Here is a 66,472-nt window from a genome sequence, read left to right as displayed (position 1 = left end):
AACTACTCGGGGAGTCAGGGCCGGGTGGGGAGGCAGAGCGGGTCAACAGGGCTCTAGGCCGGGGCGACTGCTGAACGCCTACTCCCATGGCTGCCATGATGTCGGAGGCCGACCACCTATCTTCCCTGCTCCCTCTCAACCTCTGGCCGTTTCTTTCACCTATCCTCCGCACGATCCGAAAACGGCAGGCGTCGGGGGAAGCCTCCCAGCGACCACAGCCCCGAGGGCGCGGCGCTGGCGGGACCTCGCGCGAGGAATCAGCGCGGAGCAAGGTTGCCTAAGCTCCACCACCCAGCAGCCCGTCTTCAAGCTGACGCCGAGTGCAGGCGCCCCCTGGTTACGTCAGGCGGCGCGACTCCCGTGATGCTCCGCGCCCCGCCGCAGATGGAGCGCGCGCCCGGCAGTCAGGCGGCCTGGGCCTTGGTGCGTCCCGGTTTACGAGGAGGACTCCTGGAAACTGGTCGCGTCACTCGCCCCGGATCACAGCGGCGTTGACAGACTGCCAGTGGACACCAAAGCCTGATTTTCCCTCCATCTTTACAGAAGAGGGTGGTGATGTGGTGGTTATCTGCGGCCGCGAGGCCTGGCCAGGTTGTGGAGGTGGTTTCCATCGTCTCTGAACAAGGCTTTGGCGTCCCTTGGCGGTTCCATCCCTGACTTTGTGCCGGAATTCCGTAACCCTCGGGTCCTTCCCTGCTTGGTTTCTGGACAAGTGGCCACATTGCAAAAGAAAGCTAAGTTTGCGAAAGCCGATGCCCAGAAAGCCCAGCGTAGAGATCAGGAGTGTGGGCTGGACATGGTGTGTGCATAAAGCAGCTTGGGGCCCTGGCACTCGTCTCGGAGTCTCCTCCCCTTTACAGGAACTCCGGAAATTTGGATTAGGTGGTTTCTAAGAGAGACCAAATTCTCATCCCTTGTAGTTGCATAAATGAGGACACAGCAGGGACTGGCATGATCAGCACAGACCAGGCAGAGTTGATTCCCGTTTTGTGGTCAGTGACCCCACACCTCTCCCAGTGATCCAAGAGGGACGCCTAGAATCTAACAAATACAAGATACTAGTAACTCCCCCAAAATTCCTTGTGTCCTTTTGTAATCCCTTCTCTGCAACCATTTTCACTTTAATTGGTTCTGTTATGCAATTTCTATAGTTGTATGTAAATGATACCATACAGTATCCACTCTCTGGCTTCTTTGAGCAAAATTATTTTGAGATTCTTATTGTATCAATAATTCCTTTTTATTCTTGGGTAGTATTCCACTGTATGGATATATTTATTTTATATCTATTATTTGTCCAGTTATCTGTTGATGGACATTTGGGTTGTTTCCAATTTAGGGCTATTACAAATAAAGCTATGCAAAAATCTCTTTGTGGACATATGCACTCATTTTTCTTGACTCCATAGGACTGGGTGGTTTTAAATACATTTTTTTTAACGTTTTGTTTGTTAGCGTGCACAAGCTGGGGGAGAGGCAGGGAGAGGGAGGAGTCTCCCTGCTGAGCAAGGAGCCTGATGCTCTTGCCCCTGGATGTATTCTCGAGGTAGAGGTTGAGGGTAGAGCCAATACGTTTGCAGATGGATCAGGTAAGTGATGTGAGAGAAGAGTCAAAAATGACTGCAACTCTGGCCAATCCCTGAGGACTTACTAATATTTCTACTCCCTGCCATGCAGTGGTTGTTTCCTCTGCCTGAAGTCCTATTCCCCATATTGGCTACCTTGCAAATTCCTAAATAACCAAGGCCCGAAGAGCCTTCAGTGACCCTTTTGGGTGGGCACCCACAGCCCCTGCAGTTTATCTTCACCCTTACAGATCTGTTTACTCATTTACCCTATTACCTAATGAGCTTTTGGAGAGTTTTTGTACATGCAACTCATCTACCTGTCAGGTAGTTGTTCACGTGGAAAAGGGTTGAGGGAGGGCTCCTTCCAGGGTGGTGGTTCACAGCCTCAGGGATGAAGAAGGTGGTAGCCGCCATTGCCCTAAGGCATGCCATGCTCGTGCACGTCACCACTGGATCAAGCTTTTTGTTTAAATATCCCGCTGGCTGTTGAGCTGTTCCCTGGGCCTGGGTTAGGACACCCAAGGCCATTCCCTTCCTTTCTGTCGCATAGAAGTTGTAAGTCCTTCCAGTAGGACAACTTAAAGGTGGGGCACTGGGTAAAGTCTAGAATAACAGGGTCTTTTTCCTTTTAAGAGTAGTTTCCTCCTAGGACAGGGACCGCTTGTCCCTGCCTGCCTTTGTTCTAACTATTCTTTATTATCATCATAACAACGACAACTAAAAGTAAAATAGTACTTACTATGGGCCGGGGATTATTCTTAGTGGTTTACACATATTGATTTCTTTCATCCTACAACCACCCTACAAAGTAGGTACCAGTGTAGTATCAAGAGCATAGATTCTAAGGATGCCTGGGTGGCTCAGTGGGTTAAGCATCTGCCTTTAGCTCAGGTTATGATCCCAGGGATGGGATTGTGTTGGGCTCCTTGCTCTGTGGGGAGGCTGCTTCTCCCCCTGCCTGCCATTTACCCTGCTTGTGCTCTCTCTCTGACAAATAAAATCTTTAAAAAATCATTTTAATTCATTTAATCCTCATAACAACTCTGAGGTAGTGTTAGTATGTTAGTATGATCCTCTTTTGGCAGATGGAGAAACTAAGATACAGCTCCTTCCCCCCCCCCCTCTCTCATACTACTGGTAAATGGCAAAGCAGGGATTCAAACCTGGGCCTGAGCTATCTAGTTCTGGAGTCTATAATTTTTTTTTTAAGATTTTATTTATTTGAGAGAGAGTGTGAGCACGAGCTGGGGAGAGTGGCAGAGGGAGAGAGAGAAACTGACTTCCCACTGAGCAAGGGAAGCACAGGCAGGTAGAGGGAGAAGCAGGCTCCCCGCTGAGCAAGGAGCCCAATGTGGGACTCCGTCCCAGGACCCTGAGATCATGACCTGAGTGGAAGGCAGATGTCTAACCCACTGAGCCACACAGGCATCCCTAAAATGATTTATAAAGCCTACAGAATAGTGGCTGGCACATAATAAAAGCTACGTTTTTGATAAATCTAATTTTTACATATGAGAAAACAGGCATAGAGGAGTTCAGTAATTTACCTAGGATCACACAGCTAATAAATGATGGGGCTGGGAATCATAACCCCAGGAAGTCTGGCATCAGTCTGCACTCTTAAATATCGTGCTCTAGTAATGAAGAGGGGATGGGATGTCCGCATGAATTACTTTATGAAGGAGGTGGGTGGGGGAAGACCCGAATTTATTGATATGGAAGCTTCTGGTACTTAAGACATCAGTATTCTTTCTGCTGTGGTAAATGAAGTTTGCAGCAGCTGGCTAGGCTGTCCCCAGGTGGTCAGGAAGGTGGCCTCTTCCTCAGATTTCAGGAAGAGGAATCTGAGATATAAGCAGTGGCTAAGAGGTTGGGGTTCCACCAGATTTCCCCAGGCACCCATCCTATAGTTCATTTACCTTCCTCTCAGCACTCCTCCAAGGGAGCCCAGTATGGTAAGACTCTCGGGAGGTACTTGGTAAATGGCAACTTCAGAAGGAAAATCCTCGCTAAGACTCTAGGAGTTTAAGCACGCGGACAATTCTGGGTCTTGGGGACCCTGCGGTGAACTGAGGGGCCACTTGGACCTCAGCTTGCCCATAGTTCAGAGAGGAAAACGGCTAGTCAAGGAGCAGATCCTGGGCAAGGAAGCCCAGGGCTAGATTGGAATTCGGTGGGAGGGGCGGGAAGCGTTCCAGGCCAGGTAATCGCCCACGCAAAGGCGAGGAAACTAGCTAGGCTAGGAGCGGGGTGGTGCTGGAGCTGGTAGAATCCTGATTATGGAGTATTTTACCCCGAGGGAGAGGAGAGAGGTTTTATGTTCTGGAGAGGAAAGACCGGGTGTGCATTTTAGGAAGCTCACTCGGGCTGCCGGGAGTTGAGCCCAGCAGCGACAGCCATCGAATTCGAGGCTGGAGAGGAAGCAGGGAGACAGTTCGAAGGCACAAGCCCAGGTCCACAGGGTGAGGGGACAGTTTAGGGTGGGGGCTGTAGGGACAGAGGAGCGGCTTGGAGTAGCGTGGGGGGGTTTCTGCACAGGCCGTTTCCTCGGCCTGACTCTCCCATCCCTGTGTCTCACTCCCTTTCCTCAGTCTTTGCTGGGTGGGCAACTCCTGGACCGCCCCGGACCCACACCTGGCCTAGGTCCGGCCTAAGTTAAATGGCGGCCGGTTCCATTCCGTAAGACCCCAAAGCCACCGCCCTCAGCGCCGGCTCTCCTGGCCCTGGGGCTTCAGGGCTCTGGACCCGTGCGGCGCCCGCCTTCCTCAGGCCCCGCCCCCGAGGCCGCCCCGCTGGCCCCGCCCCCGCGCAACCCTCTGGCCGCCCCGCGCACGCCCGCCCGCCCGCGNNCCTGCCCCCACCCCACCCCTACCCTTGCTGTGGCCCCTCCGGGCGGGGCTGGGCTTCCCCGGGAATTGCTGTGTCCCGGGTCTCCCGAGGCAGGGGACGCGCGCGAAGCCGGGGGGCTCTTGGGGGCCCCTCGCTCAGCTCCCCAGGCCTGCTGGGCGTCGGAGCGGGGGCGGGCGGATCTCCTGTACGGGCGGGCCAAGCCCTGTATGATGTCATTTTGTCTCCCGCCTAATTGCGGGGTGGGGGTGGGACGGCAGTGTCAGCTGCTAGGGCCTTTACCGGGGAGGGAGGCGACCCCTGGAAGGGAAAGTGATTCTCTCTCCAAGTCGCAGCGAGGGGGAAGCCAAAGCCTGGAGGACTTTTAGTTCAAACCTATTTGGGTTCATATTTGGCAGTGGGCGTTTCTTCTCAAACATCCCGGGAAGTACGGAGCTCCCCAAACCCTCTCCGGCCCGAGAAGGGTGCCTGGGGGAGGGGACTCTTTTGTGTCTCCCCTCTCCCCTCAACCTGGGTGTTGCGGGCCCCAGCTTGGTTTAGTTTAAGAGACCTGTCTTCCTGTTCCACATGAGGAGTTTGGGGCAGTTAGGGTTGAAGGTGAGGGGAAGAGAGACAGATGTCTATCAAGACCGCTCTGGGGCCAAGGCAGGAACTGCAGTCTCCATTTTACTTTTTCCTCCAGAGAGTAAGAGGCAGAGTGGAGCTTGGAACCTAGTCTGTAGGTTCCAGGTCCCTGTCTTACACCTGTGTGCCTGGGGCCTGATCTCTGGGTGTTACATCAGTCTGGGAGTCAAAGGATAAAGGGGGCCTGCCCGCCCAATTCCCTCCCTGGATTCCCACAGCCCAGATAACCTTAACCCCCTTCCCTTGGTGTCCCCCTTCTCAGGAAGAGGGTATAGACTTAAGAAGCACTCACTCACTGCTGGCCTTCCCCAGAGTTCCTCTCAGCATGGAAGCCTCTGATCCCTGGGCCCTGGTCAGGGTGCCTGGCACAGGTTCTGTCTTCCTCAGGCCACCATTTCCCAGGGCTCCTCCATTTCCCAGGAAGAGTTTTCTGATCAGGCACTTATCAGACCCTGTCCTCATTTTTGGTGCAGGAAATATTATTCCAGGGAATGACAAGCCCCAGAAAACCCCCAGGTCCTCTGCCACTTCGCTCCTGGGGATCTGTGGAGGAGTCCCCTCCCATGTGAGGGATGGTTTCTGTGCGCTGGCACCCCACAGCCCTCAGCTCAATTCTTGGCCACTCGCTTTAACTCTCCTCTGCACCAGTGCCCCACTTCCCGCTCAGCTTCTGACTCACCCAGCCTGGAGCAGAGCCCAGAACATCGAAGGGCATAGAAAGGGTGTGTTGGACCTACATGTGGTTGCCACCACCAACTTGGCCTCTACTTTTTCAGGGGGGATCACAGGGTAAGGGCTTGAAGGTGCAGGTCTGGAGCCCTGCTTTATGGACTTGGTAAGTGGCATAACCCCTGTCCCCCTCAGGGTCCACATCTATTAAACGTGGATAATGGGAATGCGTGTGAAGTAGATGGTTGGCTCCATGTTGATGATGGAAGTATATTTTGTATACTGTGTATCTCCCAGCTGAGTTGCTTGTCCCCGTTAAAGTATTGGAGCACCGGAGAGTGTTCCCAAAGACACCCTTCTATCTTTGAAGGAACATTTACTGAGCTTTAATTAGCATTTAATTAGCATTTCTTATCAACCAGTAGGCAGCAGTACGGCATGTTTATTCATTAACTCAAGTATCCGGTCATTCCCAGAGCAAACATTTCTTAAGGCCTTTTGATGGCAACCCCCAAAGGCCCTGCGGATGTGGAGGTGGAGCTGACCTCTGTCCCTGTCAAGGAGACAGGTGGTTGCAGCTTAAGGGCCTTCGTTCTGAGAGATGGGAGGATTTCTGAGGTGTGGGAGCTCAGGAGTGACTCTAGGAAGTTGCTGAGCCCTGGAGAAGGGGAAGATGGACATGAAAGGAAGTCCTTGTCCTCTTGCAACAAGGCTTGTGCTTTGCCTTGCTTGTTTGGAGATGGCTTTTCCCACTTACAGACGCCTGACTTAGGAATGTACCTGACAGGTGACCAGAGGCATTCCCACTACATGGAGTTGGGAGCTTACTAACCTTTCCCTCCCTGCCCCCAGCACCTGACATTCCTGGAGTGAAGAGTGTCATTTCCATTTTTGTAATCATTAAACCTGATAGATATGAAGATTTAGGAGGAACTTGAAAAATTGCCTGTTAGAAAATAACATCCAGAAGTCAAGGATGCTTGTACTTTGATTTTTCTCTCCGTAAACCATGCCTGTGTGTAGGCAAGGATTGGAAAATGGACATAGTTAATGAGATGATATATTTAAAGTGTTATTCTCAGAGGCGCCTGGGTGGCTCAGTCGGTTAAGCCTCTGCTTTTGGCTCAGGTCATGATCCCAGGGTCCTGAGATTGAGCCCCACATCAGGCTCCCTGCTCGGCGGGGAGTCTGCTTCTCCCTTTCCCTCTGCCTGCCACTCCCCCTGCTTGTTCTCTCTCTCTCCCCCTCTCTCTCTGTGTTAAATAAATAAATAAAATCTTTGGAAAAAAAAGTGTTATTTTCAGATAACCAATATTTCCTTTTTTTTCTTTCAGATTTTATTTATTTGCTTGACAGAGAGAGCAGGAGCAGGGGAGCAGCAGGCAGAGGGAGAGGGAGAAGCAGACTCTCCGAGGAGCAGGGAGCCTGATGCGAGACTTGATCCCAGGACCCTGGGATCATGAGTCCTGGGATCATGACCCAAGCCGAAGGCAGATGGTTAACAGCTGAGCCACCTAGGCGCCCCTCAGAAAACCAATATATCTTGAAATATGTGCTTGATGGTTGCTTATATCATCAGATTTAATCCTTAAAATAACCATAAAATTAAAAAAGTTATGGTATAGAAAAGAAAATACTAAACAGGTGTCTGGTTTTGAATATCATAATATTCTTTTTTTGGTGAAATCTTTTTTTTAAAGATTTTATTTGTTTGTCAGAGAGAGAGAGGGAGAACACAAATGGGGAGTGGCAGGCAGAGGGAGAAGCAGGCCCCCCATTGAGCAAGGAGCCCAATAGAGCAAGGCTCAATCGCAGGATCCTGGGATCATGACCTGAGCTGAGGGCAGATGCTTAACCGACTGAGCCACCCAGGCATCTCTTCTTGGTGAAATCTTAACTTCTTTTTCCTTGCAGCTTTTGAAATCATTAGGGTGTTTGTGAAAATAAAAGGATAAAGAAAATAAAAATAGTCCATAACCCCAATTCATTAAAGAATTAAAAAAGGAGGAGGGTGGACATATCAAAAGTGGGGAGTAAAAGGCTGCCTCCCTCAAGCCTTTCCCTAGCGGTCTCCAGCCACTGCCCACACACTGTCCATCCGTCACGGAGCAGTGTGTGAAGACATATGTCCTTGACCCTTAGCTTGCTCTCCCAGCAGTGAGGAGCTGGACGAGCTGCACTACCAGGACACAGATTCAGATGTGCCAGAGCAGAGGGACAGCAAGTGCAAGGTCAAATGGACTCACGAGGAGGTGAGTGACACTGAGAGACATTTTGGGGGAGGGGGCTGGTGGCAGCTGGGGGTCTGGTCAGAGAACTGAGCCTGGGGTGGGTGTGTGCCTGACGCTGTGATGGGTGCGATGAAGAGGAGGAGCTGGTGAAAGAGGTGGGCGGGTGCTCTGGTTCTCCCCAGTGCCTCTTCTCAGAGCATTCTCGGGAGCTCCACGTGGAGGACTCTTGGAACACTGTCTCTTGGAAGCTGGTGTGTTCTGCATCCTGGGCACTAACTGTGCTTCTTGTCCTTTGTCCGCTAGGGGGATTAGCCTGATGTGCAACTTCTTTATTACTATTGTTATTATTATTTTATTTAGAGAGAGAACACGCGCAGCCACATGTTGGGGTGAGGAGGGGCAGAGGGAGAGGGAGTGCGAGAATCCCAGGCAGGCTCCATGCCCAATGTGAGCTCCAACTCCGGGGCTCCATCTCACAACCCTCAGATCATGACCTAAGCTGGAATCAGGAGTCTGTCACTTAACCGACTGAGCCACCCAGGTGCCCCTCTTCTTTATTATAATTTTAAAAAATTAATTGCGTTGTGGGACATCAAGCTCTGAATTTTCTTTTTATTGTTCAATCAACTTCACTGTTAGGTCCAATCAAATGCACCTTTTTAAAGTGAACAGTTGAAAGCACCACCTTGATGATCCCGGAAAGGTCCCTTTGTGGTCCATCTTCCCTGGCTCCAGGCAATTGCTGAAGTAATGCCTCTTGGTTTGTTTTGTGTTGTCTGTTCTTGAATGTCCTGTAAATGAAATCATACAGCTGTACTTTTTTCTATCTGGCTTCTTTTGCTTAACAAAATAGCTGCTTGATTCCGCAATTTGTTCAATTTTATTGCTGAATAGCATTCCATTATTCGGGTATACCACAATATGTTTCTCTTGTTGATGGGCATTTGGGCTGGTTTCAGTTTTTGGCTATTGTGGATAGAGCTGCTGGGAGGATTCTTACATAAATCTTTTTTGAGGATTATGATTTCGTTTCTCTGGGGGAGATACTTATATGGTCATGGGGTGGTGTATGCTTAGTTTTATAGAAACTACCAGACCTTTTTCTAAATTGTTTGTTCCATCCTAGACTCCTGCTGGCCTTATCTTTTATTTTACCTTTTTTTTCCCCCTGGATATGTTTAAAAATTGAGGTCTTTTTTTTTTCTTAGTGTATGAGTTGTAAAACATTTTTTAAAAGATTTTATTTATTTATTTCAGAGCGAGCACAAGCAGGGGAGAGGCAGAGGGAGAAGCAGACTCCCTGCTAAGCAGGGAGCCCAACATGTGGCTTGATCTCAGGACCCTGGGATCATGACCTGAGCCAAAGGCAGACACTTAAATGACTTGAGCCACCCAGGCGCCCCAAAACTTTTTTTTTATGATTTTATTTATTTATTTGACAGAGAGAGCACAGCAGGGGGAGCAGTAGAAGGAGAGGGAACAGCAGACTCCCTGCTGAGCAGGGAGCCCGATGCGGGGGCTCAATCCCAGGACACTGGGATCATGACCTGAGCCGAAGGCAGGCACTTAACCATCTGAGCCACCCAGGCATCCCTCCCATTGAAGGTTTTGTTGTTTTTTTTTTTAAGATTTTATTTATTTATTTGACAGAGAGAGACACAGCCAGCGAGAGAGGGAATACAAGCAGGGAGAGTGGGAGAGGAAGAAGCAGGCTCTCAGCCGAGCAGGGAGGCCTGATGCGGGGCTTGATCCCAGGACCCTGGGATCATGCCCTGGGCCAAGGGCAGACGCTTAACGACTGAGCCACCCAGGCACCTCTGCCATTGAAGGTTTTTAAAGCAGAGAAGTGACTTGAACATAGCTGGGTTTCAGGGGAGCTAATCTGTGTATAGGATGGATAAGAGATCTGGGGGCAGCCCAAGCTTAGAGACTGGTGGTACCCAGTATAGGGAGGGTGCCGTGCCAGGCAGCTGTGGAGAGGTTAAGGCAGGGATGGAACTGAGAGGTAGAGGAGGCCCCTGGGTTCCGGGAGGAGATGGAGACAATATAGCAAAGACAATACTTGCCAGTTGTCAGGGAGGATGGCGGTGCTAGATATGGACGTGGGCACATGGGAGGAAGGCTGGTGTCGGTCCAGGGCTGGCTCAGCTACAGGATTTATGGGGACTTTGCCCCAGCTGGTGCTGACTGCCCTTGAGGGCCTGAATTTCTGTAATGGCCTTTTTCTTCCGTCCAGGAGTGTGTGTGTGTTAAAAAAAAAAACACACAACACTAAACAAAACATATTGTCATGGCCATTTTTAAGTGTACGGTTCGCAGTGTTCAGTGTGTTCCCATTGTGCAGATCTTCCGGACGTCTTCATCTTGCAAAACTGAATACGCCCACCGAGTGCCAGTTCCTTCTCACCCCCCCCAGCCCTTGGCAACCATCTTTCTGCTTTCTGTGCCTATGATTTTGACTACTTTAGATATTTCGTGTGAGTGGAATCCTATAGTATTTATCCTTTTGTGACTGGCTTATCTCACCTATGTCCTTGAGGTTCATCCCTGTCGTAGCTTCTAACGGAATTTCCTTGTTTTAAAGCTGAATAAACGTTCCATTATATGGATGTATCACATTTTCTTTATATAGATGTATATAAAATATAAAAAACCAATCGAGTTCTTTACATCCAGTGAACTGCAGCCATTCACAGTACAATTCAGTGAGTTACAACAGATGTATTACCTTGAAACTACCAGCACCATCGCATCATAGAACATTTCCATTAACTTCTAACAGTCTTTGCACCCCTTTGCTGTCCTTCCCTCCCTCCTTCCCTCACCTCCGACCTCAGACAATCACTGACTACCTTTTTGTCCTTACAGCTTTGCTGACATTTTCGGGAATGTCATATACATGGACTCCTGCAGTATGCACCCTCCTATGCCTGGCTTCTTTCCCTCCTCATCATGATGTTGAGATTTCGGGTTGTTGCGGGAGTCTGTAGTTTATTTTCAGGAGACTGTTGTAACACCGACTGTTCACCTGCCCACAGGTCCCCGTCTCTCGAGCCGCGTCGCTGTCCTCTCTGGCCTGGATTCTTCTCATGGCCTCCTTTCCTCCATTCTGCCCTCTCAGAGCCCCTTTCCCTGAAGCTGCCAAGGTGAACTGCATAATAGGCATGTTGGACCGTGACCACCCACTGCTCAAATGCCTCAGTGGCTCCGTAGTATGAGGCCTCTGTGTGAGGCAGAGGCCAGAATGAGTCCTGTGTGTGGTCCACCCCCTGCCGTGCCCTCCCAAATCCTCTGGCATCCCCCTCGCTTGCTTCCTGCATTTTAGCTGCATTAGCCTTCCTTTGAGCCTGTCCTTTGGTCTCCCTGAAGAGGCAGTCACCATGTACCTCTCCGCTGGCCCTCAGCCAGCCCCAAGGTGGCTTTATTTTTGTTTGTGGGAGCCTTTAATTAGCTCCCTCTGGACCATAATTCCCACAAGAAGGGGCAGCTCTGTCGCTGCCTGTTGCTGTGTCTGCAGTACCTGGCACATAGTAGGTGCTCCCTTGATGACTGCATGCGTGAAGGACGTTGTCCTTTTGGCTGTTCCTCCATTGTGATTGGCTGCTTTCTGCATATGTGTGAGCTGAGCCCTCTCTTTCTGGCATTGGCAGGACGAGCAGCTGAGGTCTCTGGTAAGGCAGTTTGGACAGCAAGACTGGAAGTTCCTGGCCAGCCACTTTCCTGTGAGTGCAGCCCCTCAGTGGCCCCCTCCCCCAGAGATGAGGGCTCTGGGTGACCAGACAGTGTGCCTGGGACAGACTTTCTGCCAAGGAGAAGAGGGTGTTCCTTACCCCCCCCCCCAAAAGCAAACAACCTTCCTAGGCCCGTTCTTCCCAAGCCAGAATTCAAGTTCCCCTGTCATAAGCATCTCCACACAGCAGCCTTGGCAGGCCTGGTGGTCTTTAGGCTCTGTGCCATCTGGAGCATGTGACCAGTGGCACATTTGCATTTCTTCCTGCAAGAAATGCAAATAGTCTCAACAGCGAGACTGAAACAGAGGGGAAGCGATACTTTGGGCAGGCTTCCTGCCAAAGTCCCCCCAGAGCAGCTGGGGCCTCCTGGGGATGCAGGTCCCCCAGATCCCCCCCACCCCCCGCCCAGGACTGCAGGTGCCTGGTAGGGAGGGGGTGTGGCAGGAACTGCTATCTGCCTTATTTCTTGAGTCACTGGACGGCTCAGGGACCAAGTCAGCAGACCCTTCCTACCCCATTCCTCACCTTCACTGCTTCTGTGAGATCTGAAACCTTAAGGGAAATAATGCTTTCCCAGAAGCAAGGAAGGATCTCTGACATACACCACAAACTTTTATAGGAATTTATGGCTCCTGATGGTGGCCTCCTTGTATTGTGGGGCAGGAGGAAGCTTCCCACAGGGAAAACACATGTGTTCGGCCTGTGGGAGTGTAGCGTGTGGTGGGGAAGGGAACAAGACAAAACCTGTCTGAGGTAGGCCTGGCCCCTTGAACCCAGTGCTCAGTCAGGATCCAAGGCTGCTGTCCTAGGAATCCTCACGGGTTCCTGTTCTCTTCCCAGAACCGCACTGACCAGCAGTGCCAGTACCGGTGGCTGAGGGTCTTGAATCCAGACCTCGTCAAGGGGCCATGGACCAAAGAGGAGGATCAAAAGGTAACTGTCGAGCCAGTGCCTTGCACACAGTGGGCTTCACCCACCCCAGCGGATCAAGGGACAGTGAGGCTGTCCTGGGGGTGAGGCCGTCCTGGGGCTGGGCAGGGGTGTCCAGCTGGCCCTCTCAGGAACGCGGTGAGATGAGACATATGTGGAGGGTGCTGTGTTTGGGCGGTGAGGGAGGGGCGGGTGCCCCTAGCTTCACAGAGACCTTTTCCAAGGTCATCGAGCTGGTCAAGAAGTACGGCACGAAGCAGTGGACGCTGATTGCCAAGCACCTGAAGGGCCGGCTGGGGAAGCAGTGCCGTGAGCGCTGGCACAACCACCTCAACCCCGAGGTGAAGAAGTCCTGCTGGACCGAGGAGGAGGACCGCATCATCTGTGAGGCCCACAAGGTGCTCGGCAACCGCTGGGCCGAGATCGCCAAGATGCTGCCAGGGAGGTGAGCTGCCAGCTGGGGGCCAGAGGCCGGGGGCCGGGATGTTCCCAGGAAGTGAGGGCATCCGCTGGGCTTTTGGGGGCTATTCCAAGAGTCAGTCCTATTTCTTTGCCGTTGTTCACTTTTCCCAGAGATGAATGAATCCTTCAGATTCTTGCCTAGGGGTGCCTGGCCTGGCTATATAGGCAGTTCTGGATCAGGGCAGGGAGAAGGAGCCTGGGGGCCTCTCACTGTGTACAGATTTTCCTTTAGTCCCCATTGGAGCTCTGTGCACCACACCTGCCCTCTGCCAGGGTTGCCTGGTCCCTTTTTCTAGAGAGTAAACTTCTCTTCTCCAGCCTGTGCAGTCAGGGCCAGGATCTAGACATCCAATCCACTGCTCTGTTTTCTACTCCTTGCTGCGCCTGGTCCCTCTAAGAGCCTCTTGGGGCTCTGGGGGAGCATTGGGAAGACTTGTCTCCATTCTTGCCAGAATCTTCCTCCAGGGTCAACTCACCTCTCCTAAGTTGCTTATTGCACCCCTAAGTGCTTTCCATCTTCTGGAAACTTACAAAAATCTCTTATTTGTGGCTGTTTTCTACCCTGTTCTCTTTGTCCTTGTGCATTTCCCTTTTATTCAGTTTTATTTTTAATCCTTTGTCATGACACTGTTGTCCTGCGGGGGAGAGGAGATAAAATGCCGGGTGATGTATTTCCTCTGAGGTCTGGAATGGTCCAGTTTCAAAACTCAAACCTGAGTGTGTTATCCTTTTGGTGCTTCTCCTAGCGCTTGGGTGGAAGACCTGAGTCTCTCTCTCCCGTGTGACCTGCCTGGCCTGGCTGATGCCACCAGCCTGGCCTTGATGCACTGTCAGCCTTGCTTACCCTGGGGCTTTAGCTCTGCCCTCCTCTCAGCCCTGTAGACATGGTGACGACGACTTTCTACTTCTCTACTGCTCTGCTGCCGCGCAGTCCTACAGCTGCGTTGCTGTGGGCTTCCGTAGTCCTCGCCTCCTCTGTACTCCCCTACTACTCTACTGTCATTCGTGCTGCTTACGACCGTGCTGCCCTGTCCTGCATCACCTGGCTGCTGCCTGCCGCTTGCTGCTGTGTGCTGTATGCTACTCTGTTGCTTCTAAACTACCCCCGGCTTCTCTACGCTTTGCATTTCTGTGCTACTGTACGGTGCTGTTCCCATACCGCTGTACGCTTTCCTCCTGCTCCGCTAGTCTGTCTGTCTCGGTCAGTTTTCTGTTCCTGTACTTCTCTACACTCCCATACTCTAGTACCCTGTGCCCCTGTAGCATTGTGCTGCTGTCTGCTCACACGACGACCTATGTCACCTCGGTTAATCTTCAATCAGTGATGGAGTATGAAGTCGTCTCCTGACTCTCCAGATAGAGTCACTGAGGCTCAGAGTGACCCATAGCAGACCCCCTATGCCATCCAGCTCTGCCCTTTGTGGCCATTTGCGTCTGAGAGGAGAACCAGGCTTTGTGTTCAAGATCACTCAGAGTGGAGCTCAGCAGCCAGGGGTTTGCTTCTAGTTTCTACAGATGCAAAGTGAGCGGAAAAGGGAATGCGAGCTTCAAAAACATTTCAGCTGTATGATTTTACCATGGGCGGAATAAAACCTTTGCTTATTTTGCTGAGGTTAGTGGAAATATGTATAAATCATTGAGAGCCAGAGACACATCTGACTTCATCTTAGAGCTAAGAGACCATAGAGTCAGGGCGCCTGGGTGGCTCAGTCGGCCGAGTGTGTGACTCTTGATCTCAGTTCAGGTCTTGATCTCAGGGTCATGAGTTCAGGCCCTGCATTGGGCTCCACACTGGGCATGGAACCAACTTAAAAAAAGAGAGAGCGAGAGACCGGAGAGTCATCAGGTTGAACCCTTGTTTATGGAAGTGGGAACTCTGCTTAGGGAGGTTAGTGACATGCCTTGCGGCACAGGTGCTGAGTTGAAAGGCCTCCTCTTGGTCCCCGCAGGACGGACAATGCTGTGAAGAATCACTGGAACTCCACCATCAAAAGGAAGGTGGACACGGGTGGCTTCCTGAGTGAGTCCAAAGACTGCAAGCCCCCTGTGTACTTGCTGCTGGAGCTTGAGGACAAGGACGGCTGCCAGAGTGCCCGCCCCGTGGAGGAGCAGGTGAGACGGCTGCCTGAGGCCGCCCAGCCCCAGGGCCCGGCTCTGGGTTTGTTGGGTTGCGTATTTATCCCAGATATCTCATTTAACACCCGTTCCTTCCTTTTCATCTTCGCCTCAGCTGTCCATGACTTCCTGCTACAGGGTCTCCTGTGGGCTGCATCTCCCTCACCAGAGCCTTTCCTTGTCCCATAATTCTGCACAGACCTGACACTTGTCTGCCCTCAGGTGAAGGACGACATACAAGCTGACATACAAGATGGAGGGTTGGATTGAAGAGGTCCTAAGCCTCCTCTATCCTCGGCAACAGCTTCCTTCCTACCTGTTGCCTTTTTCAGGCTTTTCATACTAAAAACATGCTTGCAATTAAAAAAAAAAGGTCATTTATTTATTTACTGAGGTATAATTCACATATGATAAAACCCATGGCGTTTAGTGTACAGTTCTGAGTCATGACAAATACATACTGTTCTGTAACCAAACCACATCGAGATACAGACATTTCCATCACCCCCCACGTTCCCTTGTCTTCCTTTATGTCTGCCCTTTTCCCTCATCCCAGGCACTCCTGCTTTCTGTCTATAATTTCATACAATTTTCTAAAAAATCATGTAAATGAAATTATATGGTATTACATTTGCAATTATAAAGGTGTTAGCATCTCCCATCCCACACCCCAGAGCAAACTTTTTATTGATATTTTAAAACTATTTCTCTAATGATTTATTCTTTAAAAATAAAGATTTGGGTGCCTGGCTGGCTCAGTCGGAGAGCATGCGACTCTTGATCTCAGGGTTGTGAGTTCGAGCCCCACACTGGGTGTAGGGATTATTAAAACAAACTTAAAAAAAAAAATTAAGAGGTGCTTGGGTGGCTCAGTCGGTTAAGTATCTGCCTTCGGCTCAGGTCATGATCTCCGGGTCCTGGGATTGAGCCCTGCATGGGGCTCCCTGCTCAGTGGGGAGTCTGCTTCTTCCTCTGCCTCTGCCCCCTCCCCGCTTGTGCTCTCACTTGCTCTCGCTCTCTCTCTCAAAACAAATACATTTTTAAAAATCTTTTAAAAAAATTGAAGGAAATGTGTCAAAGAATGAAGATTTGATGATGTGGTGTCAGAGGAGGTAACACACTTCCTCTGTGCCCTGTTCTAGTCTCTTCTGTGACTGTGAACTGGTGAATAATTTTTCACACCCCCCCTTCCCTTTCCTTCCTGGCTGCGTGGAACCTGTGAACCACTCCGGGCTGCGAGGCTCCACGGCAGCACTGCATCCTGTGTTTGCTTCTGTTTCTTGATTTCTCAACTTGAGAGCATATCTCTTGATTCCCTGGTAGGGAAGGATCTAGAATGAAAAGTAAATCAACTTCTTCCGGTCTGGACTCCCCACACATCGCCTAAGCAGAGGTGTCTACTTTTCACACTTTCTTGTGTATCTAAGTAACACGTTTTCCAGCCTTTTACTTCGGGTTGAAGAAGAAGCCTGCGTTGCACACAGAGAAACAGTGGGCATCAGCAGGCACAAAGTCCCCTGTTAGGTTGAGGGGGACGTGGACAGACCTTTCTCAGTCTCTGAAAATCCTCCGCTGAAAGTCAGGTTATTGACTTAGCTTTTGCCCCTGGCACATCTCGTCTGGAGCGCGGGCTGCACTGGGCCAGAATGAGCCCTGGGAGCCAGTTAGTGTGTTATTTTCAGCCGTGTTTCATCTCCAGCATCGTTTTCATGGTTCTTTTGTGCTGTTTGTTTATGTAATTATGGTTATGTCTAATTTTTAAAATTAGAAACAAAACTTTAATGACCGTCCTTGTGGCTCAAATTGCTGCTCACGTGCTCAGTCATTTCTTTAGAAATTCCTAGAGATTGGTTGAGACATATTTCTTGAAAACCTTCTAAAACATTTTGCTAGATTGCCTGCCAGAAAAGGTTTGCCTATTAATGTGCGTATGGGACCACCTCCTGGCCTCGCCACTCACTGGTCAGTGCTTGCAATTGTGATTCTTGTCCCTCTGCTTCAAAAGCAATGCATAGTCATTGTAAAGAGTTACAGGCGTTACAGAACTGAATATTGCAGAAGGTGGAGCCTGCTAATTTCAACTGCCCAACAGAACCAATACGTTGTTTAATGTGTTTGCCAACATTTCTTACTAAGGGCAATAAGTTTAAAATGAGATTACGTTGTAACTTACTGCCTTGCGGTTTCTTCTTAAATCTTTCCATGGTATTTTGTGCATACAGATCTTTATACCATTCTTGAATCTGTCACCTCTTGTCATAACCTGCTGATGAACATCTGTCACCATTTCTGTTAAGACGCTTCGGTGAACATCATCGCTCAAATTCTTTGTGCGTGTGCTTATTTTTTTTTTAATTTTAAAAATATTTTATTTATTTATTTGACAGAGAGAGAGGTAGCGAGAGGGGGAACATAAGCAGGGGGAGTGGGAGAGGGAGAAGCAGGCTTCCCTCTGAGCAGGGAACCCGATGCGGGGCCTGATCCCAGGACCCTGGGATCATGACCTGAGCCGAAGGCCGACGCTTAACGACTGAGCCACCCGGGTGCCCCGTGCATGTACTTTTTGATGTGGGTTAATTTTACAGGTGTGGCATGACTGGGTCAAGTGGTCCAGACATGTGAAATTTTCATAAGCATCACCAAATTGCCACTCCAGGGGTGGTACCATTTTGTCCTGTCAGTAACGGATGGCCTTGCCTGCTGTCTCACACTGTTGTCACCACTGGCTGTGACTATATAAAAAAATATCTTTGCCGGGGTGCCTCAGTCGTGAAGCGTCCGACTCTTGATTTCTGCTCAGGTCATGATCTCAGAGGCGTGACATCAAGCCCTGAGTTGGTTCGGGGCTGCACACGGCAGGTGGAGCCTGCTTAGGATTCTCTCTCTCCGTATCTTAACAAAAACAAAAAAACCAAAAAACTTTGCCAATTTTATGAACAACAGTGGATTATCATTTGGGTTTGATTTCCTTTTACTACTGGTGAGGTTGACCGTTTTTCTTTAGTTTATTGATTTGCTTTTACCCCTTTTTTTGTTTTTTTGTCATTCATAAACTTTTATTTATATATTAAGGATATTACCCCTTTATCATATAGTAACTCCTTTTTCCCAGCTTGGGAAACTTGGAGCTTCCTCATCCCTTCACTTTATAAAGGTGTAGTTTATAGACAGTAAAATTCATCCTTTTAGTAGATAGTTCTGTGCATTTTGACAAGTGTAACCAACACCATGGTCAAGGTGGAGGACGTTTCCAACACCCCCTAAAATTCCTAAGCCTCCAGCCGCTGGCGACCGCTTCTTTGCTTTCTGTCTTTCCATAGTTTTATCTTAGTAAGGACGTCGTGTAAATGGAATCATAAAATCTCTGCTCTTCTGTGGCTGTTTTCTTTCGTGTCGTTATTAATGCATTAAGATTCATCCATGTGACTGCGTCTGTCAGTGATTTGTTCCTTTTTACTGCTGAGTGATAGTCTGTTGTATGGGAGTACCACTCTTTATCTATTTACCAGCTGAGGGACATTGTTTCTAGCTATGTTTCCAAGTAAAGCTGCTATAAGCATCTGTGTACAGGATTTTCTGTGAACATAAGTTTTCATTTCTCTGGGGTAAACATCTAGGATCAGGATTGTTGGGTTGTATGGTAAGTGTATTCTGAATTCTAAATGAAATCACCAAGCCATTTTTCAACACGGCTGTTTCCAAAGCAGGATCCCCACATTCGGGCCTTTAAATAGCGTTTATGGCATTCTTCCCCTTTCTCCGATTGTCGCAGTTACAAGTTTTCAATCAAATCTGTTCTTCTCTCCTTCTCTTCCTTTGCTTGGATCACAAACCATTTCCATCCTGTTCACTTGACAATGATAGCAGTAATAGCGGCGGTGTACGTTGGTGCTGTTTGCATCGTTGCTGATCTCCGTAGCACCCCTGCCTGGTGAGCCTTAGGTCCTCATTTTACAGGCAAGAGAGCTGACCCACACACAGGTCACACAGCTTGCTCAAGGTCGCTTAGCAAAAATGGCCAAACTCTGGCTGAATCCAGAGCCCGTGTCCTCTCCCTGACGCCATTGTGTCCCTCCTCATTGACATGGGGATCACACTCCTTGCCCTCCAGAAGGCCTTGTTGCTCACGTGTGCCATTTTCAAGGCTACGCTGGGATCTGTAAGGTTAACATATCAGCCTTAGTTTCAGGGTTCTGCCAGGGGAGCTATTGCCCNATTTTTTTTTTTTTTTTTTTTTTTTTTTTTTTTGGTCACAAAATTAGTGTACATTCATTTTCCAAACAATATTAAGCATACAGAAAAGTCACAAGAATAGTACAAAGAACTCCCACAATACTCTTTACTAGATTCATTAGTGTTTTTTTTTTTAAGGATTTTTTTATTTTTTATTTTTAAGGAATCTCTATACCCAACATGGGGTTCGAACTCACAACCCTGAGAATCAAGCGTTGCATGCTCCACTGACTGAGCCAGCTAGAGACCTCTAGATTCATTAGTTTTTAACATTTGCTGGATTTGCTTTATTTTTCTGTATACAGGTACTACTTTTTTACCTGAGCCATTTGAGAGTTCGTTACATGCATTTGCCTCTCTATCCCTTAATACTGAGTCTGTGTTTCCTAAGTATAAGGGCCTTGGCTTACGTACTTGTAGTATTCTTTTGTCTAGTTCAGGGATTTTAACACTGACTCAGGACTTCTAACAAATCTACAGTCTATACTTCCATTTTCCTGCCCACGATCCAGTCTAGGATTAGACTTCGTTGTTGTCACTTTTCGTCTACACTTATCTGAATAGTTCGTTAGCCTTTCTTAGCCTTTCATGATGCTGATACCTTTGAAGTATAGGATAATGCCAGTTATTTTGTAGATTCATTCTTTCTTTCTCTCTCTCTTTTCTTTCTTTCTTTCTTTCTTTCTTTCTTTCTTTCTTTCTTTCTTTCTTCTTTTTCTTTCTTTCTTTCTTTCTTTCTTTCTTTCTTTCTTTCTTTCTTCTTTTTCTTCCTTCCTTCCCTCTTCTTTCTTTCTTTTCTTTCTTTCTCTCTCTCTCTCTCTCCCTCCCTCCCTCCCTCCCTCTCTCTCTCTCCTTCCTTCCTTCCTTCCTTCCTTCCTTCCTTCCTTCCTTCCTTCCTTGTTCCATGCCTAGTGTGGAGCCCAGTGAAGGGTCTAAACTCACAACTCTGAAATCAAGACCTGAGCTGAGATCAAGAGTCGGATGCTTTACTGACTCAGCAACCCCAGCGCCCCATCTGTCTCTCAGTTGAGATTTATCCGAGTTTCCCTATTAGATCAGGTTGTACATTTTTATTTTATTTAAATTTTTTATGTTAAGTAACCTCTGTGCCCGACGTGGGGCTCAAACTCAACAACTCTGAGATCAGAGTCGCACACTCTATAGACTGAGCCAGCCAGGTGCCCCAGGTTGTACGTTTTTCGCTAGAATACTACACAGTGAATATCTCATAACCAGAACCCCATGCCCCATGTCCAACAGGGAAGTTTTGTGACCAGCTGGCCCCCCGCGCTTCCTGCCATGAAGGAAGAGGAAAGCAGTGAGGAGGAGGCCATGGCAGCCACCACATCTAAGGAGCAAGGAGCTGTCCCTGCAGACCTGGATGGAGTGCGAACACCAGAGCCCTTGGAGGACTTCCCGAAGCGTGAAGACCAGGAGGGCTCCTCGCCGGAAACCAGCCTGCCCTACAAGTGGGTGGTGGAGGCTGCAAACCTCCTCATCCCTGCCGTGGGGTCCAGCCTCTCGGAAGCCCTGGACTTGATCGAGTCGGTAATGTTGGTCACAGCACTTGACAGTGGGCCTAGAGCACCTGCCAACCAGGAGTGCTTCTCTTGTGGGCGGGCATCCTTCTGTTCACTCCGTCACCCCGGCACGTCCCCTGAGCGGATGCTGAGTGCCCAGCTGGGAGCCAGGGCCTGGGGACCCAGATGGCTGCCATGCAGTCCCTGCCCTCCTGCTCTACAGTGCAGGTGGGGTGGGAGGGCTCCCCAGAGGAGGTGGCACTGCCCTGAGACCTCAGGGATGACGAGGGGAGGGCGTTTGAGGCCTGTAACAGTGCACGGGCGAGGATGGTGCTGGCGACACCGGATGTAGGGCTGGGGCTGGGGTGCCGAGTGGGTTCTTGTAACTCCGGTAATGCTGCCCCTAAGGCTGCACCGGCTCTGGATTGTACCTTGTGGGGGAGAGCTTGGTGGGGACTGCACCTCCTAATGTGACATCCCTGCTCCTCTCTGTGTCAGCCAGGCCTGCTGTGTGGAGTGGGTTTCAGGACGTGTTGGGTGAGAGGCCTGGCAACTGGGCACGGCGGAGTTCATTGGGAGGAGGCCCACACTCACCTTCCCACTTGGGCTTCCCCATCCTTGCTAAGAATAATGACGCTGTTTATTGAACATTTACTAAATGCCAGGCTCTGGGTTCAATATAGAATCCACACAGTATCCTGTGAGGTATGTCCTTTCTCTGTGTTTGTAGATGAGATCGAGGCTCAGGGGGGTTAAGTCATGTCCCCACGGTCATACAGTGAGTAGGCTTGGGGGTCTCGGCCGTCCTGACCACCTCTGGCCTCCAGAGGCTGGGGCTTGTCCCGGCTGCAGGGTCTAGCTAAGCAGTCGTCACCGTCACAGCGGCAGGTGCTGCCTCCCCTCTGCTCCAAGAAACTTTGGGGGCACAAGAAGCAGGTCTCCTTGGTTTGTCAGTACGTTCAGTAAAGAGCTCTGAGGCTGCCATGGGCAGTCCCCGATTCAGGCCCTAAGGGGGGAGTTAGATGAGCAGAGGACGCTCTCTGTGCCTGGCATGGTTGGCCTTTCACAGTGTTCCCTGCCTTCATCCTCAGACCATTCTGCATCTTCTTCCCTTGATAGATACAGAGAGGGGGAGAGGGGAGCTCAGTTTTGTTGAGCGCCCAGTGTTTGCCAGACCAATGCTTAATTAGTTAACGACAGTAGCTGGCGTTTGAGTGCCCACCATGGGCCAGGCTCCTTACTTGCTCCCTAACATGCGTGCTTTGTTACAGCGTTTGTGGACACCCTGCCGTCTGGTCCTCCAGGCAGTGCTTGTAGGATATGATTCTGGTCCATTAGACACCATCAGTCTGGGTCCTTCTCGAGGTTGGGGTTTGCTGCTGGAGCGTGGGCCTGAAGTCAGCCCTGCCCTGAGCTGGCCTCCATCCTTAGGAATGAACTGCCCACGCTTCTGCGAGTCCCACGGACCAGGAGTCAACACGAGGATCTGGGTCTACTCAGGGCCAGACCTCCAGGGACCAAAGCTTCTGTCTCCAGCAGCCCTGTGGCTGGGTTGTAATTTATCGGGCAAAGGAAGGAAGACCTGGGTATGACTCAGAATTGCTTCCAGAAACTTAGGTGACCTCAGGCAGATTGCACCTTCTCTGGCCTGGAAATTAAGAAAGTAATGCTTGTCTGGCAGGTTCTTGTGGGACTGGAGGCAGTTTAGGTGAAGTGGCCAAGGAGGCATCCGTGACTGGCAGGCACATGGAGCACAGCAGAAGACATTCTCCAGGAGTTTGGCCGTGTAGATCAGGACCCTTAAACCCGGCCACACAGCCCCGGGCCTAAGACTTCACTTCTAGGAGTCTCTTTCAAGGAAGTCACCAAAAATGCAGGAAACGATTTGAATCCAGGATGTTCATGAAGATGTTATTTTTAATTTTTAAAAACTAGAGGAAAAAACAATATCCAACAGAAGAATGGGGTAGTTAAGTAACCTATACATTCATATGATCAAATATTTTGCAGTCATAAAACCTGTTTTAAAAGTTGGAAAATTTTTCACATAAGAACTGATATTTAATAGTAAACACCTAACTTATAGGTAATAGAATTAGGCACTATTATTATTGCTATAATTTTAAATGGAAAAAAAGCAGGATATAGAAATGATTTTTTTGTAAGGGTAAAAACACAGAATCCTAGCTATCGTTGAGGGACGTGTGTAAGTGGTAAAATGAGAGAAATGCATGAGGGCGGTAAATACTGACTTCAGGCAGAGGATGTGAATGAGGGGAGATGCCTGGGGCTTCAGTGATTCAGTTTTATTTCCTAGGCTCCTCGATGGGTGTCTGAGTTTTCTTTCTTTGTGCTTTTTGTCGATCTTATGTATCGCTTTTTAAAAGTAACAGCGAGCATCCATGTGCGCAGTAGGACTTCAGGTATGTTTGCAGATAGAGATACACAGATGTAGATGAATCCTCAAGGAAACGCGAGAAAACCTTCACGGTGATGACTCCGGGGCTCTGGGTCCCTCCCTGGCGCTTGTGTATTGTCCTTTAATGATGAGTCTTCCTGTGCCGGCTGGGAATGCAGAGTGATTGCAGGGATTCCTAACCCCCCTCTCTGGGCAGGACCCTGATGCTTGGTGTGACCTGAGTAAATTTGACCTGCCCGAGGAGCCGTCCGCGGAGGGCAGCATCAGCAACAGCCCGGTGCAGCCGTCCCCATCACAGCAGCAGCCGGCGCCGCCGCCCCGCCAGCCTGCTGCCCCGGTGCCCAGTGTGACCGAGTACCGCCTGGACGGCCACACCATCTCAGACCTGAGCCGGAGCAGTCGGGGCGAGCTGATCCCCATTTCCCCCAGCACTGAAGTGGGGGGCTTGGGCATCGGCACGCCGCCTTCGGTGCTCAAGCGACAGAAGAAGAGGCGTGTCGCCCTGTCCCCTGTCACGGAGAACAGTGCCAGCCTGTCCTTCCTGGACTCCTGTAACAGCCTCACCCCCAAGAGCACACCCGTCAAGACCCTGCCCTTCTCGCCCTCTCAGGTGTGTGGACCCCACCTTGACTGCTCACTGGGTTGGGTGCACAGACTCCCAGTGCCTGGTTCAGGGCCTGGCACACAAGCACATGTCATCCCGCAAGTCCTCGCCGAGCATCTGCCATGTATGAGGCCCTGTGCTAGGTGCTAGGGGCACAGAGGGGAGCAAAACCAGGCCTGGCTCTGCCCTCAGGAAGCTTATGCTCAGTGGGAAGACCAGTTAATAGAAAAAGCTGCAAATGAATCTGACACCTGGTATGCAGAAGACTTACAGAGCCGTGAGGGCATCTCGTAGGAATTTGGGAGGACACCACATAGCAGGCCTCAAGCAAGGGCAGCTGACGAGAGAAGGAGGATGGTGAGCTCTGAGCCACCCAACAAATAGCCCAGGGTGATGGGGACACTGCTCCGGGCTGTGGGCCTGAGGGCTGCTCGTGGCCCTGAGCTACCGGGGGCACCTTCAGGGCAGAGAGGGGGAGGGTAGTGCCACAGATTTGGCTCAGATCTGGATTTGTGTCCCATCTCTAGAACTCAGCACAAGAACCTTTACCTCTTTAGTCTCAGCTTTCTTACCTGTAAAATGGGATGTCATAATGCCATCTACGTCACAGAAGATCTGTCAAAACTACATGGAATTCTTGGTGTGAATGCTTAGCCCTGGTGTGAGGAGCTGCTCTGCGTGTTCACGTTACCAGCACCATTGTCACTGTCCCCTGTCCACAGGTCGGGTGAGAGCTAGTGTTACTTCTGAAAAGGAGTTGCTCTCAAGACTGCCAGCTTCCTTTGCCCTGACAGCACGGTCGGCAGTGCTGTGAGTGTGGGCATGGGGGATGGCCCTCCCCAGCCTCGAAAAAGCCAGGGCTAGGGGCAGTGACAATCCCAGGGGTCTACGTGAACCTAAGTGGTGGGTCCTGTCGATCTATCCTGGTCTTCATTTTCTGGTGCCTGGTGGGGAAGTGCTCCCAGGTCGGGAGGGAGACCTCTGTCAGAGAACAGCCATGGTGGGGGACGGGGGCGGGGGGGTCCAGGGTCTCACCCCACCCCTGCAGGTTGTCATTTTGTCTTGTTTCCGTCTTCTTCCCTGGCAGTTTCTGAACTTCTGGAACAAACAGGACACACTGGAGCTGGAGAGCCCCTCACTGACGTCCACCCCGGTGTGCAGCCAGAAGGTGGTGGTCACCACACCCCTGCACCGGGATAAGACGCCCCTGCACCAGAAACACGCAGCGTGAGTGCTATGCCAACCCCTCCCTGCTGGCCCAGGAGCTTGGGCCTTGCCCCTCCCCAAGCCAGGGTCAGGATCCCCTTTGGAAAAACACCTGAGACTGTTTCCAGAAGGCAGCCTCCTTCTGACCACCATGCCTCTTTGTTTTTGTCAGGATTGTCTGGTGCTTCATCTTTGTTCCTCATTTTCAGTTTTTAATTTGATGGTTTTCTAATCTTAGGACTAGAGTCCAAATAGCTATGAAAATATGTCCCCTCTTGTGTAAGTTTCAAGTGCAAATCCACTGTGTTTGAGCAGCCTTAACATGAAGGACAGAAATGCCCTGGTTCTCCCTGTCTCTGTGGTGCTCAGTCAGAAGAAGCCCACGCTGACAGCTTATGAAGCTCCGTGTCTCACCTGTATAGGTTGCTTACCTGTGTGCTTGGGAAAGGCTTTCACAGAAGTGCACTTCATACATCATCGTGACTCTGAATTCCAGGTAGAGACAGTGGCTTAACTGTGCTCCTGCATATTACGTTTGCTGCAGGAGAAGCATTGCCATGTTATTTCCTGAGTAAGCTGTGTAATTCAGGAATCAGCTCAGAAATGTTAGCCCTTGTAATGATACCTAATTTCAGGAAAGCTTTATGAATCACCTGGTCAGAGATCAGTCTCTCAACAGTTGACCTAGAGTTTAACAGATATGTTGCATGAGGAACGATTCTCTGTTCAAGCCAGAATTTTTCAAATCTAAGCCTTTAAGCAGATATGCTGGTGCCACAGAAGGCATTGATGGTGCTTTCTCCTTTTCCTTCTCATCCTTGTTACTAATCGGCGGCTGCTTTCCCAACCTTTCTGGGTTTTTTCCATGTGAAGAAGTGTTTCCTCTGCTCCTCATTCCTCTATCAAGCTGTATTTCCACCTGGTAATATGTTCCTTCTCGCTGAAGGTCATCCTTTAACATTGTAGTTTGGGCCTGCTGGTGAATCTGGAAAGTTTGTATCTGAAAAGTTCCCTTAGTGTTTGAAAGGTAGTTTTGCTGGGTATAGAACTCAGGGTTGACAGATTTTTCCTTTAAGCATTAAGGATGTTGTTCTCCTGTCATCTGGCCTGTACTGTTTTATTACTGGTTTTGACCAAGCTGATTATGATGTGCCGTGATGGAAACACTTTAGCCCTTGTATCTTCAGATATTCTTTCTGGACCTTCCCCCCCACCCAGCCCTCTTTAGGGACTCCACAATTACACACATATTAGGCCATGTGGAGCTGTCCCACAGCTTACTGATGTTATTACTATTGTTTTCACTTTTCTTTCTCTCTGTTTAGTTTTGGACGGTTTCTACTGCTCTGTGTTCAAGTGACTAATCTTTTCCTCTGCAGCATCTGGTCCCCGGTAATCCCATCCAGCGTGTGTTTCATCTTAGGCATTGTGGTTTCTGTCTCCAGATGTTCAGCTGGATCTTGTAAAATACCCTCCATCTCAACTTTGCTGTCGAATGTACGAAGTATATGATAGCAACTGTCTTTATATACTTGTCTGTTGATTTTAGCTTGTGTATCAGTTCCAGGTCAGTTTCCAGGGATGGCCCTTCAGGGAGGGAGAGCCCTGCAGAATTCTGGGAAAAAGCAATTCCAGGCAGGTCGAATTGCAAACGCAAAGGACAGAAGGATGCTTTTCTTGTGTTGTAAAGAACAAAAAGAAGGCCACTAAGTTTGGAGTGAATCAGGTGTAGAGCATTGTTGGCGAGAAGTCAGGGGTTGCCAGGGCTGTGCATCAGTGGGGATGGGCCGCATGGAGCTGATAACGCCCCTAAGATTTTACTGGTTCATAAAGCAAAGACCTTCCCTGGTTTTAAAGTTTGGCTATTTTCTGGGTTAGATGGAGTGCTTTTTTGAGTTGTTCCCAGAGAGAAGGCTGCGAACGAGGAGGGTGTAGGGCCTGTGCCATCTGACGCCTGGGCTGTCTGTCTGCTATTTTTCAACAACAGGAGCTGGATCTAGAAGCCTTGAGGGAGAATAGCTGTGACCCCAAACCCTGGGCTCTGCTTTGTTTCTTAGGTGTTTATGTTGTGGAGAAATCTGATACCTAACCCACCGTTACTCCTTTGTAGCAAATCTTTTCTTTCTCTTTGGATCCTAGTAGGGCTTTGGTTTGGTTTTGGTTTTCATGGTGGTATTATTATTATTATTTTTTGGTTAATTCCTGAAATTTGCCAAGCTAGATGTAGGTGTGCTGTCTCTTTTATTAACTCCCACCACCCTGATTTTCAAACTCAAGACTCAAACTTTAAGCTAAGAAAATGCACTTTTTTTTCTTTTTTTAAAATTGTTTCTCTGGGGATTTGCCCCTTTACCTTCTACCTTTAGGTCCTTCCTACACAGTCTTGTCGGTTGCTGTGTCTCTGTCTATCTTCACCTTCCTGGTCATTGTCTTAAGCCATTTGAACTTGAACTCCGCAAGGATGCCGCGGGACTGTCTTCTGATTCACCAGTTTGCTCCTGCACTTTCTCCCCTGCTGAGGCCTCCAGCTTACAGAGTTGCAATTTTTCATCTCAAGCAATCTTTTGTCTTTCTTTTTCAAGTTGGCCTCCCTTGGTGGGTCTTGCACGCATGTATTCTCAGTTCTTGTAGAAACTGTGAATTCGGTTCTAGGGTTTTCTTGTGTTTATTGCAAAAGCTCCATGTCCCACAGAGATGTTTGATCCCGAGACTTCAATTCATCTCTTGGAGCTACAGTTTGAACCACGAGATGTTTACATTTGACCAGTACTTATCTTGTCATTCTTCATCTTTACTGGAGGGCGGGGCCTCTGTGTGTCCTGGGTGGGATATAACAAGAATTTGGGGAGAGATTGAGTGGATCCCTGTCTAATCTCAATCCCGAGGAAGGAAATAAAGAATGGTCTGCCCTTGTTCCAGCCTTTTATGTCCCGTGGAATGGCTGGCAGGCTGGGGGAGGTGGCCGGAGTGGGGGCCCCAGCAGCTGTGTCCACCTTGGCCTCTGCTCCCGAGTTCCTGACTATCTGGGTGTTTCTCATCTTCCGACAGCCTCAGTAAGGCCTGGAAGTCAGCTGTGGTGGTATCTCTGGCTGACGGAGGTCATGCGGGCCTTGTGCAGTTGGAGAGATGGTTTGCCCATAGCCAGCTGGCGGGGTGTGTGTGTGTCGGGGGCGGGGGTCTCTTCTGGGCCTTCCCCACCAGGCTTCTCCATCACAGGCAGAAATCGCTCACTGCTGGGGCCAGGGCTGATAGCTTTTTAATATCTGTTTGTGGACCAGACCCTTCCCATGTTTCTGTCTGCTAAAGCTTTCTCTCCACATATGTGTTCCCACTGTGATCATTTTGAGGGGACTCAGGAAGAGGGTACTCTAAGCACGTGTGTTGACTTCACCATCTTGCATCACGTGTCTTCCCTTTATAATGCCGCTGCCACGTGCTCTCCATGTGGCACGTGCTCTCTGGAGAGAGCTTGGGGAAGGGACTTGGTCTTCCTGGATTCTTGCCTTGCTCCCCTGCCCTTCACTTGCTGGGCCTGCAGTGTGGCTCTGGGCCTGCCCTGTTTATGAAAAGTCTGAGCAACATTCTCAAACGTTCTTCCACCTGGCTGGGGCTCCAAGGCCCTCTTAGACTATGTCCTGTTCTTTCCTGCTTTGGAGGCTGGCCAGTCCTCTAAGGCCCTGATGAAGACCCTCGGGTATAAATGTGGGTAGGGATGTGTCATGGGAAGAGACCATATGCCTGGGGCTTCCTTCTTGCTGCCGAGGCCAAAGGTCAGGTGGAAGGACCGTGGGAGTCATGGGCAGCCTGTGGCAGAGCGACAGGTGTCTGTCCCCTACTCCATCGCTCAGCCTCCTTCTCTGCCTGACAGGTTTGTAACCCCAGATCAGAAGTACTCCATGGACAACACTCCCCATACGCCAACCCCGTTCAAGAATGCCCTGGAGAAGTACGGACCACTAAAGCCCCTGGTATGTGGTGCAGCCAGGCAGGTGTGCATGGTGGGGTCTCTCAGATCCACATAGCTATGTATGGCTCACAGAGCCCTTTCCCTCTGAGACCTCACAGACTCTCCCAGCAGGCCTGAGAAGTTGCAAATATCCTGATTTTACAAATGGGTGCTCCGAGGCTGAGTTACTTACCAATTCATCAGACCTTTCCTGAATACCTGCAACATGCTGGGTGGGCACTGGCTGGCGCTGGAGACGCGGTGGCATCCTGGTGAAGCTCAGGGTGGTGGGGTGCAGGTTGCATGAAACACTGGCGCCTGAAGAACTCAGCACTCCCAGTGCATCTTCCATGCCGGGGAGAAGATGGGCAGATGCCGCAAATGAGAAGGACTGGCTCGGGTGCTGTGGCCAATGGCTTCTCACACTGACGGCTTTGGTCCGCTGCCAGTGCTTTCTGAAACACGGGAAAGCCAGCTTGTGGGTGAGCCTGAGGGGCCAGTGAGGAGGCACCTTCCTGGCAATGGGCAGACCGCCCTTCTCCCCACTCCTCCCAGTGGGATGGTCGTGCTCTCCCCAGTGAAAACAGAAAGCTGGCACCGTGGGCTTTCTGAAACAGAGGCAGGTGTTTTAGAAATGAGTTGAAGGTGAGAGAAAGGCTGTCAAGAAGCATTTGGCCTGTAAACGGTCTGTGGCCTGCCTGCCCCCGCCCCCCATCGCCGCCACTGTGTGGGGGTTCTCTTGCTGTGGTCTCTCCGGCCCTGGGCTGGAGCGGATGAGCTGACAGAGTCCATGAGCCCGGTGAGACACTAGTTAGCACCTCTATCTAGTGCAAGTGGGGATATGGTTCCCAGACACTGAGATACTGGCATGCATTCCAGACAGGTTTGAGAGGGCGCATCTGACCTTGCCAACTAAAATTAAAGCATGTGGGGGCTTTTAGAGTGACTTCGCAGGGTTGCCTTCCCTTGCACCTGCTGCCCCCTTCCCTTGTCACTGCCGCCTGAAGCCAGAGAGGTCACCTGGAACCCCACAGGCCCAAGAATGGGAAATGGAACCAAGAGTCCCCATTAGTGTGGAACAAAGAGGGTGAGGAGTTAGGGCTTAGGAGTTAGGGGTTGAGAAGGTGTCCAGGTTCTAACTCCATAGCTCTATAACCTTGGGTCAGGCGCTTGCTGTCTCTGAGCCTCCCATGTCTACCCTGCGGAAGATGACACTGTTGCACGGGGTTGCGTGAGGGTCGCTATGGTGATGTGGGTATACTCCTGGCTCATGATGGGCCTCAGTGAGTTGAGGTCAGTGTCTGCTTGTTTATCCTGCAAGACAGGATAGTTAATGGTCATGAATGGGTGCGAGGTCAGCGTCAGCATCCTGGCCCTGGGCCTCCTTCCTGCATTGCCTAGGACAGCCAGGGTGTGGCTGGGTCCCAGAGCCTGGCTGTGGAGCCTCACATGGGCTGCCCCACCCCACTCCCAGCCCCAGACCCCACACTTGGAGGAGGACTTGAAAGAGGTGCTGCGCTCAGAGGCCGGCATCGAGCTCATCATTGAGGACGAGGCGAGGCCTGAGAAGCAGAAGAGGAAGGCTGGGGTGAGTGGCCGGTGGGGCTGGAGATCCCCTTCCTGGTGGAGCCGTGGGGATGGGGTGAGTCTGGGAATAGTTGGTAAAAGTTGATCACTGGGGAAGGTGGAGCTGCAACCCATGCCCTTTGTTCCTCAGAGTGGTTATCAACAAAACCCACCAAAGTGAGGCCCTGGTGCTCAGGACCCTCCCCTTATCTCTCTGAGCTAGGCCCTTCCTTTAGCAGCATTGTGTTGGGACCCTTCTCAAGTAGGCTCTGGGCTGGGTGCAGTGGATAGGATGGCGATACAGACCCAGACGTGGTCACTCCCTCCTGGAGGCGAGGGTGCGGAGGCAGATACTAGACAAACACACCGGTGACTCTCTCAATGCACACAGCATTCAGGGAGTAAGTAGAAAGGGACACAGAGGATTCCAAGGGAAGTCCTCAGACGACTTCAGCCACGCTTCTGGGCCATGTGAGCCGGGTGGGGGACAGTTGGTTCAGGTGAGGGGGAGAGCTGGTGGGGACACTGGTCAGGGACACCCGGGTGCAGAGTGCAGGGCAGGGGTTGTCCCAAGCCAGCCCAGAAGCCACACCCCTGCTGCACCATGTGTGTGGTTTCCTGAAAGCAGATGGATTCCGTGTCCCCCTTTCTTGCAGATGCTTTCTTCTGAGGAGAGGTGGGAAGGTGGGAATGTGCCAGATGGGTGTGTGGGGAAGGTGGGCATTCAGTCTGGGAGGGGCCCATGGGGCGAGGGCCCCTGGGTGTGTAGGTTCAGAGAACTTGACCCAGGGCCCTCCCTGGCTTCTCCATGTCAGATGTTGGTTCTGAGCCATGGCAGTACCAATTTAGGACATACTGCTGTGTTGGGGGGGGTGAGTTAGTCCCAGAGCTCCTCCCTGGTATTGGTGCAGGGCTGGGTATTCTATAAGAGGCCTATGTCCCTCAGGTTTATGTGTCTGTGTTCCTCGTCTGCAGGTGGGTATTTGAGGTGTAACTTGGATGATTCTCTCCCAGGCCTGTTTAGGGGTGAGTTTAGCGTGGTAGAGGCCTGGGAGCTGTGCATGGTCCATCTGGGGGTGAGGCGTGGGTCTCTGGGTGGAGGTGTTTGTGTCTTGGCCTCCCTGTGGTTGGATCTGGCAGGATGGTCTGTCCTGGGTGCTAAATCTGTGATGGGGCCAGGGTCTCCTGGTCTACCTGTGTTCCCCCCACCCCCATCCCAATCCTTGCCAGTCAGGGACCTGGCTCGAAGGCTCTGCTGCATCAGGGTATGGCTCTGTGACCAGGGTGGTTGGGGCAGGCAACCCCAAAAACTCGGGATTCCCAAATGTCTGCCTTATCTCCCTCCTCCCCATCCCTAGCTGCGGCGGAGCCCTATCAAGAAGGTCCGCAAGTCCCTGGCTCTTGACATTGTGGATGAGGATGTGAAGCTGGTGATGTCCACACTGCCCAAGGTGCTGTCCTTGGTAAGGGGTCTGAGAGAGAAGCCACCCTGTCACCTGCTCGCCTTGCCCAGAACTGCAGAAGGCTCGTCTGGCCCAGGGAGGATGGAGTCTCCCTGGAGGCCCTCTGCCTTTAGAACCCTTTAGCTGTGAGGGGACCCTGGTGGGGGAGTGGTCTGGTGGTTCTTGGACTGGGCTCTGGGTGTCAGGCTTAGCTGTAAAGGGCTGATGGAGAAAGTGGGGCTGGGCACCCACCCCCCGTTTCAATCAAGGCAGCTCTGCATGTATCTTTCATAGAAGCGTTTACTGCATTGCTAGAGTTGCATTGCTAGAACATGTTTGAAAACCATGAATCTGGGTCCCTGGCACCTTCTCTCATATTCTACTCATGGGGGTGTTGAGAAGGTCGCTGATGTGCCTTGATGAGGCACAGCCAGGTGGTTGGGACACATCAGGCCTGGGAAGGGTACTGTCTAGTTCCAGGCTGAGCTCAGGAAGGGGGCTGCTGCCTACGCAGAGCCTGCCCTCAGAAAGCACACCACACTCGATCCCTGGCAGCCGACAGTGGGGTGCGTTGCCCAGTGGAAGGCAGCGAGAGGAGTGGGGGGTGCGCGGGGGATGAGACAAAGGGTTGTCTGATCAGATCCTGCAGATCTGGCGACTTAGGACTGCTTCAGACATAGCCCTTGCAGAGAAGCATCACTGGGCAGGGAGCCCCACAGGGCTGGGAACTTAGTACCATGCAGCCAGACCTGCAACAGGCATCGCCTTGGGCACATGAAATACTTGCCAAACAGTAAAGCTGTGTGGTTAAGTAGTTTAGAACATGGGGTTGGGGGGGGTGCTGGTGGAGTCCTGACACTGGCCCTTGTTCTCTGGGATCTCTCAGTTGTCCCAAGTTTCAGGTTCTTGCCTACCAGAACACCTAGCCCAGCAGACTGTTAGGAGGGTAAAGGCGGAGCAGAGCAGGGGGGTGGGCTGGCCAGGGGTACTTGGTGCAGCTCGTGGGTACTGGTTGATGCCGGCATCTGTGACTGCTCGTGGAGATTTCTGGTCCCAGGAAAAACTAGAGTACCCCCACCCCTGCCTGAGACTGTGGCGGAGAAGCCAGCTCCATGGAAGAAGGACCGGCATTATTGGCATCTATTAAGTGCCAGGCTCTGAAACAGGCACTTGACAGAGAAGTCCTCATCTGGAAGAGGACACTGAGGCTTAGAGAAGTTAATGTCCTGCCCAAGATCCAATAGCCCGGAGGTGGAGCTGCTGAGCTGTGACTGGTTTCCTCCCTTCCCCCCTCCCTTGTGGCAGAAGGGTGAGTCTGGCTCGGTTTTCCTTTCAGCCAACAAATGTCTTGTCAAGCTCCTCCAGCCTCATGGTGCCAGGCATCAAAGAGGACACCAGCCTCCTCAACGAGGGCTTCCTGCAGGCCAAGCCCGAGAAGCCGGTGGCAGCCCCGAAGCCCCGAAGCCACTTTCCAACACCTGCTCCTGTGAGTGCTGGCCACCAATGTGATGTTACCCATGCGGACTTGGCACAGGCTATCACCTCTGCCTGAATGCCCCTCTCAGGCTCTGTTTGCTTGATTAAGCTGACACTTCAGATCTCAGTCTGGACGCCACTCCCTCGGGGAGAGAGCCGTGTGTTGGAGAGCCCCCTCTCCACACGAGCCCCTCTTTTACGGCGTCATCTCGCTTGTAATTAATCATTGTCTCTGTGTTTAGTTGCTTAGCACATGTCTGTCCTCAAGGGCAGGGGCTGCCCTGGCTGCTCGCACCTCACTGTCTGTATGAATTTCTTGCTGTTCCTTCCCACCAGCCTACTTGGCTGTCACTTTTCCTTGTGCGGAGGCTGGTGCCACATGGGCACGGCCATGTTGTCTGGTCCAGCCTCCTTGCTCTACATCTGAGGAAGCTCAGAAACAGGAGCAACTTCTCCAGGGCCACTGGGATGGTGGAGGGAGCACAAGAAGACTTGTGACTTCAAAAGGGAGGAGGGTCATAGACACGTCCCCTGTTTCTCCTGGCCATGCTCACAGCGTTCACTGGGAGCATGCATGCTGCCCCTGCCTGGATGGTAACTTTCTTGCCTCCTCCCAGATGACCAACGCCTGGAAGACAGTGGCCTGCGGGGGGACCAGGGACCAGCTCTTCATGCAAGAGAAAGCCCGGCAGCTCCTGGGCCGCTTGAAGCCCAGCCACACTTCTCGGACCCTCATCTTGTCCTGAGGGGCTTGGTGGTCACGAGCTCATTATGTTTACAGGGGGCTGGAAGGACCGAGGTTGGCCTTTGAGTCTGAGAATCACACTCGGATGACCATGTGCAGGGAGCCTTCTGCCACCAGCCCCTCCCCAGACTGCTCAGGTGGAGGCAGAGCAGGGCCACCCACTCTCTAGTCTCCAAGTTCAGCAGTGGCTGCGGGTGCTTCCTGGTGCTAACAGAACAAAGTCCCACCCCTGGGCCTGCCTGGTCCTCTCGCCAGTGCCACAGGGAGTCCCATTAGTTCTCCCAAGCCCTGGTCAGGTCTGGCCTCATCTCAGACCCCTGCTTAGAACAGGGGACGTGGCCAGTGTGCTCCTTCCCTCAACCTATTAGTACATTTTCTTGAAAAAAATAAAATTTCCTTTTTCCTTATGTTTTTGTAGACTCCACCTTTCTCCTGTCCCCTGCCTGTGGTTTCCTGGTCACTGGGTTGGTTCCCTGGTGACTGTCCTTGGGGCCTTGAGGGATCTGGAGATCTGGGCCTTCCTCCTCAGAGGTCATCCTTGTCTGCACAGCCCAGGTCTGGGGCTCTGGATGCCTTCCCCCAAAGGGGCCCAGTGTACTGGAGGCAGTTTCCTCTGCACCCAGTGGCTGTCTCAAAGCTCTGAGGAGTCCTTGGCTGTTAGCAGGGAGGGAAAGGTGCATCGAGACCCTGCTTGGCCTTGCCATGGATTGCTGACCTGGCCTGCCATGAACCTAGCCCCCAGGTGAGACTGGTAAACAAGGAGTGACCAGCAGCACGGCAGAACTTCCTGACCACAGTGACCTTAACTTGCCAAGGCCATGACAGCAGTCGGAGCCTGTGCTATGGTCCACCCTGACCACGGTGCAATGGGTCCACTTGGCTAGAAGCTGGGGATCGAAGCAGGATGGGTGCCAAATTTGAGAAGGTCTAGACTAGGGAGTGAGGTGTTCAGCAGTGGGGTTCATGGGATTTGGCATGTGGCCCTGCCTGGGAGCTGAGGTCTCAGTTCACCACAGGATGGGTACCTGCCTGGGACCCATCTCTAGACTCTTGCTTCAGTGCCTCTGGTTCCCAAGGGAGACTTGGGGACAGATCCTGTTGCTGGGGGCCCCCTCTCTAAAGAGTTAGTACACCGGGGTCCTGACTGACACACCCCTGCCCTGCTGAAAGTGCACATGGGGTCCTGTCAGCATGGCAGAGCCCTCCCCAGGTGGCCCTCGACCCAGTCACACACAGTTGTACCCAGTTTGAGCCTTGGCTGAGTCCTGGTTCCTGCTCCAGAGCCAAGGCCTGGGAATGAGACTAGGGCTCCGCTCTGCCTCCTGCAGTTCTTGCAGCCGAGCCGGATGCTCCAGTCAGTTGCATAGCTGGGCCACACCTGCTATATGGCCCTGTGCCTTTGCTGATTTCCTGGCTGGACTCCTGTCCTCTGTCCCCCACCCCCAACTCTCCCTTCATGACCTGCAGGGCCCAGGCTCCATCACGGACTGTTCCCTGCAGGGCTGTCAGCATTGATGGGTGACTCCAGTGAGAGTGGAGACCGGGGGATCTTCATCTCCGAGGTTCACAGGCTACCCAGTCTGTAGAACACCTACATTAACGTCGGACTCAGCAAGCCTCTGGGACAGCCTGCCCTCCAGTCCTCCCGCCCTGGATTTGATTGTAGGCTCCCAGGGGTGATTTCTAGGCAGGTGGTCCATGGTTGCACCTCGGTGAGCTGGCCTACAACCCACCAGGGGCTTTCCACCAGCACCTGCTCCAGACTGTGTCTCCCACTCTTGCCCGTGGCTTGTCCTGAGGCTCTTTCCTGTCCTCTGAGGGAAGCATCCCTGCCAACTGCAAACCCGTTAACTTGCCACTTCCTGTGAACTCTGCACTACAGCTGTTCTCTGCTTCATGCATTAAATGAACGGGCATCAAGGCGTGGTTCTGGTGATGAGGATACAAAAATTAACCCCAAGACTCTCCCAAACAACTTTATTCTCACAGGGCTTAGATTCTAGAGAGGACAGACAAGCTATAAGCCAACGTGTATACACAACATGCCAGAGGTTAAGAGGGGCTTAGAAGAAAGCAGAGGAATCACGAATGGCATGGTTGGCCAGGCCACCTGCTAAGTGGAAGGGGAGGCTTGAAGTGAGAAGGCTGGCCGCAGCCCCTGGCCCCCATGGGGACCGGGAGGGAGAGCCCACACGGGTGGAGGGACTGGTTCCCAGAGTCGGTGCTGAGAGCCCCTCTGTGGTTTGACTGGGAGTGTGGGGGCACATACTGCTCCAGAAGGCTCTGCATCCCGTGGACGGCCTGGGGAAACTGGGTCACATCTGGGTTGATTCAGGGTCCAGTATTTCCTAGGCCGGTGTGACTAGCAAGACAGAGGTAGGTGCCGAGCACCTGAGTTCAGGGAGGGAGTACAGGAGACGATAGGAGGGAAGGGTGGGGTTCAGTTAGGATGACAGAGGGCGGGTGTTCTGACAGAATCCAGACGGTGGCTCGGCATGTGCAGGCTAACGGCCTGGAAGTGAAGGAGAGAGGATCAAACGCACAAAGAGGAGAACTCCAGTAATGGCCCCTAAGGAACAGCTGTTCCCAGAAGCCACGCCCATGCAGGGCACGTGATTTGTTTTGTCCAATGGGGATCACTAGCTGCCGCGTGAGGGATTGTGGGACAGCCTACCGAGAGAGGCGAGAATGGCCCGCGGTTTTAGCGGAGTTCAGTCGTGTGAGCCAGGCCATCCTAAGCCATCTGGCTTCACCTGATCTGGCCCAGTCCAGAACTGCCCAGCTGAGCACGGACTCATGGGCCATCGGAGCTCGGTATTATTTTAAGTCCCACGAAGTGTGGGGGTGGTTTGTTGGTACAGACGCTGTCCCGGGGAACTGAGGCGTGTGGGTACTTGTATGGTCAGGACGCATTGGCCTGGTGTGCTGGCCTCACCGAGCGGGAGGCCGCAGCCGAGGTGCAAGCTGGACCCGCACGAGGGTGGAGGAGGAGTTGGGCAGTGAGCAGCCCGCGGCCCAGTCACGAAGAATTCCGAATGGGACAACGGTATTCTCAACTCGAGGTTGTAGCTGGGAGTCGGAAGCAGGCCAGGGCCCCCCGGGGACGAGTGCGGCGGGTGGACATCGTGTGTAGCTGCGGGGACTTACGTTTAGGTACAGGGCGTCTACGTGATGCTTGAGATCCATAGTACACTTACTTGCGTTTTATATCTGCCCTTTAATAAAGGGAATTGTCTTCTAAGATGCTTTTAATACTTTATTGTCTCTTTAAATTTTAAAAGGCTCACATGAAATTCAAGTGATACAGAAGGGTATGAATTAAAATGCGGACGGTCCGTCTCATCCATCCACCCCCATTTTCCTCAGAGGTAACCACCACTAACGGGCTAATAAAGTGCTTCCCGGATTCTGCACATGAATCACATTAGGATCCTATTAAAATGCAGACTTTGGTTGGGGAGGCTCTCAGGTGGGGCTTGAGTTGCTGCATTTCTTTCTTTCTTTTTTTTTTTTAAAGATTTTATTTATTTATTTGACAGAGATAGAGACAGCCAGCGAGACAGGGAACACAAGCAGGGGGAGTGGGAGAGGAAGAAGCAGGCTCATAGCGGAGGAGCCTGTTGTGGGGCTCGATCCCATAACGCTGGAATCACGCCCTGAGCTGAAGGCAGACGCTTAACTGCTGTGCCACCCAGGCGCCCCGTGTTGCTGCATTTCTAAGAAGTTTCCAGGTGATGCTGAGTTGGGGACTGCACTCTGAGTAGCAGGGATTAATGGTACTAATTCAGTTAATCAAAATCAATGAGATGTCTGGGGCCATTGCTGTGTTTTCTTCCTCGGGCTCCACAGCATCTCACAGTTTCACTCACTCTAAGAATTCAGTCCTGGCAGATTCAGGGCAGCCTGTGCCATGTGGTTTCTGTGGCGATAGCCACCTGGGTCCTCTCCACCTGCCTGCGTCTCTCAAGCAGTGGGACATCCACTTGGGAGGGGCCCACCTAGTTGCAGTTACACTTGTATTGTGCTGGCTTAAAAAGTATGACTCCCTTTTGCATGTAACTTCCAAGAGAGCAGGGATGATACCTGCCATGTTCACAGCTTTATCCCCAGCACTCGTCAGTGCCTGGCACATAGTAGGTGCTCAACAAATATTTCTTGAATGAGTATGAAAACCAAGAGGGATCAGTGATGCTCTGGCCATTTTTGGGCACTCATGAGCTAAGGATCTCTTGTGGGACTACTCAAAGTGGAGTTATCCTTTTTTTTTTTTTTTTTTTTTAAAGATTAATTTTGAGAGAGAGAGTGCACACAAGCAGGGGAAGGGGGAGAAAGAGAAGCAGACTCCCTGCTGAGCAGGGAACCCAATGTGGGACGCCCATCCCAGGACCCTGGGATCATGACCTGAACTGAAGGCAGGTACTTAACCTACTGAGCCACCCAAGCACCCCCATCAGGGTGGAGTTGTCCTCTTGCCAAGACCGAGGGAAGACCTGCATTTCTGCTGTGTGACTGTAGGGACTGACCAAAAAGCATCCGTGGTCCAAGAGTTGTATGTGCATCTTCACAGACCACCCCTCCTTCCACCCCAGCTACCCAGACACAGACCCTTCAAGAGCCCAGAGACCTTTCCCGAAGTCATGCCCACCCCTTCCCAGATGCAGGCCTCTCTGTCCCAGGCTGGACTATATCCTCCATCAATACTCACCTGTGCTGGGGTGCCCAGAGATTAAAGTGACTTCAAAGGCCTGATTCAGTCTCCGCTCATGACTGATAATCCCAGATACCTTCTACATGAGTCTCAGTTTTGTCCCATTTTTTTAAAATTGTGGTTAAATACATAACAAAGTTTACCATCTTAACCTTTTCTAAGTGTACAATTCAGCCATGTTAACTCTATGCACATTGTCATGCAACAGATCTCTAGAATTTTTTCAGCTTCCAAAATTGAAACTGTACTCATTAAACAGCTCCTCATTTCCGCCTCCCCCAGTCTCTGGAAACTGCCATTCTACCTTCTATTTCTATGAATTTGACTACTGTAAATATATAAAGTGGAATCATACAGTATTGTCGTTTTGTGACAGCTGATTTAACTTAGCATAGGTTTATCCCTGTTATAGCTTGGGTCAGAATTTCCTTCCTTTTTACGACTGAAGAATATTCCACTGCACATAGAGACCACGTTTTAGTTACCCATTCATCTTTCTGTGGACAGTAGGGTTGCTTCCAGCTCTTGTCTATTGTGAATAATGCTGCTATCAACATGGGTGTGCATGTATCTCGAGAGCTTTCAGTCCTTTTGGCTGTATACCCAGAAGTGGGATTGATGGATCATATGGTAATCCTATTTTTAATTTTAGTTGTTTTTATTTTGCTTCAATTAGGTTTTTGGTATTTCCAGGAAAAGCTGTGTGCTAGGCTACTAAAGCTTTTGCAGTGATGGTGTGACTCTGTCACCACCTGGTGGCCATTGGTGTGTTCGCAGCAGCAGGTAAAGTGGGCCATAGCAGTTTCTTGAAGGTCTTGGAAAAAGTCCTTGAGGCAGTTTTCTGCTTTTTCAGGCCTTTTCTTCAGCAGCCTCATCAAGCAGTTGTTTGGCTTTTGCTTGAACACCTCCTCTAATTGGGAGAGGTGACTATTCCTCAGCAGCCCACTCCATTGTTGGACAGCAATTGTGAAGAAAAAGATTCTTTATTTGGAGAAAAAAATTCTCCCTCCTTTGTAATATCAAAGTAGGAATGACTGGGGTACATGGGAAGCTGGTCTGTGGTGAAGTCAGGGTCCCAGGACAGGTTGTCGATAGGCCAGGATTACCTGGGGAATCTAACTGCCAGAAGTAGTCACGATCTCAGCAGACCCTAGCATGAATCAATTCTGCCCTTTTTCCACAAATCACCGAGTCTCTGATTTAGTAATGATAGTGATTCAACCCTCTCTCAGATGGATTTATGTTTCCACCTTAAGCCATGTGTGTTTTAAAGTAATTAAAGCTGAATTTTGATATGAATTAAGAGTCAGGCTTTTCACTGATGTAGACTGGTGGTCTCAGCTGGCCAGGATGAAGGTGTTTCACCTGTATGTTAACTAGGGCTGCCCTGTAGTTATCTAGGTTAAAGTATGCAACAAATATACCTGGCAAGGACAGGTGTAAAGCCTGAGTCACAAATGCCCTTCAGAAAGGCACAACTGAGAACATGTCTCTCCCCTCTCTGGGAAAGAGTCCCTGCACCCTGCCCAGAGAGGAGCCCAGCCTGGTATCCGATAGGTGCTCAGTAAATGTCTCATTCTGCCACGAAGTGATGTGGCAGGAAGAAATGCCTTGGGCAGCTAGGATCAAAGAGGTGGGGGAAGCTTTATCATTTTTTAGTGTTGATTTCTATCTAAATTGTGTTCCCCGTGGTCAGGGAACATAGTCTGTGTGGTTTCATATCTTTAAAATTTGTCAAAACTTGCTTTATGGTCAAGCATGTGATCAATTTTGATTAATTTTGTAATTCCTCATGCATCTGGAAAGAATGTATAGTCTGCAGGCATTGGGGGCAGTGTCTCATTTTTGTCATATGCTAATCCTACTGTCTGACTATCCAATATCCTGTTTTTTTGTCAGCTTTTTGTAAACCTAGGTTAGTCAACCTCCAAATGACGCATGGTAAGAATGTTGTCTCAGCCGCTGAACGTTGGGGTGGTTTGATACTCAGCATTATTGTGGTAATAACTAGCTGATACATAAGGTAGACTTGTGTTCACTAGAAAGCCCTGGAAAATGAATAGTGCACCCTGGGCTCAGCTGGATGGAGGAGGAACTTAGGAGACCTGGAGTTCCTAGAACTGGGCTGGAAATGAGTGCAGTGAAGGGTTCTAGAATCCAGAGCCATGTGACTATGCCTGTGTCTTAACTGTTCCCCAGGACATCGGGCTAGCTTTCCCGGGCTCTTCTGACTTTGGATCAGACAGACCTGGATGTGAATCCCAGCCTCGCTGTTACTGGCTATGTCTCTTCCCTCCTCTGAGCCTTGAAGTCCTCACGATAAAATGGGGAGAATCCTTAACCTGTCAGAGTTGTTGAAGGGACTAGAGAGAACACTGGCACACACTCGAGGCTCAGGAAGTAGGGCTCTTAAGATGTTACTACAAAATGCTTTGTCATCCCTTTCTCATGCTCAAGAAACCCTGCAAAGAAGGAGTTCGTGTGGAGTTCCATGCTTCAGTGGAGTACTCTAAGGGGAAGTTTCCAGGCAGGGCTTGAGCCACTTTGGCTTGCAGGTTTGCCCTTTGGTGTGCCCAGTGCTGTGTCATCATCTTCTTTGTAGCTATCAGCTGGGGAAGTGGTGTGCTGCAGAAGAAGCCTGGGCATTAGGTATGGGTTCAGTATTTTTTTTTTTTAAAGATTTATTTTAGAGTGAGAGCAAGATAGAGTGCACGTGTGTGAGTGAGTGGGGGGAAGGGCAGAGGGAGAAGGAGAGAAGGAGACCCCCCCACTGAGCTGGGAGCCTGACACATGGGGCTTGATCTCACAACCCCGAGACCATGACCTGAGCTGAAATGAAGGGTCGGACGGACGCTTAAATGACTGAAGCACCCAGGTGCCCCAGTATAGGTTCAATTTTTAAAGACTTTTCATAATAGTTCAACATACAGAGAGCAAAATGCACAAATCCCAAGTGTATAGCTGGATGAATTTTCACAAAGAACACAGTCATGTAGCCAGCACCCACGTCAAGAAATAGAACGTGACCAGCACCCCAGAAGCCCCCTCCTCACCTCAAACACCATCAGTCTGTTTTGCCTTTTTAAAATTTTACTTTTATTTATTTTTAAACGATTTTATTTTTAAGTAATCTCTACACCCAATGCGGGTCTCAAACTTAAAACCTCTAGACCAAGAGTCCCGTGCTCTACCGACCAAGTCAGCCAGGAGCCTGTTTTGCCTTTTTTTTTTTTTTTTTAATGTGTAAACTGCATTTCATAATACATAAGATTTAGCCATGTTGATTTCGGTAGTTACAGTTTGTTTATCCTCGTCACTGTATAGCATTCCATGGTATGATTTTTGCAGAACTTAGCCATTCTCCTAAAGGACATGGGGAAAGTTTCTGGATTGGCTATTATAATTGAGCTGTTGTGAACCTCTTGTCCTAACCTTTGGTGAGCTCACATACACATTTCTGGTTTATACATACATGGGAGTGGAATTGCTGGGGATGGGTTCGAATTTGTTAGGCCACTTGCTACTTACGAGCTTTGTGAACCAAGGCTCATTTTTCATATCTGTATATTGGAAGTAATAGTTGCCATTCTGTGTTGTCACAGGTTATTTTATTTTATTTTATTTTTTAAATTTCTTTGAGAGAGAGCATGAGCAGGGGCTGGGGGGGTAGAGGGAGAGGAAGAAACAGGCTCCCTGGAGATGATGACCTGACCTGAAGGCAGGCACTTAAATGACTGAGCCACCCGGGCACCCCTGTTGTCACAGGTCTTAATAAAACAATATCTGCAAGGCGCCTCATCCCAGTGTAGCTCCCCTTTTTTTCCCCTCTTTCCTCTGCCATGCCAGAGTCCCCTCTGCCCTAGGACACAGCTCTTATACTAGACTCCCCCTATGCCAGGAGTTTTTGACATGAACTTGGAAAGCTTGCCTGCTGCTCAAGAGTTGGTGGGTGCTTTTGCCTGGCCATGGGCTCTCCTTTGTGATTCAGCCACTGGCGCCCAGCCCAGCATTAGCTTGCTGTGGTCACCATCGCTGCTGACAAATGTTTTTATGATGGTCTTGGTAAGCATGTGGCTTGAAGCCAGTGTTCTCTGGAGACTGGTCCAGGAGAGGCAAGGAATGAGGACTGAGGAGAGGGAACAGCTGGTTGAGATCCAGCCCAGGAATTTATAACAGATATTCCTTTCTTGCCTGGTCTTTCTTTCCTAATGTCCAGGCAAGAGTTTTTCTTTTTCTTTTTTTTTTTTTAAATATTTTATTTATTTATTTGACAGAGATAGAGACAGCCAGCGAGAGAGGATACACAAGCAGGGGGAGTGGGAGAGGAAGAAGCAGGCTCACAGCGGAGGAGCCTGATGTGGGGCTCGATCCCACAACGCCGGGATCACGCCCCGAGCTGAAGGCAGACGCTTAACCGCTGTGCCACCCAGGCGCCCCCAGGCAAGAGTTTTTCTTAAGCCCTTTTATTTCTTATTTTTTCTGAAACACCTCAGGTCAGGCCATGTGGATCAGTGGGCCAACTGGAAAACTTGCCTACAGGGGGCTCTGTCAAGATAGAGCTTACTTCTGTCTCTGCACAATGGCATCCTGGAGAATTGTGTTGGGAAAGATTCTGAAGGTATTGTCCAGGCTCAGGAAAGTGCTGTGATTGATGAGTTATGTCTGTTATACGCGGGGAAGGTGTGGCGGTGGCACACATTTCATGTATTTACCTCTATCTTTGGCTTAAAGGTATTGGTTAGTATTGCTCAGAATAGACATGTTTTTGGTTTAGAGAGGTAAATGGAATGTTTTTTAATAGGTGGGTTAAGTCTGTTTCTATTTATATGACTATTGACATATTTGGATTGATTTTTACCATTTTATTTTGTGTTTTCCCCTTTTCTTTATTGAATTTATAAAGTTTTCTGTAATCTGGTCTGTTTTCTCCTCTTGCCTGGTTTGAATTACATTAAAAATATTTCTCTGATTTTAGAGGCTATTTAAAACTTTTTAATATGCATGTTTGTTACTGTTTCTGTCCTTTTGAACGATAGCCTTTCCTGGCCTATTTTCATTGAGTTTTGTTTTATCATTTTAAATGCAAAATTGATGATTTTCTCAGTTGATTAACTTTGTGTACATATTTTATAAATTCACTTACTCATCATTGTTTCTCTTACCTCATTACATTTTTTTTTGCTAAGTAATACCACCTCCATTTCTGCTACTAGTAGGTAGCATTAGTTGAGAGCTTCCCGAGTGCTAGACACTATCCTGATAATCTTACATGTGTTAGATCCCTTAATCCTCCACATCATCCTGGGAGTTTGTCATCCCAGGAATCACACAAAGGTTAGATTACGCCCGAGATCTAGCATTAGGAAGAGGTGGAACTGGGCTTCAATCCTGGCTATTGTGCTGCTCTTTGCTCTGTGTGTGTTTAAATTTTTTGTTTTGAAATCATTTTAGATTTACAGAAAACTTGCAAAGATAGTGCAAAGAGTTCCCATATACTCCCCACGGGGCTTTCCCTAATGTTAACATTTTACAAAAGCATCGTGCATTTAACAGAACTAAGGAAGTTTATATTGGTACAATACTAGTAACTCAACTACAGACTTTATTTGGATTCACGAGTTTTTCCACTCATGTCTTTTTCTGTTCCAGTATCCAGTCTGGGATCCCACATTGCATTTAGTATATATACATGTATTTTAAAAAACCTTTTAGTATGGAAGATTTTGAATTTATATAAAAATGGAGAGAATAGTAAAATTTATCTATCACTCAGCTTCAATGACGATTAACTCATGACCAATTTGTTTAATTCACGCCCCAAATCAAATTACGTTTTTCTTTTTCCTGGTCCTGGTGGCCTATAGTTTACAGATGTTTACAGGTGCCCTACAGATCACCTTATTTCACCTGCTTCCTATATGACAGTTTTCTAATTCATGTACTTTATTAATCATGGAGCTTCTAAAGCCAACACCTAGAACAACTACTACTACTACTACCACCACCATCACTACCTCCCCCCCCCCACGTCCTCCTCCTTCTTCAGAAGAAGAAATCTTTATTTCACATTTCACACTTTGTAGAAAGAATTGAAGGGCCCAGGAGTGGCAAAGCTATGATTATTTAAAACTGACTTAGTTAAGATTTCCTCCTGAAAAGCTTTCAAAAGACTTAAGTATTTTGCAGTTTAAGAAAATGTATTTTAATTCTGTGGCCTTGATAATATATTCATATATACTCCCATGTAAAAGGTACTGAAGGGTTGCAAGCAACAGTCTGTGACAGATGATCGAACTTGTCTGACACAATATGAGCAAGGTCTAAACTATTTCAGTGTTTTCTCCTCCGTGAGAACAGCTGTTATATAGACTTAAACAGTGTTCCAGCTGTTGGTTAAAGTGCAGTTGAAGTATGCCCTTGTTCAAGTTCATGAGGGAGGGAGGAGACTCACGAGTGCGAACCATCACGAACTACCAGGCCTTCTGAGGCATCACCACTTCATCTTAATCTTCCCCGACAGTTAATACCTCTACTATTTAGGGACATTCCATTCTTTTTTTTTATTTTATTTTATTTTATTTTATTATATTATGTTAATCACCATACAGTACATCCCCAGATTCCGATGTAAAGTTTGATGCTTCATTAGTTGCGTATAACACCCAGTGCACCATGCAATACGTGCCCTCCTTACTACCCATCACCAGTCTATCCCATTCCCCCACCCCCTCCCCTCTGAAGTCTTCAGTTTGTTTCTCATAGTCCATAGTCTCTCATGTTTCATTCCCCCTTCTGATTACCCCCCTTTTCTTTATCCCTTTCTTCCCCTACCGATCATCCTAGTTTCTTATGTTCCATAGATGAGAGAAATCATATGATAATTGTCTTTCTCTGCGTGACTTATTTCACTTAGCATTATCTCCTAGGGACATTCCATTCTTAACCTGAGTTTCTTACATATGAAATAACAACAGATGAATTTGGTCTGTGAATCGTCTTAGAATTCCAGGTAGCATTGTGTTGGTGTGTGGTTATCTGAAGGGAGGGTTCCACAGCCAAAGAGGGCAGGGTTTTCAATGTTCATGAGACACAGTGAGGTGTAACATAAACCATAGGGTTAAAATTTTACTTTTTTTTTTTTTTGTCTCCCTGTAGAAAAAATAAATAAAAGATACTAAAGGGTCTACAGTAAAGTGTCTCTCTCCTGACTTTCGGTTACCTAGTTCTCTTCCCTGGGGAGAGCTGGTAAGTTTCTAGGGGAGAGACCAGCCAGCTTTTTCTGTAAGGGATTGGAGAGGAGACATTGTAGGCTCTGGGGGCAGATGCCTGTTCTAGTGTGTCCGTGAGGGAAATTCTATGCAAATGCAAGAGCATACATATACATGTTCTCTCCCACAACTCTGCAAAAATGGTCGTATAATATACAGAGTATTCTGGACTTGGCTTTTCTCAGTTAAACCAGGGGTTGGCAAACTGTACCCCATAGGCCACATCCAGCCTGTTACCAGTTTCTATAAATAGTTTTATTGGAACCTACGTTCATTTGTCTACGTACTGTCTGCGGCTGCTTCCCTGCCACCCAGGCAGAGCTGAATAGCTGTGACAGAGAACATGTGGCTTGTGAAGCCTAAAATGTTTACTCTCTGGCCTTTTAGAGAAGAAGTTTGCTGGTGTCTGAGTTAAACACTGTGTTTTAGCCTTTCCAAACTAGTCCAGAAAGAGCTGCCTCACCCTTTCTCATGGCAGCATAGACGTCTTTTTATGGCTGTGATATTCATTTAATCGAACCCTCCCCTAAGGGATATTTAGACCATTTCTGTCTCTTTGACCCTTACTGCTACAAATAACGTGGCAGTGGATAACCTTGTACTTACCTCATTTTCTGCAAGTGTGAATATAGTCACAGGATGAATTCCTAGAAGTGGAATTGCTCCATCCAAGCAGAGCACACTGGTGACTTTTACAGCTAATGTCAAATTGCCCTCCACGGAGGTTTACCTACCAACTTACATTCTCACCAGTGTTATGAAAGTGCCTGTTTGCCCCATCTTTACCAGCAGAATGTCCTGCCAGCCTTTAGATCTTTACCAACTACTACATGGAAAAAAAAAAAAAAAGGCAGCCCAGGGTGGTTCACTTTGCATGCTTTTATTTGGGTGAGTTGCATCTTCTTTCAGGTATTTAAGAGGCGAGTGGCTCCTTTCTGCTGCTGGTGGTTTACTCTCCTGGTCTGAGGGTATTCTGGGGGGTGGTCAGGGATGGGGGGTGGGCCTCTCTCTCTGACTCTCTTGTATCGCTTTCACAAACAAGCTTTTGGGGAACAAAAGTCTTAAGGACAAACATGGGATGGCAGTTAGTGCCATCAACATTCCAGACGTCAGAACTGGGGAGCCAGGGGGGCCCTGGAGGGGCCTTTCCATTCTGCTCTGAACTTGGAAGGCTAACTTTCAGAGGGCGCAAGCTGTCCTCCTCCACTGTGCTTCTGTTGACGCAGGCAGCCTCGTGCTCCTCCAGCTTTTTGATGGGGACCACGTGGCAGGCGTTATATTTGCAACTGGCCATCTTTTTGGCTTTCTTGGGGTTCTTTTTCCTGCAGGATGCCAGGTGGTACTGGAATCTGCTGAGTGGGACTCGGTGGTGAGGGTTGTAAGGGCAAATTTCTAAGGCTTCTGGCTCCATGAGAAATTGTTCTTGAAGCAGAGTAGCTCACTTCCCAGAGTCAAAACGAAATGCTGCTGGTGGAAAAACCCTTTGGTAAGGAGGATGGAGCTGTCCTCTGCCCAGAGTTGGCCCTTAGAGCTCTGTCGGCCAAGTTCTTAACAACTTATGCTTCCTGTGCTCTGCGACCACGAGTGGTGGGTTAGGAAAAGGAGAGGAGCCGTCAGGGGCAGCTGCACAGAGAGCTGAGTTCCAAATGGCAGGTGAGACAGAAGAACCATATAAAGCACCTGCAAGAGCCAGAAACCACAGCTGCCCCACAGGAACATAAAGAAGGTACATGCCAGCCCCTCTTGACTCTGAGAGGTACACTGTGTGATGTCAGGGAGCAGTCATGAAAGGTCACAATGGGCAGCTTGAGTCATCAGCAAAAGGCTACTTGTTGTCCATCACTTTCAAGGGGTGGGGTGGCTTTGGGAAAAGCTGCCATTCAAAATTACTGGTGGCATGTCTGTTGTCATTTAACTGTTTCTAAACTTATGTGTTTAATATAATTATCTATATTTGGGGTTAGATCTATGTTATTTCGTGTTTCCTTATCTATTCTTTGGTTTATTTTTTCTCTTCCCTAATTTTAAATAGACAGTTTTAAAAAATCCCATTTCCTCCATGATTTTGTAGGTTACACATTCTCTAATCATTTAGTGGTTATTCTACAAATTAAAACATTCATAAATAGCTTACCAAGGTTTAAAGTTCATAATAGTTTCATCCTTTTTCCAAATAATGCAGGACTTTTTCTACATTTCTTCCCTCCTAACTTATTATTTTAAGCCTAATTTTATTTATTTTTATTTTTTAAAAAAGATTTTATTTATTTGAGAGCAAGTGAGAGAGAGAGCGTGAGCTGGGGGTGGGAGGGGCAAGGGAGAGGGAGAAGCAGGCCCCCCTGCTGAGCAGGGAGCCCAGTGTGGGGCTTGATGTGGGGCTCAGCCTCAGGACTCTGGGATCATGACCTGAGCCGAAGGCAGAAACTTAACCCACTGAGCCACCCAGGCACTCCTTAAGCCTAATTTTAAAAAGTTCCTAAGACAGCATTGCTGTTGTCATTTGACATAGTCCAGGTTTGTCGACACCTGTCCTCATGTTGACTCCTCTCTGCTGCTGGTGTTTCAAACCTGCTGCATGGGATCGCTATGTTTCCACTAGTAATTTACCTTTTAGAATGTTCTCGTGATGAACGCTTTTGGTTTTGTTTATCTGAAAATGTCTTTATCTCATCCTCATTCTTGAAGGATGATTTAATGGAGTGTACTTGTGCTATTTCCTTTCTTCCCACTGAAGCAGAGTTCAGTTTGTTCCAGCTCCCACTCTGGTTGAGAATTCAGAATTCCACCATCACCTAACTTCTTTTGAAGGTAATCTGTTTTCTTTTCATCTTTTAAAGAACTTTTCTTTATCTTTGGTTTTTCTGTAGTTTCACTATGATGTTGACATGTGGGTCTCTTTTTATTTATTCTTTCTTTGTTTTTACTTTTAGACCTGTGGAATAGTGTCTTTCATTAGTTTTGGAAAGTGTTCAGCCATTGTCTCTTCAAATATTGCTTCTATCTTATTCTCATACTTCCACTGAAATGATACATGTCTCTTCCACCAACATCCATTTTCCAAAGCGAGTCTCCGGGCCACACCTAAGATGCAGGGTCAAAGAGGCACAGTCCTATCGTGTAACCACAAGGGGGAGAATAGGAACTTTGTCAAGAGTCCTAAAAGGGGTACCTGGCTGGCTCAGTTGGTGGAATGGGGGAGTCTTGATCTCGGGGTTTTAGGTTCAAGTCACATGTTGGGTGTACAGATTATTTAAAATCTTAAAAAAAAGGGGGATCCTAAGAATGTCCTATCTCTCCTTGTCACCAGTATTTGTTTCCCTTTTCTCCACACATGCAGAATATACTCCTCTCCACACACACACAAAGGGAGAAAACCCAAAGTCCTAGCTTAGAGTGGGGTGACTTGGTCAGTGCTCACTGGGGACTTCTTACATTCTGGCAGGAACTTACTCTTGGATAGTGGGCATTCTAGTGCCTCCAACCAGCCTGTTGCTGTGAGGAATGAGGGGCTCATAGAGTCATGCTCACTGTACCCCCACTACTACTCATCCCCCCGGGGATATCTCCTGGTATACTTTGCTGAGAAAGTGTCCTTGGTAAATTGTAACTTCCATACCATTTATGGGACAGTGTCTGTTTTCTCCAAGCCTGCAATCCAGTATTGGAGGAGGTATGACCTTGACCCTGCTGGGAATTAACAGGCGGTTCAGCATCTGCTCTTCCATACCTCCAAAGCCTGGCACGGTGTGTGTGGGCGATGCTGACAGTGCTTTTTCAGTTCCTAGTCCCATAGCCTTTTTCATGCTCATGACCAGGGCTGACCGAGGTACCGAGTAATTCAGGCGTGTGGAAGTGTGCAAATGGAGATAATGAAGGCACTTCACCCGTCATTGAAATCCACATAATAAGGAATAGGGCTTTAGCTCTTACAGCTTCTTTGTGGCCACCTGCCCATTAGTGTGGCAGGCCAACATTTAGTCCATTATGGAGAGAGGGAAGGCCGGGCTTGATAATGCTTCTAATGGATGTCTTGAATGGTCCTCAAGCCTGCAGCCTTCTCCCAGCTTCTGCTCTGAGCTTGAGACCTGACAGGTTGCTCACCATGGCAACTTGAGAGGAGCGAGGGATGCAGACACACCTATCTGAGTGGCACTTCCCAGGCCTGTCAGCACCTACCTGACCAATAATGCATGTGAGGTCAGATTCTGCTCCTTCCCCTCCCGCGCTTAGCATCTTGAGAGATGCTGCTGACAGATGGCAATGCAAGCGTGGAGAAGGTCACAGAGCTGCAGGAACAATGTTTTCTAAAAACGAACAATTGTGTATCTTGGCCAGCCAAGTCTGCAGTTGTCATCATGGGGTGGGATAGAGCCATTAAAAGATTAGAGTCACAAACTGGGAGAGATATCTGACATCAAGACTGGCTTCTCTCTCAGGGCTGGGGTTCCTTCTGGAACATCCCTGGAGGTTGGTCATATGATGACAGGGAGCTCCCTACTCCCTAGAGAGTTCTGCTGTAGATTTCTTACACTGAACCAAGCTGACCTGCCTCCTCGTACCGCTTAGCAGTCGTTGTGACCTCTGTGTCCTCTGCTCTGGCACCATCCTCCAGGATGTAGGGATATCCCAAACATGCCAAACTCCTGTCATGTGTATGTGGCTCTGGGGTGGGTGATCCACTCTGTTTTTGGCTTCCAGTGTCTCCCTGCATGTCCAGCAGACAGGTGCCCCCCCACCCCCAACACTTGAGCTCTGGCCTGGGCTTCCCCCATTCTGCCCTCTGTGGGCTGCTCCTTGCTCAGGGCTGCCCCTGTCTCAGCCCATTGGGCTCCTGCTAGCTCCTTTGATTTGAGGACTTGATTTTGAAAACCCTCCGTGTCGTGTGGTACAGTGCTGCTCAAATTGTAACATGCATGTGAATCACCCGGGATCTTATTAAGATGCCAGGCTGGGTGAAGTTTTGGTTATGTCTGTCAGGTTTATGTGACATCGCTGTGCTAGATTTGTAAGAGGAGTTGGAACACATCTTATCTTTTTCTGCTTTCTGGGTAAACAGCCTAGGAACATTCTTGGAAAGTTTGAAAGGACCTGTTTACTAAACTCTCTGACTCACACCTTTTTGGGTCATGGTTCTATGTCCATGTTCAACTTGGTTCAATGGTTTTCTGTTTCTCTTGGCAATTGTCATTTTTCTAGAAAAAGCATGCTGTTATGGACTGACTTGTGCCCTCTACCCCCTCCATATGTGGAAGCCCTAACTTCAGGGTGATGGTATTTGGAGGGGCCTCCAGTTAAATGAAATCATAAGGGTGGGGCCCTCATCCATTAGGAATAGTGTCCTTGTAAGAAGAGGATGAGAACCCAGAGATGTCTCTCCACAGGAGCACAGAGGAGAGGCCATGTGAGGACACAGCAAGAAGGTGGTCATCTACAAGCCAGGAAGAGAGGTCCACCAGAAACCAACCCTGCCAGCACTTTGATCTTGAACTTCCAGCCTCCAGAATTGTGAGAAAATGAACTTTTGTAGTCTAAGCCACCCAGTCTTTGGTACTTTGTTAGATAGCCCGAGAAGACAAATACACATGCGTTCCCCATTGAACACTGTAGATAAACTAGCATGCTGTGTGTATTTAGTATTCTCTTACAATTTGAAAACTCTTCTCTGATTAAATTTCCTTTACTTTCCTAATTTTTACTTATTTTTTTGTATTCTCTCTCTCATGCAATTCCTGCTCCCTCCCTTTATTGGGCTTTTACAAGTCTAGATATCTCACAGATCTTTACGAGGAGCTGAGTTTTAGATTGAGCAGTTCTGATTTTCATGTTGTCTAGTTCATTAACTTTTACCTTAACTTTTAATTCTCTCCCTGACTTTATCTTGTTGCTTATTTTCTAGCTTCTTGAGTTGGATGCTTCACTTACTTTCAGTCTTCCTTGTATTATAACAAAACACTTAAGAGCTACAGGCAGTGTCTGGTTACAGTCCAGAGTCTTGCTTTGCGGAGATCCAGTTGTCGTTACTTTTGACTGTAATTGCAGTTTTGTTCCCTACCTTGACTTGAGTTATTTAGGAATAAATTTTCAAGTGATTTAATTTCTTTCATTTATTCTTTTATGTTTAATTTCTGTTTTTGCTGCATTGTGGTCAGATAATGTGAACAGAGAGGATTGCTCATTAGTATCTCTGAGGTTTTCCTTGTGGCCTAGAATTCATCAGTTTCAGTCACTACCTTGCAGATGTTTGAATTAAATGTCTTTTTTGTTTGTGTGTATTTATTAAATGAAGCTGGAACATGAGTCCTTCACATCACTCAGGGAACTGGCATATTGTATCCCTCTGTGTCCATCAACACGATCTGGGAAGTCCTCGGGGAAACAGCCTGTGTACCTTCACTTAGCTCAGTGTTTCCAAGGCTCAGTTTCTCTTAATGCCTCTTATCATCTGGAGCACCCAGTTTTCCATGGAACACATTTCAGAGAATTCTGTTTTAAGGTTTACTCTTATTTCTCGAGGGACGACTGTTTATGAAAGGTCATAGTGCTCATTCATTCCTCAGGCCCCTCACTTTAGACTTCTGAGCCCATCATGAGTCCTGAGTTGCTTCTCTGTTCATTTTTACAGAAGGAGGAGCTGCAAAGGGGGATGTCTGTGTGTGTCTGTAGGACGCTGTACCAGTCTCAGCACAGGTAGGATTTGCTGTCCTTTTGCTTTGTTATCGTGGAGGCCCCATTGTCTGAAGCACCCAGTGGAGGAGTGAAGCTACATGACAGTGACTTCACTGCTGTGTTTAAGGTTTCTCTGTTTGCCCTGGTGGCCCAAAGTTAGCTGGCCCCCCTTCTGCATCTGCCCGCAGTAACAACCCATATCTCATGCTAACACCAGTGCTGGGGGTGTGAAGTGGGGTTATAGCCTGCAGTGCCGTGAGCTAGCCCTCCTATACCTCTTCAGAGGTAACAGCAGTACCAAGTGTTGGTCCCCTACAGCTGCCCTGTAGCATTAGCTTCCTTGCTCCTTATGCTTTGAGCTTGTCCATTTCATGGAGTCTTGCTGGGGATATGGCTCTTGTCTTCACTTGGGTTCTCCCAGAAGCAGAGCCCAAGGCAAGGATTCAGATGCAAGTAGTTTCTTCAGGAAGTGCAGGTAAGCCTGTAGAGAGCAGCAAAGTGAGATACATGTCTGTGTGCATGTACAAATATTTAAAAAGAATGATACAAACACCGTAATGGTATATCTTCTATATCTTCTAAAGCTTTCAATGCACATATTTTTCCATAATAAGGAAAACCAAAAATTATATTTAGAAAAAGATATATGGAAACGAGTAAAGACTTACAAGTGTTAAAGTATGTGTGGTTAATCCAGCTATCTCAGTGGGCATCTGGGGGCCTTTGGGGAAATAATGGGGAAAAAGTCACACAACTCAGAATGGCCCCACCCAAGGGATCAGAGAGCTGGAGCATGTTTACACCAATTTCCGAGTGACTTGTCTTTGAGGGCTGTTTCAGGGGGTTTTTAAGTTCCTTGGCACTTCTAACCTGCCTAGCATGGGCAGTTCTGGAACCATGAACAGGTGTGGAGACTGGAGGTTAGCCAGAACACACTGGAAGTTCCCAAGGATATGGGTGGGGCACTGACTGCATCTGCCCCAGGGTCCCATTAGCTTACTCACAGATCTGTTTCTTCTTATTTGGTACTTACGGCATAGCCAGTCCAACAAATGTTTAACAACCAGTTCTTAACAGTCACAACAAAAAGTCCCTGATTTGTAGATCTGCCAATTTCCATGGTATAAACACTCCCATTGTGGCCATTTTCGAGCTTCCAATGGTTTCACAAGGAGCTGGCAAAATCCAGCTCTCTCCCAGCACACCCCATGTCAATCCTTCGCCGGTTGGGCTGTCCTAGCTTTATGTCTCACTAGAAGATTTCTAGCATGTGGTCTGGGTTTCTCCGAGGTTTACACACTAATACAGATTTTTCTGTGTTTTTCTTTTGACCATTTCAGCTGGCATCTGGCAAAAAGCAGTTAAGTGTATACCACTGTCAGTCATCTGGAAATCCTTTCACTTTTAACCTTTATGTGACATTTCACTGCATGTGGGCTTTTTGTAAACAGCATTTATATGAGTACAGGGAGGGAAAGCTGCTGCCCTTTGCTTGCTCTGATATCTCCCTAGGAGGAGCTGCTGACCGCGTTGGCCAGATTGCAGATTGAGAAATCCACTTTCACTTGTCTTCCACATCTCCTGTCACGTAGCAGGGTGGGGGTTGTGTGCCATCTTCCCCTCCCTTGGCTCTCATTTTCTGATTTATCTGCTACTGTGTGCTGGGTTGACATTTGGGAAACACCATGTTTCATTTACGAAGAGAAAAAATAGTCCTGAAGAGGTCTTTGAGAGTCAAGGACTGGCCACAGGTGCTGTGTCCCTGGGAAGCCCAGCACCGCCACCACCGCCAGAGGGCAGCATGGCTCCAGCTTCTGCAGCAGCTTCTCCAGCAGGCTGGCGGGCTTGGGGGCGGAGGGCCTGATGGCTCCCCTTCCTTCCAAATATGGGGTCTTCTGGATTCACCTTAGTCTAGGGATCCTCAAATGGAGGTCTGGGGACATGCTTCCTTCAAAATTACCTAGGGACTTGCTACCAGATTTGGGGGCCCTTCCGGACCCATTGAATCAGTACCTCTGAAGCTCCAGGTATGTGGGATGGGGGTGTCAGGGTTCAGACAGCAAGGTTAGGAGACCTGGAGAGTTTTGAGAACTTTTGTTCTAGGGAAGTGGGCCCTGGTCTTCCAGGGTCAGAGTTTGGGGGTAGTGTGTGTGTGTGTGTGTGTGTGTGTGTGTGTGTGTGTGGTGTGTCACAGTGGGGAGCATTAGATTATCACACAGAGTAAGTAGGATGGAGGGTCGAAGGGCTTGGGCTTGCATTTTAGCCTCATCATTTACCTGGATGGGTGACAAGGTTTTGGGTTTTGTTTTGTTTTGTTTTGTTTTTCTTGAGTTTTGTTTAGCATTTCTCAACCATCTGTTCATCCATCCAGTATAGTAACTTAACTCCTCTTTTGTGTATTTTCTAGGTGTGGGGATACAGAGGTAGACAAGACAGACACTATCCTCACCTTTCTGGAGTTCGTGCTTTTATGGAGGAGTCAGATACTAGCAAATAATCCCACAGATATGAAATTACAAATTGTAATAGCTGCTTTGAAAGAAGAGGAGTTTAGGGTGTTATGTGAGTGAAGAACTATAGAAATATGTGGGAGGGCTTGTGAGGGATTCTTCCCTTAGGAAATTATGTTTGAATTGAGATCTGAAGGGTGAGTAGGAGTTAACAAAACGAAGGGTCAGGGGGAAGAATGTTTCAGGTGAGAGACTCTGCGTGTGCAAAGGGCCTGAGGTGAGAACTAGCTCACTGACTTTGAGGAACTTCAAGAACTTGGCATGTCTGGAGTAGGGAGAAGAGGGGAGAGTGCCTGGATATGAGGTTTGGACAGTAGACAGGGACTAGTACCCTCAGGTTCTCAGATTTCTCATCTTCAAAATGGGGCAGTAAAGTTTATCTTGCAAAGATGATTAAGTGTAATGATGAGTACAGAACATCTAGTCTAGTGCCCAGTACACAAATGGTGTCAAATGTGAATTAGTGTGGGGAGAGGGCACCTGGGTGGGGGGCACGGTCTGGTTAAAGAGTAAGCCGTGGGGAAGTACCAGGCAGGTGCAGGGACCAGAGCTGTCTCAGTTAACTGCAGGGACCAACTGAGAAGCATATTTTAACCATGGTGAAAATTACCGTTGGCATCACTCTCGTTAAAAACAAAGTGAAATTGGAGAACATACTGTTGTCTTTAACTAAGCCAAGATGACTAATTATTGGACTCATTTTCTAAAGGTTACCATATACAGACATGATTAGCTGGAGGGAGGAGAGTTTGGAAACTGGATTCATTCTGAAACCCCGTAGATGGGACTCGTGTGAGGTTTCTGTGCGTAATGACTGTGAACATTCAGTTTAACTCAGCTGTCACCACAGGTGTGATACAAAACAAAATGTTTTGCAGGAGCTCTAAAAAGCATCTTGGGGCAGCTCAGGGCAGTGCCTGGGCGGGGGGAATCTCTGCCAAATCGTTAAGGGTAGGAAAGTGGGAACTTGTGTTGGGTCTGGAGGGACCCTGAGCCCTAGCTATGTTTTGACAGTTGGTGACCATGTGGTCTTGGCTAACTTCCTCCTTTCTTTGGGGCTTAGTGTCCCCATCTGGAAAAAGAAGGGCCAGACCAGATGATCGCTAAGGGCCTTTCCAGTTTGCTGCTGTATGATATTTACTGATGGTGTGATCATGGAACTTTGCTCTGAGTCCTTGCTCTGCTCCTTGTTATATCCTTAAGGCCAGGACCAGTGCCCGGACCCTGATAGGACATCAGTAATATTGGTTGAATCAAATGAAGGATTTTTAAAAAAATATTTTAAGTAATCTCAACACCCAATGTGGGGCTCGACCTCACAACCCCGACCCGAGATGTCACGTGCTCTACCGACTGAGCCAGCCAGGCACCTCAAATGAAGGATTGAAGGAAGGAGAGAAATGAGCTTTCATCTGATACGCATTTTTGCCCATACCAGGAGCCCTTGCTGAAAGTTTCCTGAGTCACGTTTTCTGGTTTCTGTGTTAAGTATGTTCTGAAGTCATTCACATGGTAGATTTGACCCACTGTATAATTTGGTGTTCCTTTTCAGTGCAGAGCCTACATCACTTTCTTGGGTACCTTCACTTCCTTTCACTCTCATTACCAACATAAGCAGTTGGATTTATTTTCAGTGCCATTTTTTCACAAAAAAGCAAAGTTTCATCACTTCTTGGGAGTGGTTGGGGACACATAAGGACCAAGAAAGAACAGCCCTATTGAGATGCACTGGGTGGTGGAATTGGCTCGCTCATTGGCTAAGGGATTCACCTTCAATACTTTCTGTACACAGTTCTGCAGTACGCATCATTTGAATTCATTCCTCAGTGAGGTAGCAAGTGATTTCATGTCCTGGTGTTTGAGGATGGCTTACAAATGGTCATTGTTGACTTCATGAATGCCAAGGAGTCTATTGGGTTTATCAGTCTGCTTGATAGTCCTTGGTGTCTTCCAGGTTTCTGTGGCTCATCTCATTCTAAGTTCTCTTTGTTTACTCAGAGATCTAGAATCCCAACCACCAGCTTTCTCTCAAAGACTCAGTCTCTCACTCGGAGGAGAGACATGTTGCTAGATGTTAGGCAGTGAGATGGCTGTGTCTGGTCCCCTAATGTTCTTGGGAGCTAAGCTTTTAGTCATGTCACCTCTTGCCGTTGGTATCTCTCTTGTGTATAGACAGTGAGAAACTAACACCTGAGGTCAGGATTGAAAACCTTTTTATGTTTCACAGTCATGAAGGATTTCTCCTCCAGCTTCCTTGATCTGTGGTCTCCTCTATTCTGGCTACCAGCATTGAGGACCTACTGTGTGAACCATGGCCGTCCATGAGACACAGGGATGAGCTAGACAGAGCTCTTCCCCCTCAAGAATGCAATGCACAGTTCAGAAGGGAGGTGGGACAGGTGTGGCAACATTTCCAGAGTAAAGAGAGTGACGTGTGTGCCAGGAGAGAGGAGTGAGGGAGCTGTGATTGTAGCTAGGGCGGGGTCAGGGAATGATGTACAGTTTTCATAAAAATGCTTACATGTTAAAATGCAAAAAATATAGAAAGATACAATAAATAAAAGACCCCCCCAATACCGTAAAAACCACCATTCGAACTGTTTCTGTGCAGAGTTTCTTTTTTTTCTTTTTCTTTTTTTAATCTGTATTCTTTTTTTTTAATGTTTTTTTTATTACATTATGTTAGTCACCATACAGTACATCCCCGGATTCCGATGCAAAGTTCGATGATTCATTAGTTGCGTATAACACCCAGTGCACCATGCAATACGTGCCCTCCTTACTACCCATCACCAGTCCATCCCATTCCCCCACCCCCTCCCCTCTGAAGCCCTCAGTTTGTTTCTCAGAGTCCGTAGTCTCCCATGCTTCACTCCCCCTTCTGATTACCCCCCTTTCTTTATCCCTTTCTTCCCCTACCGATCTTCCTAGTTCTTATGTTCCATAGATGAGAGAAATCATATGATAATTGTCTTTCTCTGCTTGACTTATTTCACTTAGCATTATCTCCTCCAGTTTTGTGCAGAGTTTCTAGATGGAGAGGTAGATAGAAATACTTTTATAAATGGGATACTTTTGAAAATAAAAGTCATTAAATGTAATTTTATTTGACATTAACAGAAAAAAAGGAAATCAGTGAAACCAAAGGAATTTCTGAACCTCAAACAAATATTTCATCATGAGTGGAATTGTTTCCTAAAAGATTCCACCAGGTTTAACAAGAGATTAGGAAAAATATGGTGGTTGGAGTCCTATGGTTTTAAAAATACATGTATATTATCATAAGCACAATGAGCAATGGTATTCTTCTCAGATAAAATACTTTCAATTAATCCAATGATAGAATTTTTGAGAAAGCAACATAAAATTATCCATTAAATCAAAAGACATGGTCATAGCCTGTGAAAAGTCTGACTAACTTTTCCATTTGTTCCCTAATCCGTTTTTCACGGAGCAGTGTAGAGCCAGTCCTGTGAGTTTTGACAAATGCACAGTCACGTCATCAAGATGCGAAAGCCCCGCCCTCACAAATCTCTGTGTCCCTTTGCGGTTAGCCCCTCCTTCCACAGCTGGACCGTTGCAACCACTGATCTATTTTCTAAAACCTATAGTTTCACCTTTTCCAGAAAATCACAGAATTCTTTACAGAAGATAGCCTTTTGATTTTTTTTTTTCACCTAGCACAGTGCATTTGAGATGAACCATGTTGTGTGTTGTAGTAATTCTCTCCTTTTTATTGCTCAGTCCACTGTATAGGTGTACCACAGTTTGCTTAAGGATGTTTGGGTTGTTTCCGGTTTGGGGCAACTTGAGTAAAGCTAATAATGCAACTAAATAATTGCATACAGGGTGTTCTGTGGACAAAAACTTGCCTTTGTCTTGGGCAAATACCACTGGGAGTGAGATTGTCAGGTTGTACGGTAAGTGTTTAACTGTGTAGGAAACTGCCAAACTGTTTTCCTGGGTAGCTGTAACATTTTGCATCCCTACCAGTAATGTACAAGAAGTCCAGTGGCTCCGTGTCCTTTCCAGCACTTGGCATTGCCAATTTACAAAATCTAATCATTCTAATAGATATGTAGCAGCATTTCATTTTGGTTTTAATTTTCATTTTCCTAAGAAGAACCATGTGTTCTTAGAATCCTCTGATCTGTGGTCAGACGTATTATCCATTGTGCCACTGGCCCCATACTGAGAATCATGCATTCTCAAATGACATGCTTACCTGTCAGTATGGATAGATGGGTGGACTCCTTGTAGTAAAGAATAGGTCACTAACCTTCTGCTTCCTCCCACCTCATTCCTAGTCTCCATATTTTTCCATTGCTAAGTTTTAAAGCATTTGGATTTCTATGAAATCACAATCTGAATATTGGTGTAAACTCTAATTTTAGATGGATTGTTTGCTTGTGCTCAGTCCTTTGCCACGATGTCTCCCTCTCCCTCCCTGAGTTTTCTATTTTTTATTTATTTTTTCATTTGCTGGATTTTATTATTAAGTAGTTTTTTCAAGAAAGATTCATAGGCAAGGTATACTCTGCGTTAGCTGACGTTTGTGAGCGTCTGCCTGTTGTCTTTGTATTTGAACAACATCTATGCAGGATGGAATGATCTTGGCTCACACGATTGATTGATCGATGGATTGATTTAAAATAAAAGATTTTATTTATTTGAGTGAGAGTGAGGGAGAGAGTGAGGGCAGGGGGAGGAGCAGAGGGAGAGGGACAAGCAGACTCTGGGCTGAGGGCAGAGCCCGTGGTGGAGCTTGATCCCATGACCCCAAGATCATGACCCATGCTTAACCGACTGAGTCACCCAGGCAGCCCTTGACTACACGTGTTTTAATCAAAAACACCATTTTCCCGGGGCGCCTGGGTGGTGCAGTCGTTAAGCGTCTGCCTTCGGCTCAGGGCGTGATCCCGGCGTTATGGGATTGAGCCCCACATCAGGCTCTTCCGCTATGAGCCTGCTTCTTCCTCTCCCACTCCCTGTGCTGTGTTCCCTCTCTCACTGGCTGTCTCTGTCAACTAAATAAATAAAATCTTAAAAAAACAAAAAAACACCATTTTCCCAAGATCTTCTGTTTTTGACTAGCACTGAGTAGAAGCTGAATCCAGGCTGATGCTTCTTCTCCTTTGTAGATGATTAGCTTTTTCTGCCAGAATGCCTAAAATTTATTACTCAAAGTTTATTTTCCTTTTTCTAAAAATAATTTCTATTTTAAAAAAGATAGATGACATAGATGAAAAAGTCAAATTGTACTTCCTAGGAAAATCAGCTCTCTCCTCTTGCCTTTCTTCATTCTCGCCAACTTCTTCCAACTCTTGAAGTGATTTCTTTTAGTTTTATGTTTGTATTTCTAAATAACAGAGTTACATTCCATAGGCCCTGAGTGAGTTTGGGGAAGGGTGCTTGCTGGCTGATGGGCTTTACTTTGGAGTAAAGGGGCAGGGGTCAAGGTGTGCCACTAGGAGACCTCAAATGTTGTTATCTCCAAGTCTTTTCTGTTGGGCTAGTTCTCCTGGGCTGGAGGAGTTGTTTGCTCTCCTGCCTCAGGGCACCAGCCTGTTCAGGTCTGAGTCGGGGAAGGGTTTCTGCCTCCCACTGTTCAGCGTGTGCACTTGGACTTCATCCTGGTGTCTCCATTCGAGCGCCTCATAACCTCCATGAGCCGTACTGATGTTTGTTTTTGAGCCTCTGGCTTCAACCTTCCCAAGGGAGTAAACGCCCTGCTTTTTTCTGCTGGGACTTTGCAGGGTCAGGAAAGGAGGCTGGTGTTTGAGATGCTTGTCATACAGACTCTTGGTCACTCCTGTTTCAGCATCTCCTGTACCCCACCCTTCAGTGGTATTCCACTTGATTCAGAGTTCTGTGACTCGAGTCTGGTCTTTGCAGGTTCCCCACTCTGCAGACCCCACATATAGATCTTGGTTTTTCCTTTTCCTGGGTCAGTTACCACTCATCTGTTCATGTTTTATCTTCCAAGTGTTAATGACATCTCTCCTCTGCTGTCATGTCTTCTGTTATATTTGGTCTTGAGAATTTATGCCTTTAAAATATTTGTATTCTTATAGTTTTGTAGCAGAGAGCGCTTACGTGAAATTTTCTTCTGGATTTGAAATTATGTTTTCTTCTACACTGGATTCTTTATCTTTGGGTGATGCTTTTTCTTGGGATGTTGGTCGGTGTATGTTTGCGTAGTTGCCATCTGTTTCTTGTGCTCAGGCATTTCTTTTTTTTTAATTTTTAATTTTTAAAAGATTTTATTTATTTATTTGACAGAGAGACAGCCAGCAAGAGCGGGAACACAAGCAGGGGGAATGGGAGAGGAAGAAGCAGGCTCCCAGAGCAGCAGGGAGCCCGATGCGGGGCTCAATCCCAGGACCCTGGGATCACGCCCTGAGCCGAAGGCAGACGCTTAATGACTGAGCCACCCAGGTGCCCCTGCTCAGGCATTTCTATCTAGGTATTCTTTTTGCTGTTACATAGTGTGACTTTTGGACTCATTTTTCAGCATTATCTGAAGTTTGCGTACAGCCTTTGGAAAAAAAATACCTGGGGCTGTTCTCTCTCTCACTTATGAGATTTTGTTACTACATGATGCTAAGGTACACCTCCTTGGGGAGAAGGGTTGCTTTTCTTTGGGAATTGGGACAGTTAATACTCAACTGCCCCCAGCTTTGCTGGGGGAGGGGCAGCAATAAAAGTCACAACCAACATCCTGAAATGAATAAATGAAGGTGGTAGGGAGAGCCCTGTGGGGCAGCTAGTGGCTGAGTCAGGCTGGTGTGATGAGGGGATAGGATGGGGTCCCCAAAGCCCATCCCTGGTCTCCTTAGTGGCCATTATGAGAGTGAGTAGGCAGGACAGGAGTGGGGTGGCCCAGTCTGGAAATGCTGGCAGTGGACAAGTGGCCCTGTGGCTGCTTCTGGAACGTGTGCCAGGATCAGAATCCTGCAGTGGAGAATCTGGCAGGCTCTGACCAGTGGCTAAAGAGTCCAACTCCAATCTGAGCTCAAGTCACTGGGGACCATTTATTGATGTTTCTAGGGAGAAATGAGAAGGAATACATCAATTGAATAAGATGATGTTCGTTTATTACATCCCTGATGTCTTTCAAGACTTTGAAAAACACCCTCTTTTGTCTAATTAGTCATTGTGACCATGTCGCCATGGAAACCATTATGTTTGTACTCACAATAGACATGTGTGCATCCATTAAAGGGACACAGTTGCCAAATGTGAGCTATGGGCTCAGGGTGGAGTGGCTTTTTATGGCACAACCATCAGGGCTTCTGCAGAAAGTGCCAGAAAACAAGCAAATGGCTGTTCCTTCCGTGAAGGAAGACACTCTCTGGTGTCAGACCCTGGATTTAGGGGAGTGTGAAACCAGGAAAACTGAGAGTGGAAGGCTACACACAGAGGAGCAGGAGGGCTGCCAGGGGATGAGGCTGGGTGGGTCCCATCCTGCTTGTGTTAGTATCCGCAGCATCCAGATATTATTGTCTGTAAACTCACGCACTAGTACGTCTTTGTTCATAGCCATTGTCTGGTGTTTTGCACACAATTCTAGTAACCCTAATATTTTTGGCTTCCTGGTCATGGTGAATTTGAAATAAGAGAAGAGCCATTGGTGTGACTGTTGTTGGCAAGCACATTGGCACCAGCAAGTGGGAACGGCTGAGAGCTTCACGGGTCAGGGCCTGGAGAAACATAAAAGCAGTCACAAGAGGCTGGGACCCAGCATGCTGGGCCATTCAGTGTGTGAGCAAAAAGCTCTCCACTCACCCCTGGCCTAGCCCACTATTGACTATGCTATTCTTAGCAATAGCCTTGAGTCATCCAGGAAAGAGGTTCTTGACAACAGCAGGAGTTTGGGGCCATAAAGTTCTGGGTTCAATTCTCCACTCACTGTTTGTGGGGCTCCAGGCAAATTGTTTATAATAAAGCCTTCGTGTTAGAGTGATGGGAGGATCGCCTGAACCTATAGGGCACATGGTAAATGCTCATTACGAATTAGCTGCTATTAGCAGTCAAGTAAATGATGGTCACCTACAGGCCACCACATGGATGAATCTCAGAAACACTGTGATGAGGGAGAGAAGCCAGGCACAAAAAGGGATCCACTGAATGGTTCATCTACAAGAAATCACAAAAACAGGCCAAACTAATCTGTGATATTAGAGGTCACAATAGTGACTATGAGGTGTAGTGCCTTTTCTGTTGTAAAATAGAACAGACGCAGAAGTCCACATAAAATAAAGGTGTAGCTTCTTAGTGGATTGTGGTAAGGCCACTTGAGAACCTACTGTTAGAGTCTCCTTCCTCCTGCCAAATGTTTTGCTTCTCGATTTAGGTGTTGGTTCCTCGGATGTTCAGTTTGTGAAGTCAGGGAGATGGGTGCCCTTTTCTGTATGCATATTATGCTTCCATAGAAAGTGTAAAGTGTTAGCTCTAATTATGATTATGGTTATTATTTTTTATTTGAGAGAAACAGAATGAGTGGAAGAGGCAGAGGGAGAGGGAGAGAGAATCCCAAGCAGGCTTCTTGCTGAGCACGGAGCCTGACACAAGGTCACAACCATGAGATCGTAACCTGAGCTGAAACCAAGAGTCATTCGCTCAACTGACTACGCCACCCAGGCACCCCTGTAATTATGATTATTAATGTTATTCTACTAAGTTTTTTGGACCTCATGTTCTTCATCTTTACTATGGGGTTGATAATCCCTTCTTTGCAGAATTGTTATAAGATGTAGTGTTTATAACACGTTCATTTGTTGGTCCATTCAGCAGATATTTACTGAGTGCCTATGGGCCCCGACACTGTTCTAGGGGCTGGTGATAAGCAGAAGCCAAACAGACAATAATCATGGTGCTTACATGCTAGTGAGGGGGGAGACACATGCAAGGTATTCGCTTGAAAGGGACCTATTACCTGCTACAGTGCCTTCTGATTTCGAAAACAAAGCCCTAGAACACATCTCCATCCCAAATGGTTAAGATTTTTGTTTGTTTGGTTTGGTTTTGATTTGGCTCCTAAAATAATTTGCTTCACTTGTTATGAAAGCTTGGCTTGAACCAAGTCAGACCTGAAGGCATATATATGCTACACTGAGAATTTCTGACTCTTCTAGAATTTCTGGGTGCAGTTAAATTGTGAATTAGAGCAAACCATCCTTCATGAACTACAGCATTGGGGGCTGAAGGAAGCATATCCTGGCAAAGAAATGCCTTCTCCCTCCTGCTTTGAGGAACTTAGATTTCTAGACCCTGAAGCCTGCAGGCAGGAAAGCGTTAAGAAAGAAATGTGCATTTCCACTGAATAAGAAAATCAACTTAGAAAAGAAATGTGTATTGGAAAATATCTATTTGCCTGCAAAATAATGTAAAAATAATGAGCTCCTATTCCCCTTTGATGTGCAGCGCACGCTTTTAAGGAAAGATTCTGCATTTCTGAGATACTGGGCCTGGCGTGTAATGAAGTGGTTGTTATGGCAACAACTTTCAAAAGCAAGTATTTTCTGAGAGATGTGCTCCACACAGCCAGCGTGAGAGAGGAAAACATGAAAACAGAGACAGGGAGATGAGCTCAACAGAAAGCATGAGATGCTGAGAGCGTCCGCTCTGACCGAGGGGGAGGGAAATGTGCCCCTCATCACCACCCTGGCCTGGCGGTGCAAACTGCAAGGGAAGCCAGGCCCCTGCCCTGGAATGGGGGAGGGGGAGAAGGGAGTGGGGACCAAGGCAGTGTCTCTTACTTGGAGATGCAGCCTGGGGCTGGGGGCTGCATCACCAACCGCCCTTCACAACCCCCTTCGAGCTGGCCTCCCATCCTCAGCCTCTGTCCCTGCCATCCTTCTCCGTCAGCTCCCTCCTGGCCCCCGTGCTTCTGAGCATCAAAGGCCCTCATTCATTCCAGAGCCCAGTCTTCCACTGACATTCAGTTGAAGGGCCCTCCTGCTCACTTCACTCCCTCGTGTCCCTGGGGGCCCTGCCAGGCCAGTGCCCTGTGTGTGCAGACATGGCCCCGGGAGCTGGCATTTGTCATCTCCTCTGTTTTCACATCAGCCCCCGGTAGAACAGTGCCTGGCACAGAGTGGCTGCCCAGTCTCTATTTGTTGAGTGAATGGATAGTCCTTCTCTGGTGCTACAGCCATTGTCCCCATTCCACAGATGAGGAAGCTCAGAGATGTTAGGTGACTTGCCTAAGCCCGAAGACAGTGAGTAGTGGAGCTGGGCTGCCCATACCCCTGCATGGTGCTGCTTCTCAGAACCCCCGGCTTCCCAGCCTCCTTGTCATTGTTCATGCTGTGTCTCAGCCTGGTCCACGCCCTCTTGTGTCCTGCAAGGCGTGGCTCAAAGGCCACCTTGACCGTGATGTTATGAGAAAGCCCCCTCTAGATTAGACCCTTGGATGTGTCAGGGCCCAGAGATGGGGCCTGCACTACCTGCTGTTGAGTGTGGGCTGCGGCCACCAGGAACAGCTGCTTCTGGGGTCAGTGTCTGTCTGTTCACTACCCTCCCCACACAGTGCCTGGCACAGGGAAAGCACTTGACAGCCCTTAGTTGAATGAAGGAAACTTTAGAGCCCAGATAGTTGGAAAATCCTGTTGGGTCAGTAGCCAGGTTTCTGAGATCCCTGGGGCTACCCTGGCCAAAACAAACCTGCTGCTATCCAGCCCCAGCTCACATTTGTGGATGGGTGTGTGTGCATGTTAGCATGTAAATGCATGTGTGCATGGCCTCTTTGTAGGGGTTTTGCGCTAAAAGGGTCAGGCTGTGTATGTGTGTGCTTATGCACTGGGGTGAGGGAGATGGGTATGCACAAGGCTTTGAGAACATTTGCATGTCCAGTGTGTGTGTGTGTGAGAGAGAGAGAGATGAAGGAGTATGCTACAGGAAGATCTGGTATAAATATGTGTGTAAGGCATGTGCCTGGGAATGTGTGCATGGATGTGTGAGGGGAGGGGTGTATTCATTCAG

The 66,472-nt window shown here is 48.5% G+C and overlaps 2 protein-coding genes, 2 long non-coding RNA genes and 1 other non-coding gene across 5 annotated transcripts in view; 4 read left to right on the top strand and 1 right to left on the bottom strand.

The window, feature by feature from the left end:
• The first annotated feature begins 6,209 nt into the window (after positions 1-6,209).
• On the top strand, positions 6,210-34,741 carry MYBL2 (MYB proto-oncogene like 2). Its single transcript, XM_034641588.1, has 15 exons — positions 6,210-6,276; positions 7,851-7,960; positions 11,590-11,661; positions 12,511-12,603; positions 12,825-13,045; positions 15,012-15,174; positions 20,671-20,958; positions 21,429-21,635; positions 23,546-23,959; positions 25,041-25,180; positions 29,028-29,127; positions 30,580-30,693; positions 32,030-32,134; positions 33,450-33,599; positions 34,207-34,741. Exons 1-15 carry the CDS (start codon positions 6,210-6,212, stop codon positions 34,333-34,335), a joined length of 2,373 nt encoding a protein of 790 aa, XP_034497479.1. The 3' UTR covers positions 34,336-34,741.
• A 1,857-nt stretch (positions 34,742-36,598) lies between these two features.
• LOC117795727 lies at positions 36,599-37,914 on the top strand. Its single transcript, XR_004619872.1, has 3 exons — positions 36,599-37,148; positions 37,616-37,702; positions 37,874-37,914. It is a non-coding gene; the product is annotated as an uncharacterized LOC117795727 (long non-coding RNA).
• Positions 37,915-45,308: 7,394 nt separating this feature from the next.
• Positions 45,309-45,421, top strand: LOC117795832. Its single transcript, XR_004619986.1, has one exon. It is a non-coding gene; the product is annotated as a small nucleolar RNA SNORA28 (small nucleolar RNA).
• A 1,757-nt stretch (positions 45,422-47,178) lies between these two features.
• On the bottom strand, positions 47,179-47,744 carry GTSF1L (gametocyte specific factor 1 like). Its single transcript, XM_011222538.3, has one exon. The coding sequence runs from the start codon at positions 47,719-47,721 to the stop codon at positions 47,260-47,262; it is 462 nt and encodes a 153-aa protein (XP_011220840.1). The 5' UTR covers positions 47,722-47,744; the 3' UTR covers positions 47,179-47,259.
• A 4,013-nt stretch (positions 47,745-51,757) lies between these two features.
• The window catches only part of LOC117795728, a 44,406-nt gene continuing 29,691 nt past the window's right edge, over positions 51,758-66,472 (top strand). Inside the window, exons 1-2 of the long non-coding RNA XR_004619873.1 lie at positions 51,758-51,815; positions 52,933-52,997. This is a non-coding gene — a long non-coding RNA (uncharacterized LOC117795728). The remainder of the gene's footprint in view (positions 51,816-52,932; positions 52,998-66,472) is intronic.

This window comes from Ailuropoda melanoleuca, chromosome 13 (assembly GCF_002007445.2).
Source record: "Ailuropoda melanoleuca isolate Jingjing chromosome 13, ASM200744v2, whole genome shotgun sequence".
Classification (NCBI taxonomy): domain Eukaryota; kingdom Metazoa; phylum Chordata; class Mammalia; order Carnivora; family Ursidae; genus Ailuropoda; species Ailuropoda melanoleuca.
Note: the sequence above shows the minus strand (reverse complement) of the source record. Positions and strands in the feature narration are given on the sequence as shown.

Bases quoted from the DNA above. Each gene is read 5' to 3' on its own strand.
- MYBL2 (XM_034641588.1), top strand. From the start codon at position 6,210: ATGGCAACCCCCAAAGGCCCTGCGGATGTGGAGGTGGAGCTGACCTCT. The intron at 6,277-7,850 runs GTGGTTGCAGCT...CTTGACCCTTAG, and splicing joins TGTCCCTGTCAAGGAGACAG to CTTGCTCTCCCAGCAGTGAG. The intron at 23,960-25,040 runs GTGTGTGGACCC...CTTCCCTGGCAG, and splicing joins TGCCCTTCTCGCCCTCTCAG to TTTCTGAACTTCTGGAACAA.
- GTSF1L (XM_011222538.3), bottom strand. From the start codon at position 47,721: ATGGAGCCAGAAGCCTTAGAAATTTGCCCTTACAACCCTCACCACCGA.